Genomic DNA, 72089 nt, shown 5'->3' with positions numbered 1-72089 from the left:
ATTGAATGTGATGTACGTCGCTACTTGGTAATTTGCCGTGTTTTATGTACAAATGACTTCTACGCGATTGGAAGCGAAGTGTGTATTACTGTTGAGATTCAGTTTGCTTCACATCAAGCCTTACGTTGTTAACACGAATATTTGACCAAACATTGGGCAGCTCAACTTCTCGGAGAAAGGCGAGAAACAGGCGTTGAATTCCTTTCCTGCTTACTCAGCACAATTCAGGGAACACTGCGGCTTCTCTCCTGACAGCTTCTGTCAGATATGCGTCGCGATCTATGTGAATAAATGGTGTTACGAATCAGAATGCATTAACGTCAAGTGGTTGACAAAGGCTACCGGGGCATTGCTATATCATCGTCAATAAAAACGCCAATAAATCTTTCCGTGCGCCACATGGAGAAAGGAAAAGCACCTCGAAGCCCTTTTCAAGAAGGGACGCAGCGCGGAACGTTAGCGTACTCGACAGTACCATCACATTAAGAAAGTTTAACACACTGAAGTTCACTAACTGGAAACCACACGCCGTGGGTTCATACACATTGTTTCTTTCACTTTGAACGCTTTTTTACACCCACAAACGTTACTCGAATCACGTCACTTGGACATCATTTGCAAAAAAAAAAAAAGAAGCCAAAGCAATACCTTGAATAACTACATTAACAGCAATAATTAACTTCTTAGTCGTAAACTTTACGGCACATGTTTGTATTTTAATGTCGAAGAGAGTCGTTATAAGCCTTCCGTGTTCCTGTATTTCAAAACGGACATGTACACCGAAATAACTGACGTAAAAGAATTCGTTTAATCTACCTGATTACGCGCCCAGCACTACGAAGCGCGACTCGCAGTGAACCTGTCACCTGTCACGTAACCACTAAAACCCCCGTTACCACCACCACACCAGCCTTGCATTTATTTATTTAGCAATTAATTTGTTGCGGAGAAGCCTGCGATATATTGTTGCCAACGTTTCCGAAACCCCACCTCATGAGTCGAGTAATTGACATCGTAATGAGCACTTCAAAGGGCATCGTTTCGGTTCTCAAATTACTACAGGCGAAGTGACGTGTATGGTTTTTTTTAAGTTCCTAGGCAGTGTCTGTTTCATTTCTATACAAGAGCATGTAGCAGATGGTGCAAATGCCACCAGAAGGCCTGCAAGTCTAAAATCGTGGCCATGATTTGACCACCGTCCCCAACTGTTACTTAGGTCAACTGCCAGGGTATATCAATATTTTTTTTATTCATGTACTGTTTTCTTAGTTGAAGCTGAACTTGCGACTTTCCACGTAGCCGCAGTCACATCTCCAGCGCTGCGCATCGCAAAAACCTTGCTCTGTGAGGTCGATGGTTTAAGTATACGGGGATTAGGGGCTAATGCGAATAATATCGGCTTGCAGTTCAAATGTGTGGATTAACGCAGAAAGTCAGAAAGCTTCACACACACACACGCACGCACACACACACACACACACACACACACACACACACACACACACACACACACACACACACACATATATATATATATATATATATATATATATATATATATATATATATATATATATATATATATATATATATATATATATATATATATATATATATATACTGGGCCCCGTGAGACCGTTGTGGAACATCGTCAAGGTAAGGAAAACAACCTGGCACAAGCGACCGCAGCGACGCCGAACAAAACAGAGACCTCGATAAAATTCTAATGAGAGCGCGAGATCACGTGTAGCGAATCCACTCCACAGATAACCCAACGATGCTCGCGTAAGCTCTGGCGCTTCCACAGTGACGTCATTGCGCCCGTGGGAATGTGCCGCTGCCTGACGCGATGCGACGTCTTTTGGCTGGAACAACATGCAAACAGTCGTGTAAACAGTCGTGGGTGAAATTAGAGTTTTATATTTAAACTTTCCTATTTCGTCGTAGCTTATGCTACCTGGCCGCAGTACAATTAGCCAAAGCTTGCCCGGGAGATGCCGGAAACGTTATTGCAGTCTTCAATTTTATCTTAGCGCCGCATAGTTTCATATTCTTTCTCTTTGGGTCATCACAGCGTTGCGTAGTGGTTTCGTTGGAGCTTTAATGACATTATTTTCTGGATTGTAATAAAATGCCAGGTTATTTCTACGCAGAAGCGCGGATACGAAGCGCGCATATTTGGGGGTCGAGGCTAGCAGCGGGCGTCGTTAGCCTGGCGTTTTCAGATGGTAATTGTACCACCTGGGCATTTCATACCCTTTTAGCAAGGGAGTCTCAGAATTTGCCCAACTCCATCGTATCACTTTTCATGACAAGTGTGGGCCCTCCAGGGGACACTATATCTTCAAAGCATGCGCGTGTAAGACTTGTCTTTTGCAGACTACGAAGCAACGCCTTTATTTCCTCATCAAACTGCGGGCGTAACCAGAAAATGTGTTCCACATTAGCCATCTCACCACATAAAGCACATAGCGGAGAGCGCAGATCGTCCAGCTTTAGACAGCCAAGCCTGAGCGTATGTGGAGTTGGTACTAATGCGATACAGGCAGGGCAAAGTCTTCTTAGGGCTACATACGCTTGATGTGGATTTTTGTGGAGCGCCAGAAAATGATTTAGGGTTGTATCTTAAGTTTTCGGCAAATTCTTTGGATCTCTCAATTTTGGGGCACCTGATAGCTCTTGGTGCGCAACAGCGTCATCTTTCTCGTGACCTTCATTTCCAACATGTGATGGGATCACTTGGATCACTTGGGGATTTCTCTTGGAATCCCCGGCTCCTAAGTTCTTTGGGTAGCACCAGACATTGCCTAAAGATCAGATCTCTCGAAGCAGGTCATGACATTGAGTCTGAGCACTGACTTTGAGTCCGTGAGAATAACGACATTCTGTGCAGAATAGACGTTTAGTTTTCTGGAAGCAGCACTGATTGTAGCCCTTTCTACAGTTGTTGACGAAATTAAGCGCTCCAGCTGACCAGACCATAACACGTCTAGATTAGGTGTACAGAATGTCGTGGCGCAACTCGGTGTATGTACTACCTACGCCTGCCCGCCTGTGTAGACTTGCAAGTGGCTTCGATACGCTGTGCCCGAGTGGCCCAGTGCAAGACACTTTTCTTCAGTCATTGGAATGGTGCGTTTCGCTAGTCGTTTGGGAACTCTGACGCTTCGGGTAATAAAGGTGCATATTTGATGTTTCTGTGCTTTGTCGTTTGCTTTAGCACAAATGAATATGACAGTAAAAGCGCATCCTTAAATATAATGAAGCCACAGGGCAAGCTTGGGCTAAAGTTTATTGAGAGCAGCATGGCGTGGTACCTCGGCAGTTATATGTCGTTATGCCGCTGAGCACGAGGCCGCGGGTTCGATTGCCGACCGCGGCAGCTGCGTTCTTATGAGCCTGATGCAGCTAACTTTCAATGCAATAGCTCGTGCTGTTAAAGTTGCATACGTGAGGTAGTCAAAATTAACCCTAAGTCCTGCCCTATAGTGCTCCTCACCACCAGCTCCGCAATTTCGTCCCGCAATTTAATTTTGAGACAACCATTCCCCGTCTTGCCATTCGATTGAAATATTTGTGCCTGGCCGAGCAATTTCTTACTTTATTCCCATTATTCTTGCGGAGCTCTTCGGAAATGATATGGGATACACGTAATGTCATTATAAGATAAGTGAAAAATGCGTAATTATTAGAATGTATAAGGCAAACTGACCTGCTTTGCTTAGCGCTCTAAACCTTCATTGGCCGGTATGTAAGAGAAGAACAGTTCTGCAACCAGCTACACACTTGATCATGAAGCCGTTTTGCAATCGCAATCCATTGCGGTTCTCTCTGACCCGTCGTGGTTGCTTAGTCATTATGGTGTTGAGCAGCTAAGCACGAAGTCGATGGATCGAATCCCGCCCACGGTGGCTGCATTTTGATGGGGATAAAATGTGAAAGCAGCCGTGTACTTAGATTTTAGGTGCACGTTAAAAAACCCTAGGTGGTCCAAATTTTCGGAGTACGCCACTACGGCCCGCCTCATAATCAGATCGCGGTTTTGGCAGGTAAAACCCCATAATTTATTTTTTTTACTTGAGGGGCTCTCCCTGCTGCGGTCAGGTTGCGACATCCATAGGGGTGTCGCCTGTCTAATATACTCAGTGTGGCCATTGCGGTAGACTTTTGCAACCCTTGCGTAACGAACAAAACTGGTTTTCCAAACAGGAACAACGACATCTTAAATAGCAGTGCGTTTTCAAAGCTTTCGCGTTTCGTTTGGTAAGGAGCGCATGTCCAGGGGAACTTTATATAAAAAAACAAGGAAAAAATAACAGTCAGCAGTTCAGTATCGTGTAACGAAATGATTCCTCACACTGTACTTGGCCTGTTCTATCAACAGTCATCAACGAATAAAATGCACTAATGTGAGCGCGCTTTTTATTTAGCGCGATCATGTTGTCTTTGTCTTCGTGTGACGGGAAACCTTTCCGTCGTGATCAATTGATGGGGCATGTAAAACGCATGAGAGCAAACGCAATAACCTCACGTTTTTCACGTTTACACTGCACTCGCAGTGTCCACTGCGCCGCACCGCGGGCAGTCAAATTTCAAAGCTTTCGCGTTTCGTTTGGTAAGGAGCGCACGTCCAGGCGAACTTAATGTAAAAAACAAGGACAAAATAACAGTCAGCAGTTCAGTATCGTGTAATGAAATGATTTCACAATGCCCTTCTGTCTTATTCGTGTTTACGCGTTTGCGTCACAAGCGTAATTTTCCTTTTTTTTCTCTCGATGTGTTGTCGTCAAGCTCCTGCACTTTTGCAACCAGAGGGAACTTCTCCGCACTACAGACCCTAGATTACCTAATAAGCGTTGTACTAGAACGTACACCGTCCCACCGATCACCGACTCGGAACGCACTTTTGTGCTTTCTGAGAACGCCTGGCTTGTACGAGGGGCTTTGACTCAAGTACTGTCCGTGCACGTATCTACACCATCTCTGTTTCCCTTCTCTCCCTTCCTCTTCTCCCTTCCCCCAGCTTAGGGCAGCCAATCGGACTATTGACAGGTTAACATCCCTGCCTTTTTTATATCCCCCTCTCTCTCTATCTCGAAACGCGGAAACTCCAGCGCACTGTTTATTTGTTGGATTTCTTATGTTGGCTGTAGTTGTTTGACTGTGTATGGACGCCGCTTGGAGTGCCAAGATAGTTTGCGCAGTAACTACACGCCCGGAGAGACAGGCTGAGAAGTTCTACGCCGAAGCCTCAGTTCTTCAGGACCAAAGGCGAAAAATAAAAGTGCGAAGTGTTGGACGTATTCTCAATATAAGCATGTTTACTTACCTTTACTCACACGTTCTACGTCCAACGGCCTCTACAGTCCAAGAGCCCCACCGCAATTATACCGAAGCCTTCAAGTCTAAGATATATTGCAGGGGCTGCCTAAAGTGGACTGAGTCGATTTACTCGAAAGGTATGTGAGAAGTTGGCGCCGGATGAAAGTAGCTCCGCAACAAGTGTTCGCGTCGTGCGCAAGCAACCACGCGCTTGTAGACGCAACAAAGGCTCAGTGATATTTGTACGCGTTGCGTGTGATGATACGGTAAATGCCTTGGGCCCGACGCCAAGAACGAAAGCTTAACGCGCACCTCACGTGATTCACTCCCAACGACGCAAAATTGCTTCCCCACAACGAAGACATCCTTGGCGACGACTGTGCCAAGGTGGCGCGATGTGAACCCACAAATAAAGTCGGGATCCGTTCCTACACCGATGTTTCACCTGGTTAAAAAAAGAAAACAAGAAGAAAACGAAAAGGTACCAAAAGAAAAGCTCGAGCAGAGTCCTGTTGAGAGAAGGAATTTTGTTGTTCTCTCCGTACTTCTTGGTTCAGTACTAATAAAGCTTCCGGTGCCTTTAATTGTAGGCTTTCTTTTCATTCTCTTCAATATGGCATTAGGAACATACATTCTCATCAATGAAATTTGTTAACTGATGCATTCGCGGAAAGGAATAAGCTGCGAATAGTCAACATCTTCTTCAGGAAGCGTAGCAATAGAAAGTGGACCTGGAAAAGCCCTAATGGTGAAACGAGAAATGAAATTGATTTCATACTTTCTGCCGATGTCAGCATAGTGCAAGATGTAGAAGTGTTAGGTAGGGTAAAGAGCTGCGATCATAGGTTAGTGAGGTCTAGGATTCACCTCGATTTGAAGAGACAAAGAGTAAAATTGGTCAGGAACAGACAGGCCAACCTAGACACAGTAAGGATAAAAGCAGACCAATTCAGGCTGGTACTTGCGAACAAATATGCTGCCTTAGAACACAGAAGGGAAGATGACATAGAGGGAATGAATGAAACCGTAACTAGGCTGGCTTCAGAAGCAGCAACTGAAGTGGGAGGTAAGGCACCGAGGCAACCAGTAGGTAAGCTCCCCCAAGTAACGAATGGCCTAATAAAGAAACGACAAAGAATGAAAGTGTCCAACTCAAGAGATCAGATAGAATTCGCGGAACTGTTAAAACTCACCAACAAGGAGAAAATAAGGGATATTCAAAATTTTAACGTGAGAAACACTGAGCAAACAGTAAAAAATGGACGCAGAATGAAATCAGTGGGAAGGAAACTTGGCGTTGGACAAACCAAGGTGTATGCACTGAAAGATAAGCAGGGTAATATCATCAGCAATCTCGAAGATATAGTAAAGTAACGGAAGAATTCTATACTGACCTGCGCAATATACAGAGGAGCCACGATACCTCCATTCGAACTAGCAAGGGACAGGTTACAGAGGCTCCTTCTATAATAGCGAAGATGTTCGAAGGGCCGTTCAGGACATGAAACGGGGAAAAGCGACCGGAGAAGATGGAATAACAGTAGATTTAATCAAAGATGGAGGAGACATAATGCTTAAAAAGGTTGCGGCGCCTTATACGAAATGTCTCACGAAATGTCTCACCAATCCATGAATAGGGAGTTAAAGAATTAAAAAATTATAGGCCCACTAGCTTACTTCCAGTATTATATAAAATATTCACCAAGATGATCTCCAATATATTAAGGACAATACTGGACTTCAGTCAACCAAAGGAGCATGCTGTTTTCAGGAAGGGATAGTCTACAATGAATAAAATCCATGTCATCAGGTAATTGAGAAATCAGGTAATTGAGAAATCCGCCGAGTACAATCAGTTTCTCTATATGGCTTTATAGATTGCGAAAAGGCATTTGATTCAGTAGAGATACCAGCCGTCACAGAGGCATTACGTAATCAAGGAGTACAGGACCCTTACGTAAATATCTTGGAAAATATCTAGAAAGATTGCAGAGTTACACTAATTCTCCAGAAGAAAAGTAGGAAGATACCTATAAAGAAAGGGGTCAGACAAGGAGACACAATCTATCCAATGCTATTCACTGCGTGCTTAGAAGAAGTATTCAAGCTATTAAACTGGGAAGGCTTAGGAGTGAGGATCAACGGTGAATATCTCAGCGACCTTCGGTTTGCAGATGACATTGTCCTGTTGAGCAACACTGGAGACTAGCTACAAAAAAATGATTGAGGACCTTAACAGAGACAGTGTAAGAGTGGGTTTGAAGATTAATATGCAGAAGACAAAGATAATGATTAATAGCCGAGCAGGGGAACAAGAGTTCAGGATGGCAAGTCAGCCTCTAGAGTCTGTGAAGGAATACATTTACCTAGGTCAGTTACTGAGAGGGAACTCTAGTCATGAGAAGGAAATTTACAGAAGAACAAAAATTGGTTGGAGCACATACGGCAGATATTATCAGCTCCTAACTGGAAGCTTACCATTATCATTCAAAAGAAAGGTACAATCAGTGCATTTTACCGGTGCTAACATATGGGACAAATACTTGGCGACAGACAAAGAAGCTTGAAAATAAGTTAAGGAGCGCGCAAAGAGCGCTGTGACGAAGAATATTAGGCATAACGTTAAGAGACAGAAAAAGAGCGGTTTGGATCAGAGAGCAAACGGGTATGGCCGATATTCTAATTGACAATAAAAGAGAAAAAAATGGAGATGAGCAGGTCCTGTAATGCGTAGGTTATATAACCGCTGGACCATTAGGGTTACAAAATGGGTGCCAAGAGAAGGGAAGAGCAGTCGAGGACGGCAGAAGGTGGAGCTATGAAATTAAGAGATTCTCAGGCGCTAGTTAGAATCGGCTGGCGCAGGATAGGGCTAATTGGATATCGCAGGGAAAGGCCTTCACACACACACACACACACACACACACACACACACACACACACACACACGCACACACACACACACACACACACACACACACACACACACACACACACACACACACACACACACACACACACACACACACACACACACACACACACACACGCGCACACACACACACACACACACACACACGCACGCACGCACCCACGCACACGCACACGCACACGCACACACACACACACACACACACACACACACACACGCAAGGTGCTAACTGCCAAAGACAATTGCGGGAAACAAACGTACTTGCGATTCAAGATCACGTTGTGTAATACAGCAGCGACAGCATGGCAATAGAGCGTGCTGGCCTTGTCTCTCTCTAAAATGTTTGTGCGCTACTCACGTGCATTGCTGTTGGTGGGAAGCTATGAACTGCAAAAAAGCTCCGCCCACAAAAGCGTAGTGCAGTGCACCTACCCTTCAGCTCTGAAAGAAAGCCGATCCAGCTAGAGTCCGCTCACAGCCTAATGACTTTGCTCTGCAAATCCAAATGCCGGGCTAACTGGAAAATAAACGCTCGTTGTTTCAAGCTAGAATGTTATCTTCGGGTGAGCCGTGATGTAAAAATCATCCATATCCCCAGATCTCATCCTCAAATCAGCGACACATAGTGAGAGCAGTAAAAAAAAAAGAAAAATAAAGCTATTTTAAACACACAATATCATTTGGAGAAGGAAAAATAAGAAACCTTGTTGATACTTCATAATTTTTTGCATAATTGTGAGTGGACTCCCACTGGCTCAATTCTATTTCACAGAGTTAGGTAGGTGCACTGTGTTTTTGTGGGTTAAGACTGTTTGCAATTTTTGTGCAACCTTGGGTGCTAGAGCGTAAAACTATTCCAAACTTTTCTATTCCAATTCTGCAATCAGCCCTCCGCGATTGGTCATAAACTTTTTTTGGACCACTCCCACTTCACCTGTCTGTCACGCGACGTCACGAAAACCGCGATAGCTCTCCATCTGATATCACGTGTGCACACTGATTATGCATGGTTTGACCGAAGAAAAGAAAAATAGTTATTTCTGATTCGACGCCTTTTCGCCATCAGCCCTCGGCTATTGGTCAAAAGCTTTCGGGCTGCATCCACTTCACCTGCCTGTCACGCGACGTCACAAAACCGCAAGAACTCACCGCGTCAAAGTGACGTATACGCGTTAAAGATGCATTAATATGCCGAACAAAACTGGATTTTTTTCTGAATAGCCACAGATTGCCCCGTTCCGAAAGGAATAAAAGATGGCTGCTGTTGATCGCTCAGGCACTGGCTACTCGCACCTGCCAGAGAGCATGGGTTTATTTGCGTGTAATAAAACTTTTTGCGGGGCTGTGTAACGTCTTCGAGCACTTTCGCCACATTTACGACCTCCTCCTGCCAACTCTTCTTTGCTGAGGGTCCGTTTTGGTATCATTCTTAAGCTTAGGTTGCATGCCGCCGCGATTGTCGACGAGCCACCGCAAGCTAAGTAAGGAAAAGCGGACCAATTGCAGACTCCGGCACCACCCTCTTCATCGGGTTATCGATTTTCAGTGCAATGGCAAGGAGAAGAACCGCACGTTTTCGTTGCTTACAGCTGCGGTTTGAGATTATAACGAATAAGTCCTGATCCACCGCCGGAAATTATTCAGTTGACGAAATTGAGGATTATTATTATTATTATTATTATTATTATTATTATTATTATTATTATTATTATTATTATTATTATTATTATTATTATTATTATTATTATTATTATTATTATTATTATTATTATTATTATTACGTGACGATGATAAATCTGACAACACCAGTTGTCAGATTTATTTCCAGAGCCTGAAGGCGCGGGTTCAGTAAGGGATGGGAACGGATTGTAACCTTGATTGTGAAGGACGTAGAGACCACAACAAGGTTCCGACGAAGTCGGATCATTAAACCTAGCCGATTGTCGCAAAAAAAAGGCCATTTTCACACGGATCAGTGTTGCAGCACCCCATTTGGCCGCTTGCCCTCTAACGATTGCCGGTTAATTGATAGCCTTTGGGGAGGTTCACGAGCGTGATGCGTGGCCTGCACGCGAGTTTTTCCAGACAGTAAACACACGTCGTTCTGGCGCTGCTTCTCCGCAGTCTGGAAAAGACGATACAAGCTCATTTGTTTCCTGCGTGTCATTACCTGCCGTTCGTACCTACAACCCACCAAATACAGCTGGAAGAACTCCTGTCCTATAATTTTAAAGAGGACACTAAAGGTAAGCTTTAAATCACGGTAGACTAATGAAACACTCCTTCAAAACTGTATTCTTGTTAATTTCGCGGTAGGAGGTTTGTTAGTAGAATATAAAACAAATAGTTTTATTTCTTTCTAATATTTCGTCGAAACGGCAGCGCCAGTACGTCAGCGTGAAGTCACTGATTTGAAAGTATTTTCTCGCATTTAGGTCGCTGGTGACGCAGTAAAACCTGTTAGAAGTTCACTAACAGTGTTCTGGTTTTTTAGAATAGGATCTAGTCCATCTTCAGCGGTGAAACGTTAATTAGGGTAGAACTGAAAGTTCCCGGGTTGGTAACCGTTGTTAACCCTTTGAGACGCTGTCTACACAATTGTGCACAGCAGGAGAGCGCATCAATAGCAAAAGCACTGATGAAAGTAATGGTATTTAAAATGTGTTTCATACATCATGAAACACTTATTATTGGAACTGTGCTGCAATTTTGAATAACGTGCAGAATGTTTTAGCAAAATGAGTGGTAAGGTAGACGGCTGGGTGTTTTTACTCTGTGTCAGTATGTTGTATGTAGCGGGTTCACTTCTTTCATTGATTTTTACAATGTCATGCACCAGGCATAATTTTCAAGTGGCTGGATAAGAGCCTTTCAAGCTTTTCAAAACACGAAATAGCACATGTTCTCATATTTTCTGTCCCTGTAGTGAGTTTTCGCATCGAGTCCAAATTTTGTAAACTTGACAAAATGCACTAAATAATTGAACATTCTTTATATTTTCTGCAGCTGTACACTTTCTGCGATTCTGAAGATGCAAGAGATGTGGTGAAAGCAACTTTTCAATCAACGGGATAAAGTGGCATCTGAAAGGGTTAAACTTCAGCTCGCGCAGCAGACAAATGACGCAGGGGAGTTAACAAGCAGGCGTTGACTCGTAACACAGTTCGTCTTTCCGGAAAACATGGCACATATTTACTCTAAAGCCCCTCCATACACGTTTCCGCCGACCAGGAAGGAGGAAGGCGCGTGGATGGAGGGGCTTTAATTTACCCCAGCTAAATACGATGAGCATGTGTGCAGAACGATTCAAATAAAGTTAAAAAAGGCAACAAACAGCAAAAGGGCCCGCGGTGCTTTAAAAAAGAAAGGGGGGGGGGGCGCTGATTTTTTGTCACTGAGTGGGACAGTCGGCTCGCTAACGCACATATCTGCGCGCCGTATCATTTCCAAGAAATTAAAAATTAACTCAGCGGCAAGCCATCGCCTGTTCACTTGCTTGCAACCTTCGCCTTTAGCGCACGCTGGTGTTTAACGAGGTGAATCGGGCCCGAGCTGACGTCCTGCATATTCACGGCGTCCGGACGAGCTGTTACGTGGCTTCGTTCGCCACATGTCTTTCCTGTTTGCGTCATTTTTGCACTATACCAGGCCACTTCTTAGGGTAACAGTGGGTTTCTTCGATATTATAGCAGAATAATTTAAATCAAACCGCTCAACATATTTATCTCTTTAGTGTCCTTTTAGTGGAATGCGGTTTGCCATAGGGAATTCTGCGCTAGCATGCTATAACAAAATTCTTCTTTTTTTTTCTTTCTTTTGTATTTCAAGCAAATGTATGCGCATACTTTTACGCTGTGTGCATGCTCGACGCAGTATGTTGTTTTCTTACATGCTAGAAAGATGCATTCCTTTATTGTATTTTATATATTCCTTATTAGGCATTAACTTATTTGGCTCTTCCAAGTTGTGTAGGTGGTGTTGGCTCATGAAATGGGATTATTTCTTTATTGACTCGGTGAAAGGACTTGAAGGACAAATTCGGCAATAGCTTAGTCGTTGTTTCATGAACAGGTGGTACAGTTATACGCACAGTTTTTAACATTTACGCCCTCTCATTTGAAAAGGTTGTTGACTGGCAGCGTAGCTGCGTCCATGTCAGCGACGATGTTCGAGGGGTACGATCTTCCACTGTGGGCGTCTTGATAAACTGACCGCAGGACAAGATATCTGACATGCCTTAACTATTTAAGGAGGCGGAGCAGTGTTTCTTGCTGCAGACGGACCTAATCTTGCAAAAGTCGCCGGCAATTGCTCCAACGGAGCAAATGCGCTAGCGTCTGCAGCCCGTTGCAGTTCGTCTGTGAACATGATAGCACTCGGTAACGTGAAATTTAACACGGAGCGCGACAGGCGGTTCCGTATTCAATCCGCGTTGACTTGCACGGCTCCCCAATTACACTCCAGCCACGTGAAATTCGTTCTTAAAGGAATAACTGCGCCAGCAAAATGTAAATTAGTAGCCCAGCTGTCGTCAATATTGGCCAAGCTTAATTTTTTTTTTTTTGGTTCACGTAATCAATATATAGAATTCAGAGCAAGCAACAGTGCTAAAATTCGCAGTCTATGCAAATTTCCTGAACTTTCTTTCACCTTATGTTCCCATATTTAATTCACTCAACAATTTATAATTCCTTGACAGGCCCGCGGCCGAAATGGTGGACACGATTTTCAACCACCTCCGGATTATTCCTTACCTCATTCAATTAGGATTGTCGCACGACGTTAGAGATATGCGATTATATTCTGTTTTTTTTTCATGTTTCATACAGTTGCGATTGCTTGTTTGCAATTTTTTGTTCATAATAGACTTGCGCGGTTCAATTTTTTTTTGTGTTCGAAGCGAAGTCGAAGGGAATTGTAACTGGCTATGAATAATTTTGAAGTGAATAGTTTGAATGGTGTTGGGATTTGCATAAAAGCTTAACCAACCTAATAAAAATGGTGTCGCAAAATCTAAAAATAATTTCTTTAAGAGGTGACAAAATATGAAGAAATGGTTTTGCCAAGAATGAAAGTTTCATCTCTAGAAATAGTTTATTTTCAAAGTGCTGTTGTTCGGACGTATTCACGCAAATACGCAAGTTTTTCAACGTTCTTTAAAATGCCAGCAGCACTAAATTCATTTACATGCTTTTGGTCAATGTTCTACTACAGTGGCTACTTGTGCTTCAGTCTATATTTGAAATTGCGTGATGGTCGCCGCCGCGGGAGCGTTTCCCATTCGTCAGTTGTCGCAATGCCACGAAGTGCGACCGTGACTGCCTGCCACCGGCAAGCTGTTTTCCGCATATTTAGCTCGACGTTTTCTGTCTATGCAAGCGATCTTGATCCATGCCGCAGGAGCACAGAAGAACTTGATAAGTGCGATCGCTGTAAGTTACGGCTGGCCGCCCCTGTACACAAAGGCCGCTTAATTCTGCAGCCTTCAGTGCTTCAGTCCACACCACGCGCGCACGCGATCTCATTCCCGATCGCCCATCAGCGGCAATCTTCCCACCACGTGCACAAGCGTTTGCTGTGACTAATAGTGGTGGTGCCATGGGATGTAACGATTAACAAACATGTGTGAAAATCGGTCGATGACTGTGAACCATGGAGTTTGATTCCCTCCTTCATGCTGCAAACGTGGAGACTGCAAACAAATTCTTCCGTCATTGGTTTGTCTTGGCTAGCGCCATGTTACTCCAATGCAACTATGCTGAGACTGACACTGTCGCATAAGCGCCTTTTTAAATGATATTCGTTCGCTTCGAATACTTAGCAAACTTCGAATGCTGAAATTCTAGCCCAAACTAACATCAAATAGCATATTATTTGACGGAATATGCGATCGAATATTCTAATGCATCAAATATTTGCAGAAGCCTAAATATATACCATTTGTGTTTGTTTTCATTCATTCCCGCGCACGTGCTTGTATTGAATCACTTTCCGGCATACAGTTGTAAACAAGCAACGGCCAACCCTTGGAATCTGAGACGTCAGAGAAGCTGCTTCGTGAAATCGACGATAGTGCTACCAATCATCTTTCCTGCTGATGTCTGTTTCTCACATGCTCGTCCCTCCTCTCGGTTAAAGTGATCAACACGCAATTTAAGAACAATATACTTTGATCCTTTAGGTATACGCGGAAGCAGCCAAAAGCTTTAGAACTTCATACTGTTTATTTTGTTTCGTTTTCTATTAAACGACGACAGTCTGGGGAAGTAGGCTACGAAAAATTCGCCTGCCCAACATCCTCAATCATACACCCATACTGAAAAAAAGGAAAGAAAGATAAGACAATAAGGAAAAAAAACATAAAAAACAAGGTAATTGGATACAATCGCGTAACTAAACTTCGTACCGCGAGAACAGGGAAAAGGAAGGGAGGTTAACCAGGCTTAGCCCGGTTGACTACCCTTCACTGAGGAAGGGGAACTGGGATATGAGTATTATGTACACATGGAAAGAACTAGTGCGCAACGCATATGTTATATAACCACTAGCGGTAAGCGGAATGGTGAATTGAATTGAATTCTGGGGTTTTACGTGCAAAAAGCACGATTTTATTACGAGGAGCGCCGTAGTGGGGGCTTGGGATTAATTTTGACCATCTGGGGATCTTTAACGCCGCCCCAATGCATTTTGCATTGGTTTTTGCATTTCGCCCCCATCGCAATGCGGCCACCACAGTCGAGATTCGATCCCACGACCTCGTGCTTAGCAGCGCTCACCATAGCCGCTAAGCCACCGCGGCGGGGTGGAAGGACGAATTATGTGCGTGCGTGTTGTGAAAATTTTTTCGTTGTATCGACGCACTTTGCAGAAATTCTGCAGTAATTAACATAAAGTGCAAGACAGCGTCCGCGCAAAATACTCGCAAGACAGTCTCGCGCAAAATACTTAAAACGTAACATAGTGTCACAATAATGAAAGGAAACATTTTGCGCAAGTTCGTAGCACCATTAAATTTCAGCACGTGAAATCACTCAGACGAAACGCATACAATGCCGCTGTTGACGACTTGCTGGTGCTTAAGGCGTGCTTTCTCTAAAGGACTATTCGCTGGCATTTACGACATGGGCTGTACGGAAGCTAAAAGAAAACGTAAAACATTTGAGAGCATACAGTTAGACGAAGTTACACGCGAGCGGATAGAGCCCAAATTGCACGTGGATTAGAAATAACCCTGGGCACGTTTTTCCGTGTGTTTATTTCGGCCGCAGCGACACAAGGAAGTCGTGCAGTTTCTCGACGGACATAGTACGTTTCTTGCGAGGCATTTATGCGCCAATGCGACCTTTCAACTTGCGCATGACGTCATGTATTTTGCTCAACGGGCCGTGTTGGCGTAATGGCTTTGGCGTTGCGCTGCTAAGCAGGAGGTCGTCGGATCAAAACCCGGCGGCCGCATTTTCTTAGGGGCGAAGCACAAGAATGCCTGCGCACTGGGTACACGTTAAAGAACACCAGGCGGCCTAAATCAATCTAGAGTCCCCCACTACGTCATGCCTCGTATTCACATCGTGCTTTTGGCACGTAAAACGCTACAATTTAGTTACTTCCTTGCGCTGGAGTATACGTACGAACGCTTAGGGTTCTCGTGGGTTATTTATTGTTGCTTAGCGCATTATTTCTCGTCTTTGCTGTTCCGGTTTCGATTTTACCTTGAGAGTGGTAGACACTGCACTTCGTTAACGCATGACCGAAGTCAGCTGTTTAGCATTGTCCACTGACTATCTTGTGGAACATCGGTTTTTTATCTGATCGTACGCGCAGGAAAGTCACCTTGGACGATGCTATCGCTCTCTCTCTCTCTTTGTTTATTATTTTTTTCCCTCTCAACGCCTTTCAGTTTCAGATTCACTGCACGTCCTTTTTCGCTTACGCAAGCATAGGCGTTTTTCGTCTCGCCTATGCTAGCGTAAGTTGTATTTATTGTTGTGTTCGTAGGGCATTGCACGTTTTGATGATCTGTTGATGGTGGCATTCGTCAGTAACTAGGTAAATAAGATATGATCCTTTGGTTTAAACTTACGCGCACAGTGGGTTATGAAGAATGCATTGGGGGAGAGTCCGGTCAAAATTTTGATCGCGTTGTATTCTTTAACATGCGCCTGAATCTCCGTCAAATTAATAAATGTAGGGGGGGGGGGAGGGGAGTTACGTGCCAGAACCTCGATCTGATTATGAGATAGGCCTTGTAACATGGGGGACTCTGGATCAATTTTCACACCCTGAAGTTCCTTAACGAGCACCTAAATCTAGGTACCTAGGCACACGAATGTTTCTTCATCCCCCCTGACCCCCCCCCCCCCTCTCCACATACTTGCGCCACGTCCGGGAATAAAAGCCGCGACCTCGAGCGAATGAGCCATGGTGAAATTGCGAAAATTGTCGACTTAAAATTGTGAATATGTTCCAAGCCCATTGCTCCTTTGTTTCTACTCCGCCATTATTGCGGCATACGAAATACATATACAGTGACGTATTTCATGCAATGAACACGTATCTCGATCCTGGATAACTTGTTCATCCGCTAGTGTAAATGTGTGTTGTGATGTACGGGAATATCAAGAATAGACTGTGTCTTCTGTCATCTTTCTTTTTTTACACGCAGCACAGGCTGTGCAATGTCCTCAGCTTGATGCTGATATAGCAGAAAAGAAAGCAACAGTGCAAAAATTCATTCCTGGGACATGATGAACGGGGTACGCATCAAGCACCTACACACAAAAAAAGAAGAAAAAATATTGCATAAAATAAACGCACGCACATTGTGTCAAGGACAATATCACCATCATTTATTATTATTATTATTATTATTATTATTATTATTATTATTATTATTATTATTATTATTATTATTATTATTATTATTATTATTATTATTATTATTATTATTATTATTATTATTATTATTATTATTATTATTATTATTATTATTATTATTATTTGTTTTCAGAACTTATATACACTTGACAGGAAACGGAAATAGAGGAGCAGGCTGGCAACTGCCAGCGGAAGGGACGCATCGCCTGCCTACTCTTCAGAAAGGAGGAGACCGAAACATATAAATGGAAGATAGGAAGGAAGGGAAAGGAAGAGGAAAGAAAGAGCAAGGTGACAAATTTCAAAGAATTAAGCACAACACACACCGTACAAATCACACATAGTACAGGTCACACACAGTACAGGTCACAGAGTAGGGCCGGTCCCCCCCCCCCTCCCCACTGCAGGTCACGCCACTAAAGAACACCGAAACAGAAGAAATAGTGTTTGAGGTCCCGTCACCCGAAAACAGATATACATGCTACAAACGTGAGCCTTAGTTTCTTTTAGAAAAGTAAGAAGAGCGCGGATGCGCCTGATCGCGTCGAGACGCACAATCACTGGGGTACAAACATTCATCGAGTGTTTAGTAGACCGCAGGTCAAGGATGTGATAGTCCCTCCTCAACGACATGCGCTGCACAGTGAAAGCGGTACACTCCAATACCAGATGCTGAAGTGTCACGCAGCAACCGCATATGTACGTGATGGACTGGCCACACGTTCCCGTCGGTATAAACTTTCGCACACGTTCACAAAGCCGACCATTAGCTTGAGTAGTTGTGCTCTCGACCGCGAACACGGAGCGAGAAAGTTTCATTTACGACGCGTTGGTCTGCATGCTGCTTGAGCTGCTTGAGTAGGTGTTGACGAATCAGCAGACTATCGTAATAAAGCTTGCACGAAATTTCAGGGCAGACACAGTTATTATGAGGGCAAGTTGGAGGCCACTGATCAGCCTCTTCATTTCCGGCGATTCATACGTGTGAAGGTGTATATTCAGAAGCGAGAGATACCCCGTGTGATAGAATTTTGTTGGCAGAGTCAGTAATGCTGTGTAACTAAGCAATACTCAAGCAAGTAAAATCGGGATTTGTGTGTCATAACGATGACAATACCATAATATATCATTTCTAATGCTGGAAAACTTTTTTACTGAGAGGCAAATTGGTGGAAATTAAGCAGTAGGCAGTTTGGTGGAACGAGAACAAAGGAAAAAAAAAAGGAACTGTCAAATCTTGAAACACCACTACACATCTCCATGTTTTGGGTATGTGTAAGGCTGTCCTGAATATTTATGTTATAAAACTGAGGTTTCTTGCTAAAAGTAGTAAGTGTGCTTGAACTAATGCACATAATTGCAGTGCATTAACAGATTGCGTATTGAAGTTTGTCCCTACTAATTGTTCGTGAGATTTTCCCACGAAGAAAATGGGCTCAGAGCAATAGTGTCGGCGTACTTAAGGGAGACACTTGCTCGAAGGTGTCGCACGTGCTGCAGCATCTCTGCGTGCCATGCGTACCGGTCCAGGCAGGATTCTTCGTGCATCTCACCGTGAGAATATCGTCCTTGCGGCCGAATTTATTCTCTTCCACGTGGATGTTGAGTTCAAACAAAAAAGAAACGTAATTGACATGTGTTTCGCATATGAACTGGTGGTCTTCAATACGAATATCCGCTACATTAATTCAACCTGCGTCTGTTTGCAGGAAAGCAGGATCAGCCTAATGAGAAAAGAATTGCGGTTGCTACACGCTACGCGAATAGATTAGTTATCGAGAATGCAATGCATGGCTAACATCAGCATGCAAAGCATCACTTACAATCTGTTTCCCCCAACGCGGCGCCTAATGTCAGAACCGAACGTCGTAAACGCTTTCATTTTTCTTTCTTTTTGCCGAACGACGTCGCGTCACATGAAACCACGACTTCGCTATCGCCGGGATCGGTCACTCAGTGCGAAGGATGACATGAAAAGAATCTAATCGGAGGAACGCGACCCTTTTCAACACACCGCCTCTAGAATTTCACTGCCCTGAAAATCGATGCAGTTCATCATAGGCTCATTTGCAACGTCATGCAGTGGCGTGCAGCCAGAGCGCTGCGACCGCCAAGAACATGGATCAAGTTCCAGTGTGAACTGAACTAGTTCCAGTACCTCATTAATGAGTCGATCAACGGAGTTGTGGTTAGCTTCCGCACTTCTCAAGTGCACACTAAAAAGCCACACGAAATCAGTTGCTTTTACTCTTAGAGAAGTCTTTCAAAACTACCTTGTTTTATTAAGCGGAATAATGTTTATTACTGGATGAGAAAGAAAAAGTCAGCGCTTTCGCTTCTTGAATTTCCAGCAGTGACCTTCGCTCTGGGACGTCAATATGACGTCACACCTATGTTCATTATAGTATCGGTTCCTATTTGAGGCGTCCAGCGCAAGAAAAGCTCTCAAAAGTTCCTAGGTTCAGTGTTCGGTTTCTTTAGAATGTAACGTACTTCGTTGCGGATAGACGATCAACTGGGCACGAGCAAGTGGTGTCGACCTCCCTGACGTCAGGCCGAGCTGGTGTGGAGACTCTAGGGTGGTGTCACCACGCGTCTTTAGTATTTGGGGTTTTTTTTTCTTTTTGGTTCGAATCGCCTCCCACGGTCATAGTGTTCGCTATGCGATTGCTTCAGAATAATTTGCTAATAAAATCTAACTTAATATTTGTCGTTATGTCTCTTTGAAACAGTTAACAAGGAAGTCGTCCTTTTTTTTTTTTGCTCTTTCATGGTGATTTCACTTTCTTAGAGCAGCTACCTTTGCTTACTAAATATTAGCGTAACGTCGTAAGTAATTAGCAGAAACACATTGGTGTGCATATAATGGGATGTTGTGACGTTCACGGGAAGTAATAATGACACACAGCGGCTTACAAAACGGGGAAGGGGGTGGAGGGGGGGGAGGGGAGCGCGTAAATGTGCTGACAAATTTCCCCGTCCTTTAATACCGCGTAATGAACTCGAGAGCTGTCCCACCCCGTCTGTTAGTGCACTCAGAGTTTGCGACACAATTCTGAGCATTTTTCTTTCCGAATAAAAAAGCCAGCGATGAAACGAATGCAAAAGACAGCGATACCAAAAGAACACTCGGGGACCATGCATGACATTAGACTCCTGCTTCTACCGCTCTAAGAAAGTGCGAAATTACACTTTTGATATTGGTAGCCCTTCGGCAAGCTCTGGCACAAAACTTCGAAGGTGAGACGTCATTATCAGAGAATCGTAATTCCGTCCTCGATGGAAATTGAGGAAATCTCATCCCTTTTCTTTTTTTTTTTTTTGATGAGTTAGTTGTAGTGCACCGAATTACACATATGTGATCGCGTGTCCCACCAGAGAGCCGAACTGTGTGTTCTATAAGGTATAGCTGATTACATCTTAGCGACGGTTGGAACGGCTAGCGCGAAGTACCAGCACTCCCAGAGACAAAAACATGCAAAACAACGCAATCTGTTGAAGCGCTCTTCGACAACGCTCATGCGTACACGCTGCGCGCGCGATGTAGACAAGATGCCATGTGACACGCTGGCCTCGTACGTGTTATTTCAGATGTAATTGTGGTGCAGCGATTGCAATATCTGCGACAAGGTTGGCGCTATCCCAGCAAGTGAAATTGAATTCGAGCGCTCTAAATTTCGTCAGAAATAATGACTTGCGATATTCATGCGGTGGCGCCCAAAAAGTACCCTGTCGGCGCATCACTGCAAAATTTGCTCTGCGCTGGAGCTGGAATTTAATGGACGTATCTCGAAGCGCACTGGCACGCGCACACGCAAAAGTAGAACGGGAAAAGCCAGGACACCGGTTCACTCGCAGTTTTCTCGGGCGCAAATATAAGTGGCTAAAATTGTGAGTGGAACGCTGTCTAGTTGGCTTTTTCCGTTCTTCTTTTAAGTGCGCGCTAGTGCGCTTCAAGGTATGTCCAAGGTCGATTCAAATAGGTAGCGAAGCTTCGGGCGAAAAGCGGTTCAGTACAGATTGTCATCGACATCAGCATGGGGGGGGGGGGGGGGGGGTATGGGAGCAGCGATTGAAGCGCGACTATGTTTGGAGGGAACAAACATTGGGAAAGAAAAACGCGTTTCTTTAAAATTCAAGCGAGACACAGTTAGACTCATTCAACCAAAATAACATTCCTAGTCAATTTTATATATTCGTCACGAGTTAAGAAAATACAAGTTTATTTAATTTTATTACTATTAATAAATGCATTTCTTTTCAGCGCCCATCGCTACAGGGGGCGTTGACGCCATTATCACTCGCAATGCAATGCACGTCTTCAAATGGGCAGAAAGGCGCACTCGTAAAGCTCACCTGTTGAAATACGCCCCCCCTCACAGTTTGCGCTTTCTTGCTTGTCGAAGTTTGTCTGAATTTGGTGACGCGGGTAGCTTCATCGCTTCTTAATCTGTTCAGTCAAAAGTAGTGAGTTATGATCGCCAGATAATTGTGTAGTTGCTTTCGTTCGACTGCGCTGGCCGACGGGCTTGGCATCCGACAATAGGATCAGCACTTTACACCTAAAGCTTTCATCGGCCTCCAAAGACAGTATGTTCTGAGCAGGGATGCGATTTCGACAACCGTACGTCTGGCCTTTTCCTGCATCGCTTTTTACGCTGAAAGCTCGAGACGCCCATCAAGTCGAATGACGGGGCACTTGAATATATAGCTCCAAAGGCAGGACAACAAAACAAATTTCACGCCTTCGAAGACAAAATGACGTCACTTCTGCTTTTAACGGACATGGCGTCACATTATTTTTTCTTCCGCCGGAAGTGTTCCCACCACATACAGATGGCGTTAAGCCCCATCAACGGCCTATGGACCGCCATGTTTTGAACGTATGGGCTCCTATGGAAGCTTCGCTAACAGGTATATTTACCTTGGTATGTCCATTTTGAACGTCTAACAGCTAGCCTGACTCGCTTTCTTGCCTGTCATATCCCTCGTATGACCTTTGGCAACGAAGAGGTCAGTCTAGAATCAAACGCAAACGTATCATGGCTTTATAAAACTTCCTGTCAAGATCTGCTTTTTAAAATGCTCACGGTGATCTCGTGTCTCTATTGTTCTTTCTCATTTTATTATATATTTTTAATTTTTGCTAAAGCAAGCAGTCAACGTTCTAGGGGGAACTCCTACCTAAAGAGGCACCCGCAGGTTAGTCGGGCACCCAGTCTACGGAACGCTGCATGTGCATGTCTCGAAAACCAGTGAATGTCATTCGGCAGTCTGGTTGCAAACGCGCAACAACAGCGCGTCGCTAAGGCAGGCACACCACTCGAGGGTGGTTTCTGGTAGCCTGGTTCACATGCGAGTTTGACACGTTCCGAGAAACAATGAAATATGACCATTGACTGATTGCCCGATCGATTTTGCGTGAAAAGCTGCATCGTAGGCTACGAAGGATGCCGTGTATAGTAGATGCCTCCAAATAAAATTTTACTGCGTGGGATTCTTAAACACCAGCCTGAATCTTAGTGGGCGAACGATTTGTACTCGGCCCCCAACAGAATACGGCGGCTGTAGCCGGGATGAGAAACCCGCGTCGTCGTGGTCAGCACGCCGTACGTCGCAGCCGCTGAGCCCGATGTCAAGCGAGCCTGGTGTCGCGTCAATGCCAACGCAGTTTTCAGTTCATTCGACGAATGCAGCAAATATGCGTTGCCTCCTCGGAGCCGCTGTTTGTCGGGTCTTCTCTACCTCTTGCAGTCAACAGGTAGCCGGCTGGCTTCTCCTCCGAGGCAACTCGCGAGCCCTTCATTCACGGAGAGGAGACGCATGCACTTCGCTCGAAGGCCGCACTCTTTTCTTGCTTTCCGCACTGCCACGGTGAACGCACCGCTTCGTGCCGTTGTTTATGCGACCCGCTTGGGCCCACTCAGGCAAACACTGATCCCACCACGACGCCACTCGTCAACCCCACTGCGTACCGTTCCGCTTGCGAGGAGTGACACTTGCAGCGCGAGGAGGTCGAAACAACGGACGACTCACGGTGGGAACGCTTCACGCTACTCAAGCACCAAGCATGCGAGTACTCTTCACCTTTCTGAACACACACACACACACACGCATATATATATATATATATATACATATATATATATATATATATATATATATATATATATTTCTATTTTACTTTCCGAGTTGCGCTAAGACCGTTGACGATGCCATTATTCGCGAGCTTTGAAAGTTACACGCGACTCCGTGCCTGACCAGGGTTTGAGATTCCTTGTTTACTGTCCCGTTGCAGCGACAGTAACATTCTTAACTCACACTTTTTGTTGCGTTTGTGGTCCTTCACCGTCACTATACAGAGTGTTTCACTTTACTTGAGCCAAACATAAAGAATATGCAAATACTACGTAGCTAGACAGAACCAAGGTAATGTTGTTTGTCGTCGCTTGGAGATACTCAGATTATTCTTTGTTTCTGGATAATTAGATAACCTTAATTAATTAGTGAAATTCTCAATTATTTGTAATTAGATTAAAAGTGTCAATGTGAAAATTGTACAGTAACGTGAAAAACCCCGACACAGCTTTCTCTTGCTGAATACGTGCTACATAAAAACGTTTTTCCGAGCGTGAAAGAAGCCCGCGAATACACGCAAATGCCTCAGGTGGCCAGTCGCGCGGCAGCTACGTGGTATTTGCATAATTTTAAAGGTTGGCTCAAGTTACGTGAAACACCCTTTACAGCCTTGTGTTCCTCCACGATTCGCGATCACCGGCCCCGCAAGTGGCTTCTCTTGACACCGCTGAATAAGCTTTTACAGCCAAGCTGTCGAAGGCTACTTTCCCCACTATCGTATCCGCGTGTAGAAAAAGATCCCGAACATAGTGCAATGACGCGCCGACAACGGCGGAGGTGACGCAAGTGTTAAGCACTCCCCATGCGTGGGCCGATACCGAAGATAGTGCGATGCCGGGCCGGCCCGCAGTGGAGATGCAGTGTGCCCACATTCACAGCTTCGCTGGTCATCCTTCTTCACAGAATGGAAGGACACTGAGCTTTTTTGCTATTGTACTTTTTTTTTCTCAACTACGATCGCGCTGTTAACGTTGCTGCTTTACCACCACCCTCACCGCATTTGCATCGGCATCGCGTGCAGTGCATCTGTGGCCGCCGTGTGGCGACGTTTGACGCGCCACCCACAAAACGCTGACGAACACAACAAAAGGCGAGGGACGACGGGGCGACCCGGGTTGGAAGAAAGAGCATATCTTCGCGTGAAGCTTGTCAATGCGAGGTAATGCCGCACGCTCGGCTTAGCTACCTGCCTTGTGGCGCAGCTCTCGCCCTCTCGCCCTTTCGCCATTTCGCCTGATCTCTCTCTCTCTCTTTCTTTCTGGCGACGGAGGCTGCTTCTCACTCGCGCGACTTCTTTCCTCCTTTCCAGCGCTGCCTTCACCGGCTTCGGCGAAACCGCGGTTGTGTGGTGCTGCGACGGCGTGCGCGCGTGGCCCCTCCTCACCCCGCAACAAACTCTCCTCATCGTCCTCCGGATGGTAGCAGACGCAGCAGCGGCTGCGGCGGGACCCTCTAGTATCCGGAGCATAAATAGCGATCGCACTTTCTCGGCCGGCATCAGTCGCTCAAGGCAGACCGAAGCAAACCGATCGGAAAACCTGGGCACGTAATATATAAAGCCGAGTTCTTTACTGGGACTGGTGCTTTGGGCCGGCCGGTATAGAGCGGGGACCACCGAATGTGCTGATCCGACCGGCGGTTCGGAGCACCCTACGCAGAGTTCTCACTTCTGTATCCCTGTTCCACTCGTCGCCTGGTGCGGATTGCGCGAAGCGGTGGATACGAGATCCGAGCAGTACTGTGAGTACCGTAGCGCGCGTGCCTTAAAAACACACCTTTATTTTTATTTTCTTCATGTTTAGTACATGTTATTTTTAGCTCCTTCTTGGCTTTCTCTTCTCTCTTTCTAACTTTCACGTTTTTCTTTCTGTTCGCATATCAATGGGCGCTTTGATCCCGAACCAACTTGTTTCTTTGCTTTCGTTGCATCTATGAAATTTCACATAAAGCGCTGGATCGAGCTACTGCTTTAGCATTCCATTTTTTTTTTCCTTTCTTCGTGCTGTAGCTTGATAAGTGCGTTGATAGCTGGGGAGAAGCAAAACAAGAAATGTTTTTTCTTTAGCAAACCGGAGCTAGAATGAAAGCCCTTCCTTCAACAGAAAACCTTGCATATGGGGAGTAATTTGTTTCTAAGTCAATGATCCAACTGCGCAACGTCGGTAAACACAGACCCAACCGCTCGTGCGTAATAGCTTTAGGAGTCCAAAAACAGCTTGCTCTGTTTTTAGTGTTCCATTGCGCCCTCTCGATCTTATACCGACCGCATGCGGTAATACAAGGACAACGATCCCACTTTCCCTTCCCTTGTTTTTCGTTTTGACGAAAACGACTCTTTGATTACTGCACGCGTTATCGTGAGACATTTTTCCCTTTTTTTTTCATTCTTACCTTTTGTCGAGTCCTTCGTTAGAGCTCACCTCTTGCTCTCCTGCGTTCTCGGCACTTTCAACCCTTAATGATATAATGATTACAAAAGCGAGACTATCAAAAGCTCAAGAGAGAAGAAAAAGCTCGAGAAAGATAGCCTTGCAAGATAACCTATAAAATGGAAGAAAAAGTGCTTCTGCCACCTGCATTTGACCTTGGGAATTATTACTTGATTCCTCGTTCTTTCTCTGGCACTTTCGCTCGTTCTCGTGCTTGGTCGTCGGACTTTGACAGACGATGCAAAGGGGCGCGCGCTTTCTTTGATTTGCGAGTCGCGTTTTTCGGCGTACGCTAAATTATACGATTTTCTGAGACAGGCATGCGGCTCTGTTCACTGCGGAATTACGCAGTCAAACACGAAATGCTACCTGAATATTCTCGCTACAACAAATATACGCCTTCAAGCGCCTCACTCCGTTAATAAACAAATCTCTTTATTGAAGCGTTCGGCTATTCGATCACATTGACGATCATCGTCAATGGTTTCTACACCCTTTTTTCTTTCTTTTTCTGTCAATGTTTCAGAAAGAAACTAGCTTCGCGCAGCAGAAGCAAGGCGTTTTCGGCCAGTCAGTCTATGCCACATGTAAATGTGCACTTGGACCGGACGCGCAATAACCACTGGGCTATCGTGCAGCATTCAGGTTCGATAATCTGTGCGAGGTTTCGGACGCCACGCTAAACTCCGAGAACGGGAGCATCTGTACACGTACTTCGGAAGCCACGATATTCAGTATCATGGCGGATGAAGACGACGTTGTGTACATGCGCAAAGAAAGGACCATTCATTTTAATACCTCCGAATTTCTATCTTTTTGTAAATGACACGTTTTCTCTTGAAGCACTATTCTCTCAAATTAGTCCACGTTACTATTTTATTTTTTGTAGAATTTACACTTTGCTTGGCATCATACTTTCTTGCCTAAGTTTTGTCTCCCTTCCTCCGTTAAACCGCCTGCGGCATGGCAAATCCCCCGTAGTGGGTAAACGCCGTAGTATAAGAAGCTAGCAAGCAAACACATTCGTCTTAACGGCGCCCGCGGCGAGAGCTCAGCATTCTTTTAATGCCTCACCATCTCACGTGTAGTAGCATGCCAGGCTTGTCTTTCGTTGATGCTACGCTACATGGTTGTTTAAGGGCAATTCATATGAAGAACTAATCGTCTAGGTATGCATGTGCGTGATTTCGAAGGGCAGAAAACTTGTTGCAGGATGTGAAGTTGTGAACGCGCGTTGCGCGCCTCTCAAATTGGTTGGGAAGTTTGCTAAGTTGTCTAGACGCCTCTGAAGTCTCTCTCTCTCTCTCCCTGTTGAGGTCCCAATAAGTCAGTTCTGCGCCAAAGGAATCACTGAAATGGGTTTACCTTTAAATTTGTCTATTTGTAATTTGATTGAACGTCGAATCGAGTTCTCGCCGATTCAGTTTTAAGCGCTGGCTATCGCGATTTTGGCCATCGATAGTCTCCACATTAATTTTCTTTTCTACTTCACTTTCACCGCTTTCGTATTGCTTTCTTATTTCGTCATAAACGTTTGAAACTTTCTTGCAAGTTCATTACCTTTCTTTCATTGCTGGTTTTCTTAGGTAAAATTTTGGCATAGCCGGCCCGCTCTGTGGCCCCACTTCCCATATTCGAGAATTAATAATGAAGAAAACATATTATTATTACTAAATGTATGCAAGGAGCTGTTGCCTACTCCTTTGCTACGTGCACTGAAAACAACACTCTGAAAAAAAAAACGCAGCCATAGCAAAATGAATTGATCTGTTGTGTTGCACATGGGCTGCTGTGTAAACATTGAGGTATGGACGCTCTCGGATACTTCATTTCTCTGCGTTCTGCAGCTTGCTCCCTGTACTAACTTCGATTCACTGTTATGTTGCTGTGGATGGTCCGTCGTAATAGCCATAGTGAGCCGGTACAGATCGTTCTGACGTGTTACGTATTTTTGCTTCTTGCATCTCAGGAGATTCCGGCGTACAGACAGAACAAGCAACCTAAATTCCACTTTCAGTTGGTACAGGAACCGACACTTGGTAAGCCTTCAATGTCATTACTCGCTGCCGTGGCTGCTAGCGTTTGCGCGCCAATGAAATCCTGACTGTTTATCTGTTGCCGCGTAAAACAGAAAGAAAATCCGCTCTTTGCACCGTTACTATACGCATCGCGGCGCTGGCAGCTGAACATCGTCCTGCAGTCAAACGGTGAAATCAAGTGGGATTTTACCTGCCTATTCCTCCGATTACCCTCTGTCCAGAAAACAATAATTAAGGCTGCGTACGCGTTGAAGAAAAGGGTTTTTTTTTTTCAGTGTGCGGTTCCTTCAATAATTGAATCGTGGGGTCTAACGCACCCAAACTGTATAGAGGGTTATGAGGAACGCCGTAGTAAACGGCTGCAGTTTAAATTTGACCGCCTGTCAGAAGCGGGGGGGGGGGGGGGGCAGGGCGTTCTGTGGCGTGCAATCTAATTGGAATTGCAGTAACGTTTTTCAGTTCCTTGCCATCGAAATGAGGGCACCGTGGCTGGGAATCGAAGTGCTCAGTAGCAGAACGCCACAGCTATGCCTTAGCCACCATGGCGGATATTAGAGCGCAGCTCTTCGGCCCCCGTTCCCGCGTTTCGCGTCGCCGTCGGCTTCGCCGTAACCAAGGTCATCATTCGCGCGCTCCTGCTGCCATCTCTCGCACGCGGCGCCAGTCTTGCTCTCCCCTTGCTCTTACCAGTACTCACCTACGGTCTTACCAGTACTCACCTACGGGGCAGAAACCTGGAGGCTTACGAAAAGGGTTCTACTTAAATTGAGGACGACGCAACGAGCTATGGAAAGAAGAATGATGGGTGTAACGTTAAGGGATAAGAAGAGAGCAGATTGCGTGAGGGAACAAACATGAATTAATGACATCTTAGTTGAAATAAAGAAAAAGAAATGGGGGGGGGGGGCATGGGCAGGGCATGTAATGAGGAGGGAAGATAACCGATAGTCATTAAGCGTTACGGACTGGATTTCAAGAGGAGGGAAGCCTAGCAGGGGGTGGCAGAAAGTTAGGTGGGCGGATGAGATTATGAAGTTTGCAGGGACAACATGGTCACAATTAGCCCATGACCGGGGTAATTGTAGTGTCCTGCAGTGGGCGTAGCCAGGCTGCTGCTGCTGCTGATGATGATGTCCTCCAAAGCCGGATCACGTGTTCTCGCCTATCCTCTCGCCCTCTTCCTCCGTGCAGCGCCGTTGCCGTGGCTCTCGCCGCTACCGTCCACTCCGCCCTCGCCGTACCTTCTCCCGCTGTCGCGGCACTGCCGCGGTGCCGGTGGCAGGTGCTCCGTGCCGCCTCGCTCGTGATACACGGCTCTCCGCTCCTCTATCTCACCATCGCGTGGCTGTACGACTCTCAGCCATATCTCTCGCTTCCTCCTTTTGCGGGGCGCGTTCCTCAGTGGCATTTGTCGCCTCTGGCAGCGCTTGCGCCTGGCTGTCCTTCTCCAGCCTCCACTCTTGCCCCTTACCTGGTGCAGTGCCGATGAGGTGACTCGTAAGACAGTTATAGCGTTTCGTCCCCTTACTTCTACTTCCCACCCCAACCTTGTGCGGCCATATTGAGGTCTGTCTGTGAGTGAATGAATGTGTGACCTCTACTCAATACCCCTCTTCTCCACCCGTTTCCTCATCCCACCTCGGAAGAAACATTAAATAATATTTGCTAATATTACTCCCCCCCCCCTTCTCCGCGGTGGTGACCAACAATGATATGGCGCGATGACGCGTCACCGGAGCGCCGGCTCGATAGTGTCGGATCGCAATGTGTGCTGCCCAATCCGAAACGCAGAACCAGCTCCGTTCAGCACTGCGTGTTCTGTGTTCGGTTGCCTGTTGTTGAAATAAGGCAGCAGCTGCGCTCATAGATGGCATTACCTAGAAGCGTAGTCATCGCTCAATTTTTCCCTTCAATGCCTTTCTGAAATACAAGATACCATATAAAAAGCCCTTAACTGACTGTTTTACTTTTGTTTATCATTATCTTTATTCATATTTTTTGCGCTAAGAATATTACTGTCTTAGAGCAGGAAACCCAATGTTTAAGACCACAAAAATAAATTTGGAAAGTAACTACTGTCTGCTGTTTGTCCTTGACAGTTTCAGTCCTGCGTTTAAAGCATATAAATAAGAATATCAGCAGGTTTACATCGCTTGCCTTGGAAGATAGTTTTGGTTCAATCTCCTCGAGTCTGCAATGGAAGATCATAAATAGTCCTGAGAAATTAGCACCATTTGAGGCTCGCGAGCTGTCGTAATCAATTTCAAGTTTCGGCATAGCGAGACGAAAACAAAAAAACAAAAGCGCAACTTCAGACAAAAAAGCGAATACCGTTTGCTACCCTACCCTCGACGATGGCTAATATTGGCGGCGAGGAGTTACGGAGTCGCCATCTATCGGAAGCGCCTCGCTGGCGTAGTATGAGGGATCACGTGGCGCGCTCCTCATAGGTTTTGCTGTCAGCGCTCACTGAAAACACCACGCGCGAGCTCTCCCGGACATTTCTATAAGTACTTTTGAAACGAGAGAAGTTTCTTACTGTCTAAATAATAATCTTGGGCAAACTGAAAGCACACAATCGTTTACCGACGCTATCTCCTTACCTAATACGTACAGTGAACGCCACTGCGCGCGGTCGCCGCGATGGAGTCTCCCTAACCGGCTTCTTGCGTGAAAGGTAGGTAAACGCTGAGAGCAAACTATGTGAAATATGTTCTTATAGTGTTTGTATAACTAAATGGAGCGTAATAGAACGAAGCCTCAATGCAGTGATCGCGCAGATTCGCAGCGACCGACTGTGCGTCTGCATGCTTGTCCGCGCACTGTTTCGCTTTCTCCGCGCGCGCGTTTTCGCACCGTGCCATGAGCTTTAGGCCGCAGAATATGAGCATTTGACAGTATACAAGCAACCATTGTTGCGTGGGCGCTATCAGAGCTGCTCAAAAATAATTTCATTGTAGAGACTTCGACGCCTACGGGGACTGTGATGTCCCGTTGCGACGATTCAATCTTTTTTTTTTCTTCTAAATTCTTTGACCTTTCAATATTGTTTCTCGAGTTGCGTCGCGCTGTATGTTTATCCGTGTTCTCAGCGTGCAATTTCCCGCTGCTCCTTTTTTGTAATCCAGTGCATTAATTCATAACACAAACATGACCATATGCCATGCTTTTTTTTTAAATGTGCTTCTTACCGCTGCCTTTCCACTCCACTGAACTTGCGAGTATCTATAGCATCGACAAGTTCATACACCAAACCTTCATGACATTAGTCGGGCAGCGGACTCGGGCGAGCGTCTCTGCGCGTTTTCAGAACATCGCAGACCGGGCGCCGTAGCAGAAGTCTTCCTCGCGCTGTGCTTGCTGCATACCCGAGTTGTAGCCGATGACTGTTTGCCGGTTTTATGTTTCACGAACCAAGCTTCACGCAGCTTCTTGTCCTGCGGCTACGTGTGAATAAGGCTGACACCGGCCTCCATTACGTGCGCCCGGGCCTGCGGCACCGAGCAGTCGCCTACCTTGTTGCGCGCCCTCAAAGGCAGCCACTACCTATTGTAGTGCTTTGAAGCGTTGTTAAGGAGACACTCGAAGCGGGAAAATTTCGCCACTAAATGAGAACCGCAGCGTACGAGGGAATTTAAACTCGTTTTCAGCTCTCTTCGGCGCGCCCGAAGCAGCCGACGCAGCCGCTATGACCACGTGATCCCTCCTAGCACGTCACGCCGACGGTGGCGCCAGCTTTTCCAGTGGTGGAGCTCGAGGCCAATATCGCCCAGCCTTTGTGAAATACGCAAAGCAATAAGACTCGATAACTTAAATCATAATTCATGGCTAACGAGCGTGTCGTATCTGGTTCGATCTGGGGAATACAGTCTCTATGATGGTTTCCTGTCTCTCAACGCGCATCATTCTGAGTTGGAGTGGCGCTATTGTGTACGCTATTTTTCTTTTTGAACCAATCAGTGAGAGCATGACTTCAGTTTGCATCGAGGAAAGCTGGCAAGATGGCGCAACTGGAAAGGGTTCCACGGCGACCACCCTGACGCGGAATAATGCAGCTTTAGGAACAGTGTGCGCACGTGGCATGCGTAAGGTGAAGGGACCGCACCCTGCACCCGCCGCAGGGATTTAGTGGCGCGGGTTTCGACTCCCTGCCGGGGCTGCTACATTTCGAAGGAGACGAAATGCAAAAACGCTCGCGCACTTTAGGTGCGTTTTAAAGAACCCCAGGGTGTTGAAAAGAAAAGGTTTAGCTTCTCCGCAAACGTATTACTCTTTGCGGAATATAGGCATAACCGAGACCTTTACATGAGGATGGATGGATGAATGGATGGATGCTGTGAGCGTGCCCTTGGGAACTTTATATATATATACCCGCCGTGGTTGCTCAGTGGCTATGGTGTTAGGCTGCTGAGCACGAGTTCGCGGGATCGAATCCCGGCCACGGCGGCCGCATTTCGATGGGGGCGAAACGCGAAAACACCCGTACTTAGATTCAGGTGCACGTTAAAGAACCCCAGGTGGTCGAAATTTCCGGAGTCCTCCACTACGGCGTGCCTCATAATCAGAAAGTGGTTTTGCCACGTAAAACCCCGTAATCTAATATATATATATATATATATATATATATATATATATATATATATATATATATATATATATATATAAGAACAACAAGAAAAGTATAGCGCGCAGAATTCCCATCACCAATGTTTCTGAACGCCTATTGGGAACTTTTGTATTTTTGCACGCCTCCGTTGTTTGTCGTCTCCCTGCTTTTTTTCCGCTAAACTTTCAGTCGCCTCTTGCTAATCTGTTGCGGATACGTTGACTTTGCCCCTGCTCTCGCTGAACCCAAAGTATTCAAGGAGGCCAGAGGCGCCTAAATCAACCACTGGGCATATATATATATATATATATATATATATATATATATATATATATATATATATATATAGTTAACATAATCTGTCTACCTGCTGTCGCAAAGCGCCAGTAGCAACCTAATCATTAACCGTACATTCGGTTTCTTCTTTATATAGTGTTCGCCCACAGCCCTCACATAACACTAAAAAATTTCAAACGCGTTGTAGTATGACAAAGCACCCCAAAATGTCGCCACCAGCGTTGCTATAGCAGTCCACGGCTCTTTTAACACAGTATTCTGTAAATAATCGTATGTTTACGGGAAAACCAAAACTCTCAAATTTGAAAATTCAGTAGAGTGTTTTATTCTGTCAGTAATCTCTTAACGTTAGCGGATTACCGGGTTCCTGCAACCGCGGACGGCAGTAGCAAAGCTGGTGGCGACTTCTTGTGGTGTTTTGACCAACTGCAGTGTTTATTTTGTCCCGCGTCAGTGTTATCATCGTCAACAAATAATAAAAGTACGATACGTGAAAGATTACGTCGCTACCAACGCTTTACACCAGCAGTGAATGTTTAGGTCTCTTCAGTATCAATTCTGCGCCACCAGACTGTTGCTACCTAACATCTGCGGAAGAAGTTATGGACAGACTAGAGTTCCTTGGTAAAATAACCTATCGTACTTCATCTTACGCAAATAATGCGGGAATTACGTTGACTTCACAAACACGTTTTCACAGCGATGATGGTGAAATTCCTTGCAGCTAGTCTGAATTTGGAAAACAACGCACATACGCTGATGGCCCGCGACAAGCATGCGCTCAGGCATTTTTTTCTCTCATCGATAAGACAGCCAGTCGCATGGCAAGTGTATCGTATTCCTTTTTAAAAAAGACCCCTGACACCCTCCGCCCCCTTTCCTCACTATCTTCTTTTTTCTTTATCGGGGACCGTCAACATTATTGAATTAGGCTGCCAACCAAACTCCAATTGAATTGAAGGCATCGTTCTGCCGACGGCGTTCGCTGTACATCGTAAAATATGATGCGATGTTTCGTGAATGGACTTCACGGCCAGGTGATTGAGACGCGGCTTCGAGGCTCCACAGGTGTTTTGTTTTCTGTTTCCATTTTGTTGTATATTTGCCGAAATGTATTCTAAGTTAATCCGCGAGGAGATAGTTACGAACTGCAACAAGTGTAATCTTATCAGAGATATATGCACGATTGCGTCAAAAATGAGCCAATAAACGGAAGGTACTCCAGCCAGCCAATCTTTCCACCAGCATTCAATCTGCCTGCGCATTTTCCTGTCGGCGCCCTTTCTCGTCATTTATGAAAATTCGCCGCTACCGGCGGCTGCCTTGAGCACACCGCGACGTCCATTTGATGGTGCCTGTCAATTATCTTTTTCCGCGCTTTGTGGCTTGTTAGGCGATATTCAGTAGCTCTCTGTTTTTATCTTTTTTAAGCTCAGCTGTTTCCGTATAGGATATTGTGAGGAAAAGTGTCAGATAACACAGGCGTTTTCCTGGGACACTCCCCCTACACGGCAGCGTGGTTATTTTGAAAGGGTTAACACGTGAATCGCCGATAAATGCACTTAAAACACAGTTTCATTTCCTCCCGAAGAGACGAGCTTCTAAGCGGCACGTAATTACCGCACAATTCCTGCAACACTTGAATCTTCCGTCCAGCTGGAGATCTAGCTGAACATACGCTTATAGCGCTGTAGCATTCCCAGGACCTTGGCAGCTGATCGGTGACAATTCACCAAAGAATAAACTGCCGAAGGCACTTGCGCCAACCATGCGCCGATAACCACGGCTGGCCTCGACAAGCCGCACTAGGAAGCCTCCAGAATGTTTGGTGCGTGCGTCAGGCATTCCACGGAAGACTGCTCGGTACCAAGTTCAGTTCGCGGTGTAAGTGTTCGCGAAGTTAGTCTGTTAATAATGGCTCGGATACGAGAAAAGTGATGTAATTTCATTATCAAGTTGTGGAAGGTCTTTCTCCAGGTTATATATATATATATATATATATATTGGTCGCACCCCACCGCTAATAACATAAGGTTCAGAAGACTACTATTAGGAAAAATTAGTTATTGTGGCTTTTTTCTTAGAACCTCAACGGCAGTTGTTTCAAACTTGAAGAAAGTCAAATTTTAATGCCCCTGCATTTTTCTTTTATTTTGAAAGAGGCCCCTAATTCGATATATTCATCACCGAATTGAAAGTGAAACGGCATCACCCCGCTATTACTTCGGATAGAAATACCCCGCGACGAATATGTGACGAAGTTTGAATGATGGCATGCCGCTGCAAATACTGATACGGCACGTTGGGCCGGATGCTCGCCAGGCAGAACGTTCTTTGTGTTCCTTAATGTTCCTTGTTCCTTAGTGAAATGTCGCAACCCACTCTAGGGGATTGGCCATGAATCAGGCAGTGAAAAAAAAACTCTTCCCACTCTTTCTTTTTTTAATTTTTAAATGAAAATAAGGTAAAATGAAGTAACTATCTTCTAAATGGGAATTAAAGTGTCTACTGTTACAGGCAGAACCTGCCATATTAGTGTGTGCGCCGAGTGCAATAATTCGAACTTCGTCGTTCTTTTCGACACGGTACGTTTCCGTATGATGTGATAACTGGGCTAATTTCGTGCCCTCACAGTACGCTAAGTTTCGATATTGCCTGAATTCGGCGTTGAACTTCGGTTATGAATATCTCGAATTAGGTACGATTTTCAAGATTTAAAGAAGATGTTAGTGCAATAAATACTGAATGCCTCTAAGGAAAGAGATAGAGAGAGAAGGAGAAGACAGAAAAGGCAGAGAACATAACCAGACGCACGTCTGGTTTGCTACCCTGTACTGAGGGAAGGGGATATAGTGATGAAAAGTGAGAGAAAGAGTGAACGCTTTCGCGCACATCTAAAGGTGCGCACTCATTCTACAAACGGTCGCCAAGACCTGTCGACTTGAGGTACTGCAATAACGTTTTCGTGGCTTTCTGTGCCATTGACGCGCGTGGTCATATGAACAACTACCCCCAATGCTCTGATAAAAAAGAAAGTTTAGTTAGGATTTTTTGTGAATTGGCCTTTTCAAGCTTACGAACCGAGCCCAGCTCGTGGAAGGCACGCACGGCAATATAACCAGAATGGTTGTAAGCTAAGCTTGTTGATACATATCTGGGCGAATTCCGGGGGCAGAGCGAAAGAGCGGGACATGATTAGAGAACACGAGCGAACAAAAACAGATAGTCGGGTCGCTTTCATCCCTTAAGCCAAGCTTGCCTTTTTGGGTTAGCACATGCACTACAACGTCACTGGCGTTACGGTGCTATTTGGAATCGGGGCTTCCATTGTAGAATCCACTTGTTCTGCCCGGTGCCTGTCGTAGTGGCACCTCGCACCACATTCAGACACAAGCACCTTGTCGCAAGAGGAAAACGAATGAACTGGCATACTTGAATCGACAGCAGAGGCCGCACTTCGCTCTCGCACCAAGGCGAGCACGTAACGCAGCTATGCAATTCAGTGATCGTTTGCGCGTCCTCGGGCTCGTCAACCGCAATAGCGCTTAAAGGTTCGTTTCTTGTTTTGCGGCCAACTGCCGCTGGTCGATTGTCATTTAGGCCATAGTGCATAAAAGGGGAACACAGGTGCCTTGCGACTCTCTTGCAGAGAGCAGCCTTATAGTACTTCATATATTGCCTGAAAAGTTTCCAGGGTGTTCTCTTCGCGGCAATTCATTGAAATTTTTGGTATTGCGTGTAGTTGGGTGGCCTTTCACCCCTAAAGGTTCGGTTGGCGTTTCCTGTCTGTCTACATTTCAGAGAAAAATAATTCGTGTATGTCGAGATTTCTTTATTTGCCATGGGCCGCTTCCTCAACTCTTGTTCGATGTAATGAGTGTTTGACCTTTTACTTCTAAATGGCTTTATCGCAGCCTTCGAGCATTTTTGCTTCTTTTTTTGCCTGGTTTTCATTAAGAATGATGTTGCCGAGGAAAATGTTTTGAACCGGAGCGCTTGGTTACTGAAGCGCTAAAGTAGAATATGCATTTCCTTTCTTTCTAGTTCCGCAATGGCCAGCCTTGTCATGGACCTCGTGGAACTGCTCAAGTCGCACGCCGACCCCCGCACTAAAGACTTTCCCTTGATCGGCAACCCAACGATGGTGTTGACCCTGATCGCCTGTTACCTGTACGTGGTCAAGGTGTGGGGGCCCCGGTTCATGGAGGACCGCAAGGCCTACGACCTCAAGCGCATCATCATGGCTTACAACGCCTGCATGGTGATGCTCAACGTGTTCTTCTTCTACAAGTTCCTTTCGCACTCGTACTTGGGCGGCGGTTACAGCTGGCTGTGCCAGGGTATCGACTTCCAAGACCCCGGGTCGATCACCATCGTGTCGTACTGCTGGTGGTACTTCATGGTGCGCATCCTGGATTTCGCCGACACGCTCTTCTTCCTCCTGCGCAAGAAGTATAGCCACATTTCGTTCCTGCACGTCGTCCACCACAGCCTGGTCGTCTGGAATGGCTGGCTCTTCATCACGTTCGGCGCCGACGGCCAGGGAATCATGGGCGTCTCTATAAACTCGTTCATCCACATCGTCATGTACACCTACTACTTCTTAGCCGCCTTGGGACCCTCCGTGCAGAAGTACTTGTGGTGGAAGAAGTACATCACCACCATGCAGATCGTCCAGTTCGCCGTCTTCATCGGTTTCGTCTGCGTGCCTCTGTTCAAGGACTGCGGATACCCGCGCTTCCTGACCTATCTTGCCGCGTCACAATGCTGCTTCTTCCTGGTGCTGTTTATCAACTTTTACATTCACACCTACGTGAGAACAAGAAAGGGCGAAGTGCACTTCTTCTGCGGCAACTACGAGGCCACTTCGCAGGCCACCGTGCCGGCGAAGGAAGGCGAGCAGCCAACGACGAATGGAAAGAGAGTATTCGCCAACGGTGCCATCGCGAACGGCAACTCTCACAACGGCTACTGCAACGGTGCTGGACTTAAGAAGAGGGAAGCCAAGATACGCACCCATTAGATTGCGGGGAAAAAAAAGAAAGAGTGGGCAGTGAAATGTTCGGAGTGAGTGCCAACGATGTCACGAGCATCTTCAACGTTCGCGACGTCGTCGGGACTGACAATGGGTGCCTTGCGGGACTGAATCGTTATCATTGTGGCGTCCACCTGCTGACCGGAAGCGTCTATTTATTTTCCAGCGTTTGTCAAAACGTGGCGAGCTCTACTGATTATTCTAGGGCGGCGAAACTAATTGGACCTGCAGCTACGGACGTGCGAAGGTTGTACTTTTGGACCGACGCAAAGCGCACTGTCGCACGGCGTATTGTCGCTCTTCGTAGTTATGTGTGTTACCACATGGTGCATGGTGGTCGTGTGCCTGTTGGGTGTTCCATCGATTCCCTGCCGGGCAGTTAGAGGTGAACGAAATCATCCCGCGTGGACTGAAACATTAAATGAGATTCGCGCAGCGTATCTGAGACGAGACGTAAGGACACAGATACACACACGCAGGGCAATCGTGTCCTTTTGTCCCGTGCTAGATGCGCCACTCAAATGGCATTTAAAATCACGCATCAACAAGCCGAACTTACAACCTTAGCTGAAAGTAATGCTTCGTTTTTTTTTTTTAATTCATATTGCACGTTCACCTTCATTTCACGTACGTAGTGAAACATTTCTAGTTCGCTGCACCCTTTTTTTTAAAATTCATGGCAAAATATGGCAGTGCAGTTGCTGCAGAAGCTGTGATATAGCGGCTCTTGCGTGTTTTGTGTGTCGCGGTCATGCGTCTTTCAACAATTGTGCGTGGCGTGTCTGCGATTTCATCATGTCTCTTGTTTGATCACCTGGCAGCCAACTACTGTACATAGATGTTTGTTGTAATGTTGTGCTTTTTATGAATACACACGTTTTCATCAGTCATTGTTGCATTTCCTTTTGCCGTTGACAAGCTGCTGTCTGCAATCTTCTCTCCGCGTGTGCGTTCAAACCAATTGAGGGCGTCTTTTTCTTCCTTTCTATTCCGTTGCGAAAGCAAGCGAATACACTCGCTTCTTGCCTGGCGATTCCTTACTCCGTGACGTCCCCCCCCCCCCCCAAAAAAAAAAAAATTCTGCTCACCCACTTGCTGTCGACGCTAATCACTCATTGTTCCGTCGCCGCAGGTAATATAAGCATGTAACCGAAAATGTATTCTTGTTTTTGTTCTTTTTCGTTCTTGAACCTTGTCCTTAATATGTGCTGACCTCGAAAATGGCTGTTCTGAAACAGCGCTCTTTATTTACGGAACCGTCTTTTTTATGAGAAAGCATCAAATGACGCCATTGAGCGAAAAAAAAGAATCAAAGCCCCTTTCATAAAGACGTTGTTTCATAAAGATGTTGAACGTGAAGCTTTCCCCTAATGCAAACTGAATCAAAGACCAAAGCCGACGACCATGCAACGAACCGAATAAATGCTACCGACCCGATGCTATGCATATGTGATTTGTTTGCTTGCTTAAGATTATATGTTTAGAACGTTGAAGTTGAATGAAGACACATTTCGTTAAGTTGCGTAGCCCCGTGTGATTTATATGAACGGTCACGCGCATCTGACGCGATATGATCCCGTGTATCGTCAATGGCATGCAGATGCCATGCGCATCCGTCAAGCCGATCCGAGCGCGCGCACCAACGAGACGGAAGTCAGACGTCGTCGCCGCGCTGATCCCGAGTTTCGCAACCGGGAGAACGCGGCCAAACGCCAGCGACTCTACGGGGAACCACCTGAAGAGACGCAACTGTTCAAGTGGTTCCGCGTCTACTCGCTGGCGATACGCATGGCTTCTGCAGCCCGTTGCCAATACACCGCGTCGGCCTTACCGGCACGATCGCGCTTACGTTTCCGTACGGCAGCCTCTTCCTCTGCCGTGCGGTGCACCCGCGGCTTAACCATGGTGACGGCCGAGAACACACTGCGTGACGCGCGTAATGGCGATGCAGATATATACAGTTCGTCTGGGTGACGTGGCGTTTTCCCAATGGTCGAGAGCATGACATTATTCCCGTTGTTCTTATCGGTGCAACTGCGAGTGCAAACTGTAGTGTTTGTTCTACGCAGATGTGTAAGTTGGCTTTCCTGCAGTGCGTTTTCGGCGCCCACGAACAAATCGGTGAGACATAGGAAGCTTCGCTTTAACAGCCGACGTCTGTTGTCTGGACACCGATATTCCCATTGGCTGCGAAGCCACGTCACAAGCACGCCTCGAAGCAGAGCGGGCGGAAGGGTACACCTACTGGGGTTCGCATTCACAACTCATAAATGCATAGGTGTCCCCGCATTTTCTTTGTCTCCTTAATTGTTTTTATTTAGCTGACGTAGTTTGCTCGATGCATAAGGCCCTGGGACAGCCAAGAATGCCTTAGTGAAAAAGACGCGTTACCATGCAAGAAAGATGCACAAGAAATCTTATTCATAAGCGAGGCATAGTCTATAAGCTTATCGAACTTGACTTCCGAATTGTACTTATGACAACGCTTAAGAGTACAACTTCTGCCGTCTTGCGTACCAAAACCACGATGGGATTATGCGGCACGCCCTAGTAGGGGACTCCGGATTTGTTGGCCACCTGGGGTTCTTTAACGTGCACCCAAACCTAAGTACAGGGGCATCTTTCTATGTTGCCTACATCGAAATATATACCGCCGCTGCCAGGAATAAAACCCACAATCTCGTGCTTAGCAGGGCAACGTACTTCTCTGTATCGCGGCATGTAACGGATGATCATGCGCGCTCTTCCTGACGTTCAGTTACGCAAGATTGTGCATATGCGGTCGTCTACACTCCTGGTTTCATCGCGAATAAAAAGTAATAACACAGCCTCTGCTATTGGTTCAATGTTCCGGACTGAATACTGTGTTGCACAGGCATCATATATTACTTCCATTGGTCAGAAGCATTGTCTCTCAAACTAGTCAGCAGCACGCAGACATTGATTTATTTGCATTGCAGCCCATGGATTCATTGCTCCAAACAAGACTGTGGACAAATGAAAGCCTTCGACCACACTGAAAAGGCAAACGTTGCGGGTTTTACTTCAGATTAACGTTCCTTCTTTTACGCGACTCGCATATTTGTTTGTGGTTAGAAATGACGGATGAGGAAAATCGTTAACACTGGGAACTCGCACGAGGTATACATGAATGTGCAGCAAAATTTTCCGATATTGAAAATGAGCTATGCGTCCTTTGCTGACAGACTACATTAAAGCCATAGTTGGGTTAACGTTATAGCATAGTCTTGCTTGCGCCTCTTAATCTATATCGTATTTCGCATTTGTTTGATAACCTTACTGTTTCGCGTGAAACTACAACTGCACGAGTGTTCATAAAGAGAGGTTCATCAAGCACTATTCATCGACTGAGGACACATAGGTAGAATAAGCTCTCCGGCATTGCGACTGACTTATAACCAGACTCAAAATCATGGCAGCTGTTGCATCCTTCATAGAAATTTTATGGCACCCCTGCTTGTGGCTAGTAATAATTCTCAAACTACGTTCAAGCAGGCTGGTTCAGGTTTCAGTTAAAGCTCCTTGGTCCTCGAATATTTCGATTCGTTTAGGTGCATGACCCACATCAATTTCAGCACGTTACCCCACGGAGTGTGCGTCAGTTATCATAGTAATATAACGTGAACAATGGTTAAACCGATAAAATGACTGCCTCTAGGATAGAGCGTATGCTGGGAGAACTAAAAGAAAAAACTGTTTTTCTCTCCTATGGGTTGCATTTCAACCCTGAAGATTACAATGAGTTCTTTTCGGCATCTTTTTTCTCGTATTGACATTCGGGCTACGACCCTGAATGCCCTCCTACTCACACCTAATGTTTTGTCTTCAATAGCTCAGCTGAATCAATTGACAATGCCGGGATCGACTTGGAGCTACTATAACCCTGTAGGCTGATCCAGGGATGTCGGCATGGGTCCTCTTCAAAGACGAACACGCACACTGTCGAACAAAGGAACATATGGGGGAGAAAAGCACGACCTCGGAGACAAATGAGAGAAACTGGAGGAAGTTGCGGCGCCCGTTGTAAGCGGCGCGTCTCTCTGAGACACAATAGACGCAGCTGACACAATGGAAAGGCATGGCGAAGCCATGTCGTCTGATGTCAATGCCGCTCTATTGGCTCCACCTTGTTGCAGCATTTCTCAACCGCCCAAGGACGGATGCTTGGCGGCACTTTCGAACAACACAGCCGTCGTGGGCACGGCGAGTCATTACACGACGGATGTAAGGGGAACGGGAAACCGTATTATTCGGCAAATCTCTCGCGCCCGACGCCAAGCATTCATTAGCATCGACGTGAGCTACCGCTATTAGAGCCACTTCATGTCGGTGCAGTGCGCGATTTCGCCTAATGAAGTGAGCGCTGAATAAATTGCTCATGCGCAATTGGCTGGAAACAACAATGAAACGCGATCACTGCAGCGTGTGGTGACCGGTATGCGTACGTCATTAGGTGAATTTGATGAAACACGGTCACGTAATGCTTTGACGTCACGGCCGTACGCCAGCTTATGACACAATTTACCTGGGCCGCTCGGTCCCAGATGTTCCAAACACTACGCATACCATGCGATTAAGGGCTTAGTTGCTGCGAAGATCACAATTTGATCTGGCCGACTGTGCCTTGGACTGAAAATGGATAGTCATGGTGCCGGCTGTTGTTTTTCAACACTGAGCGACAAGCGTATACCCTGCGAGCCCAGAAGAGATACAGGGGAGCCGATCAGAAAATGCAATTTAACATTCCCCCTTATAACTGTGATCCGGCCTATCGAAAGAGTAATACATAGACGACTTCTAGGCACTGCGTACGTTAATAGGTTTTCTATGCCGAATAGGCTGATACGAGACTTTGGCCGGCTATAGCTCAGAATCAGGGCCCGCAAGAAAGATAAGAAAGAAGGAGAGAGAGATGTATACTATCCTAAACCAGAGCTGGAGACGTTTGCTTGGCTGACGGCAGGGAGTGCTATTCCAGGTATACGGTCAATGATATGGCGTGCACATTGATCAGACAAACACACAAACGACAAATACACATATTGACAATCACACAGTCAAACTGATCTTAAACTCTGATCAAGGCCCGTATTCACACAACTTCTTCCGCGTAGAAGTCCTTTCTTCGCTGGCCGCCACTCAGGCGCGCCCACCTTCAGACAGAGAGCAGCGTGAAAATGAGATGACCGCCTCGTTGGTGACCGATCCGATGGCAGTTGGCATTTACGTATACCACGGAAGGAGATATTGAGCACGCCTTGTTGCACCACCTAAATCACTCTCTTGAAAAACAGAAGAAAAATAACTTAGGCGAGAAACTACTCGCTCCGGACCGAACGTTGCTCTCACGGGGAAATAGTCTAGCCCTCATCAAAAATAGAAGTGCAAAAGCATGCCACTTAGCACCTCAGAAGATATATATATATATATATATATATATATATATATATATATATATATATATATATATATATATATATATATGCTATCCTCAATTCATGACACTGAAGAAGAATAAAATAAACTTTATTATAAAGAATGGTCCGGTGGTTTTGATTGCGGTGGCCTCAGGTGGTGGCGGCTCGAAGTCCTTGGACTCGAGAAAACACACACACACACCTGAGGCCACCACGCTCAAAACCACCGGACCACACTTTTTAATAAAGTTTATTTTATTCTTCTTCTGTCTCATGAATTGCGGATAATAACAAGAGAAATGTCGCACGTTTTGCATACACCATACGTTACCTAGTTGCACTGATGCAGTGTCATCTTTCCACAGAGGCCACCTGAACTGTGTCTGGACTCCTGTGAATATTCGTTAGTGCACCGCGACCTTTAGTTGCATTTTGTTTCATTACTTCTCTTAATGCGGCCTTTATTTGCTAAAGCATCGTTTAGCTAAGCGACCAGGAGTGGCCAGCATCGCGCATTATGCCAACGTCTCCTGCGCACCATTGAAAAGCTACGCGAAGCCTAAGAGCGAAAGAAATATGCTGATCATATTAACAGCGCACGGATGTAGACTTAGTGTAGAAGCATGTTATATGTCTAGTGGCCACATCACCCCATTCCTCAATAGACAGAAGTACCACGCACTGTACGGAAATCAAATGGGTACGTACGCTCTATATCTCGCATATTCATGCTCGCTTGCATTAGAACGACCCAGTGGCGCCATTTGAGTTCTCTTAGGGTAAGTCGACACCCCTTGGAGGAGGATAATTCCATAGCGTTTACTACAAAGTTTACTGTAGGGAACTCTTGTGCTACAATTATTCTTGCACCGTAGAAATTATGGTCAGTGTATAGATGGATTTGACTGATCTCCGTGCTTGTGGCTTCAAGCCTTCTTGTGACGTTATTTATTACGTGTTATATACGTAAATTTCCGAGCATTCATAGTTTTGTAGGCACAGCAAGGGATTCGTACATGCTTAGTCATTGCGAATTGTTTCAATTATGACGCAATATTTTGCTGAAAATGAACCACTTGTACCAAGTTACAGAGCCGTTTCAAGACAGAGGGACGAAGTTTAGTCAAACCCATGCACTGTCCATCACTCCCAGGCTAGCTGAGCCGCCATACTTGATTGCAACGGCCATAGACGCTAGCGCCAGAGTTCCTTCTAGTGACGCTTTTAGAATACTCTATGAGTAATTCAGCGCTGCTGGGATACTATCTTCTCTAAGAATAATTTCAAGCTAGATCGTCACGCGATCTTTCTTAATCACGATGCCACCGGATGGTTACAGTGAAGGTGTCGCCAATCGCGAAACCTATCAAATGACTCTGGTGAAAGCTTTCTAATTTTCTCGCTCTCATTTTTAAATATTTTTAACACTGATTGAGACAATTCGAGTAGCATTGCATCGTTGACGAAAAACCTCTTTACGGAGACAATATGACTACCTTCTTTTATTTATTTATTGTTTCCTTGTTTATTTTTTTAGAAAGCTTTAGGTGACTGCTTTTGCTGTGCTGCGCTATATTTTAACATTTGAGAAATATTATTGTAAGAAGCCCGCTCCGAACACCGATGTTGTCTACGTGGCCAGATAGGCACAAAAAACGACTCAAGTGCACAAGTACAAGGATCGGGGATGACTCGGCGCAGAATGGTTCCGCTCCGCCACGTGTCATGAAATCTGTCTGCATATTTCCCACTTGGAAACAACAAGCCAGTCGTCCCTCCAATTCTTTCTTGTTCCTCATTTTCCTTTACATGCGGTGCGCAAAGTCGCCCAAGGCGCTCCTCTCCGTCTTCTTTTTTCTCCGTTTACAAAAGTAGGGTTGTGGGCGTGCAGGTTGCACGAAAGTTACCTGATACAGGCCGCTCCATCTCCCATTTGTTCTGCAGCGCTTTCCTGCAAAAAAAAAAGAAATAAATAAATAAAGAAAAGGAGTATTAAGCGGCATATACGAAAAACACCGCCCTCTCAACCTTCGTCACTCGCCACCACGCGACCTTGAGCTCGAAGGGCAAAACAGACGCGAGCCGCGTCGGGCGCTTCTTGAGGGGGCATCGAGGGGCACTTATTGGGTGCAAACAGGCAGAGGATGCTGAGAGCGTTGGCCGCGACTGCCTCGAGTCCCTCGCCCCCCCCCCCTCCCCCCCCCCCCCCGAAGCACAAACCGCATCGTTAAACAAAGAAAGGCAAAGGAAGGCGAGAAAGAATGTGTCAAATTGCTCAAGCACAAAAACAAACGTCATTCAATGCACGCGCGCATTCGTGTATGCAAGCAAATGCAAACGCGCGTACACGCGCTCGCTGACATTCCCGGGTGCATCTAGGTCACGAGCGATGATCGAAAGGAAACAGAGAAATGCTGCCTGACCATCTTCGACAAGTTTGCCTCGGAGGGTAGCGAGGGTGAGGGGGATGGTTGACAGCCTCAGCGGGCGGGAAAGAGAGAGCCGCGCCTTTCGGCGCCTCACACAAGTGCACGCGACGTTCGATAAACTTACACCGATAAACTCACAGAACGGGATCCCAGAGCACAAGAATGTATGGGAACCTCCTGTCAGGAAGTTATATAACCAATAAATGTGGAGTACGACAGCATGTACACTTAGAAAATGTCGGGTCAAATACTAAGGGAAAGGAACAGGGGTGAATAAAGAACCAATACAATAAAAAGCTTATACGCAGTAAGAATTTGGTGTTAGGTATTGATAGGAAATCATAGCAACTACTTTTTTGAAAATTACTGATGCAGAAGAATGTTTAATGTGTGATGGAAGAAAGGGAGAGAGAGAGAAAGCCAGGAAAAGAAAGGCAGGAAGGTCAACCACATGAGGGTCTGGTTTGCTACCCTGCACGGCGGGTAAGAGAAATGGGGAATAGAAAGAGGAAGAGAGTGCGCACTGAGAGCATGTGGGAGGATCCATAGAGATACTATAGGCGTTATCTCAAACCGGTGCACTTCAAGTACTGTACAAGTGCGCCAGTTGCTTTTTGCGCCACTGACGGTTGTGGCCACAGTCCGAGTATCTTTGACTCAGAGAACGGTGTCGAGTCCAGTCAGTTTAAGGTTGTCCGGAGAGAGGGGCACTGTACTTCGTGGCGAGGAGAGAAACACAATAAGTGCTGGATGGTTTCCTCGCACCTACAGGAGTCTCACATCGCGCTCTCGGCCATTGCGATACGATAGGAGTAAGCGTTCGTGAACGCCACTCCCAGCCACAAGCGGAACAGCAAGGTTATTTCGCCGCGAGAAAGGCTAGATGGTGGCTGTAGCCGTACCAAGGGTTCCAGCAATGGGAGACGATTACACAATGCTAATGTAGTAAAGTGAGTGGTATGTCTTGCATAATTTGAGTGCATTAGGGCAACAAAAACTCCCATCAGAAGCGAATCTGCTTCGGTTAACAAATACCAAGTATCTGATAAAATATTGGATGAGATCAACTAATTTATAGTTTCGAAAAACAGAAATGTGAGATCAAACTGGACCAAATTTTGCTTAGAGAGTATGCTGAAGCTTTGGAGTAGATGTGAAACTTTGGAACGATTTGTATTGAATGTTAGTACTCTAATAGCTTTTACCCGCCGTGGTTGCTTAGTGGCTATTGTGTTTAGCTGGTAAGCACGAGATCCCGGCATAAAATCCTGGCATTCGCAGCCGCATTTCGATGGGTGTGAAATGCGAAAACACCCGTATAGTTAGAATTAGGTGCACGTTAAAGAACCCGGGGTGATTTAAATTATTCCGAAGTCCCCCACTATGGCATGCCTCATAATCAGATCGTGGTTTCATCCCATAAGACCCCATGATTTACTTAATTTACTCTAATAGCTTGGCTCTGTACGTATTGTAGCGGTGTCAGGTGAATTGGATAGATGTATCCCGTTGATGGGATAAGTAATTAAGATGGCTAAGAATGAAGGTGAAGTATAATTTAAAAACGATTGACCTTGTAAAATGTTGTCGCGTTAAATATTGTCGTGTTCTTATGACATACATAAAGTTTCGTTTAGTGTACGCTATGGGATTTGCATACTTGAGGTTAGAATCTAATCTTACTACGAGAAATGAGCCCTCGACGACTGTGGCAATAAAATTATTCCAGAGGGTACTTAGCGGGTTAAATTAAGGAGTTATTTTACTGGAGTAGAATATCTTGAATATCGCATTAAAAGGATGAATTGTAAGGCCATTGTGGCGGCGCCATTGCATATACGTTGTTGAGGTCAAAGTTAAGTTTGCCCGTGAAAGCACACACCGTTCGGTCAAAAGCTAGTATTCAGGTGTCATCTGCCTAGAAATATGGTTCTGTGTTAGAAAGACAATTGGAAAGATTATCGATACAAATTAAAGAAAAGAAGAGTTCCAAGAATGCATTCTTGAGGGGGCACCCTCAGTTTCTTTTATGTTGACCTTGGTGCAACACTATAGCGCAGTAAACAGAACGATGTCATGCCAGCTGGCCTTAGTCGAAGCCTTATAATGAACATAAACACGAAGGTGTCGTACCATGAAAACATTTTGTCTCGTTGTCAAGTGTTTTGACGACCCTGCCTACACAGTATCTGCATTTTCTTAGCACGCGAAGGTAGTGAGGACACATTTCGTTTGAATGCGAGTGATGCGGAGGACCAATCTGCTATGCGCAAGCAAACCACTGATTCGGACCCCAGCTGAAGGCGAACTGCATTTTCGCTGTCCTGTCGCCAGGCCAGTGCGTTTACGCCGGCAATAAAATATTGTGGAGAGTGAAATGAGAGGCGTGCCGCTAATAGGCCTTTTCTCAATAGGAGCACGACAGTAGCTGAGAACAGACGTTAGGTGCCAAGAGTCATCGGGATACGTACACGGAGAAATGGAAGTGATGTTTCGGTCAGAAGCCGTTTCACGTTTGGCCGGACGCAATGACTCAGTCGGTGGGAAACACGAAGACGCGATGTCATTAATGAGACACGATGTACGTGTTTGCCAACACTCGGTGAACACGAACACGTGCCTCTAACGACGCTTACTGCGAGCTCTCGAAAGCTTGTTGCCCCCAACTGCAAGTTGAGTGCCTCAATGAAAGTCGTGTAAGCTGCCCACTTTGTTCGGCTCAGAGCAACGTCCAGTGAGTCAGGAAAGCCTTGGAAGCCACGTGCCTTCCTTTCTGGCTATGTCCGTCACTAGGACGAGTACAACAACAAAACAAGAAAAGTAAAGTAAAACTACCGCGAAATCCACGGCTAAAGACTGCAAGCAACACATCTTTATGTTCTGACATGTGTTCCCCATTCCAATCGCCCCCTCTTCCCCCGACCCCTTCTTACTACTCGACATTTTTGTTTTCTTTCAGGCGTGCTTCTGGCAGCCACGAACAACGAGCATGGTGAATGCGAAACGAGAAACACAATGTATTTGTCCAGGGTCCACCACCTCTTCGGCACGCAGCCACACTGACGACCTTTTCGGAGGACCAACACGGCAGATCAGTGACTTTTTGACCCTGCTTCGTGTAAAGGAAAAAAAAAACCGGCCGGGTCATCTAGAGGCTGTTTTTGTTAGTGAAGTCAAGTGGTCTTGGGGGAGGGGGGTTCTCAAGACTGTACAAAAGACGACCGCTGTCCCATTCTTCCCTATTTCCTAACGTTGCCCTTCAACCCTTCGCGATACCGTCGCTGTCCCCGCAGTTTTCAAGCATCCACCATGCCGCACTGAGAAACCGCTTACTCGAGTGCTCGTCGCTGGGACAAGTGAGTGAGAGGCAGCTCCTAAAGATTTGTAACGCCTGTCCTGTAACGGATGATAAAATGCGGGATGTGCTAGTGAATGGTTGGTCCCCTAAACCATGACAAATTTGCAGGCTTTTCTTGTTGTGGCACCAAGCAGGGAGTACGCACACCCAGACACTAGCTGCCTTTGTGTTTTCTAAAAAAAAAAGCATCAGTTCCGAAAAGTCCGCCCCAGCTTTTCGAGCAATCCAGAACCCGTGCAAACTAAGTGGCTATGGCGAAGGTGAAGGATACCTCATGCGTGGCTAAGCGTAGTGGCAGAAGAAACTGCGATCAGATTTAAAGGGGGACCCCGGCTAACGTTAGAAGACTTTTAAAGATGTGTGTAGGGAAACTACTGGCACAAAATTGACGCAGTGCTATTTCTAGTTGCGCTTTGCTGTCGAGGGCACCTTCCGCATGCCATTAAATTGTTGTAGTTGGCTAAGATTACATATTGCTTCTTAAGGTGAAACTTTGTTTGCCTGTGGGCCCCAAAATGCAAGAATATGCATTCCATCATTTTATTTGATGGCCACATGTCTTAGGTTAATAAAGATCTGTTCGCAGCTGACAAGCTTTAGTCGAGCATTGGACTAACACGAACGTACGTGAAAATATGCGCAAATTTTATTTCTTGTACTCTTGTTTCACAGATGCGAATCAAAATCTTTACTCTCACGAGTCATCATGTGACTTTCGGTTTCGCATTCGGAGGAAGAGGACGAAAAGGAAGGAAGGAAAGGTAGGGAAGTCAACCAGACGCACGTCCGGTTTGCTACCCTACATAGGTGAAGGGGTTTAAGGGATGAAAAGAAAGGAGATGGAAAGAAGAAGGTCCTATTGGTGTGAGTACATGCGGATGTCCATAACTTCACGCCTATAATCGGTCACTGAGGCCAGTCGCTTTCATAAAACGTAGCAGCGCCCGTGTCGCTTTGTAAGCCTGCGACGCATGGGGTCATGGTCCGAGAATCTTAGTCTCTGAAAATGGTCTGTTATTTAATCGGTTTAACACCCTCCGAAGAACGTCGCGCTTGTTGTCACAGAGATCACAAAAACACAACACGTGCCCAATCGTCTCTTCACAGTTGCACGAGTCACAGATTGGTGTGTCGGACATTCTAATAAGGAATGGGTGGGCTTCCGTAAAAGCCTTTTGGATTTCGCCTATAACACCATGTGTAGTTAGGTGGATGAGAGGACATGCTATTCGCAAGCTGAAAGTCGTGTTGAGCAATATCCAATTGACATTAAATACCCATTGGAGATATCAATGTATCGCCTATATAACTAGTTTGTGTTTCTCGCCATCGTATAGTGTGTTCTTGTATGAACTAGCGAACGGGCGGGGGGTAGATGGGCGCTGTATCTGGTAGCGTAAGCGGGGCGGTTTTTCAGCATCAGGCCGGACGGAATTCTTAGCAAAGTCGTGTTTGCACCTCCATACTGCATGTTATGGACACTATCACCCATAACTTACTTAAGACCAAATGTGTCCTTCATACAGCGGCGTCATTAACGGTTCACGGCAAATACGGCATTGAAGATCCCGGCTGCAATCATTAGCGTTTTTATAGCGGCCTGCATCGCTCACGTCAGGGACGAAAACTTCATTGAGTCTGCGCGTACCTTTCCTCGTTGCAAGATTTCGGACATATGTCTGTACTGGGGAGACAAATTGGAACTTATATGGAACCAGATTAAGAGTGTATGCACACCTCGGAGTCAGCAACCAGAATTTGTTGTCTCAGTGCTCTGTAGGCGTAGCATGTTTGTTAGGGCAGGTCCATACTGGTGTCCATCTTGCTTCACTGTAGTTCACTGTACAGCTCTAATGTAAGCTGGCTTTGTCTAAAACAGTTTGACAAGGTGCGCACGTTACTTCCAGCATTGGTGCCGATATGTGATCGCCAACAATGAGCGAGTGGGAAATACCTTGGACATTCTTTAAAATCCCTAAGCTACTAGATGTCAGTCAGCGCCTACGGCAATGTTTTCCGGTCCGGTGTGTGTTTGTCATGCTACATTTTAATGCGAAATCATTATATGCCGCATAACGCGAAAATCCGTCACCGTAGTCGGCGTGACCGAAAGATGGTAGCAAAAATCCCCCACGGCGCAACAAGGTAATACAGGCCACAAAATGCTCGGATTGACGTCAAATTTCTGAGGGAGGTCTCTGTAAACAAAGTAAATTAATGGCTTTGAAATGTTGGTAACTTTCGGTCTGGGCGGGAGTCAAACCCGAGCCTACGGGGTACGAGACGAGCCAGCGCCTCCTAGATAGCAGGACTATGCAGTGTGCTTTATAACATCATGCTATTTGGACCGAAATTTCCATTGCCCAGGCCGGAGTGACGAAAGTGGTGACGTCAAAATCATCGTGGCTTATTCGCGAGCGTCCACATTAGATTCTATGGCAATCGTATAAAGTAGCATGCCGTCAGGGATCGAAGTGCACCGGCCTTGCGCTATCTAGGAGGCGTTGGACGAGCACGCTTCTCCGATGCCACGGTGGATCCACGGTTCTTGTTGGTTAAAGGTGTGCCTACGTCATTGTACAAGTGACGGCCCAGCCAATGGGGAGGAGGTGGTGCCACGTCATGAGTGTATACAATTATGGTAGAAAATAATGAGCATTACAGTCCAATTCAACGGCGCTGCGCGGTCCTTCGAGTTATGAACTTCTCGCTGGCGAGCGAGTGCGTTTAGACGCTTGGCGCGTTTTGATTTGGCCTTACCGAGGCGCATTTAGAACGCAGGCGAGAGCATGCGCAGACAAGGAACGCATGGAAAAATATATTTCACCAAAGGGACTATAATCCTCTCCTTTCATTGCCACACGTAAGCAGTCTTAAGTGTCTTTGCCAAATTTTGATAATGATGATGAGGTGTATTTTAATTTCGTACGGGCTAGATATCGCCAAGCAGCGCTAAACTACCGAATTTTTCTCCAATTAAAATTCCTGCTATCAATTTGCACAGCAATAAGTGCAGCCCTACAAAAATAAATTTACAAGTCCACAAGTAGCCGTCACTTCCAACAAGCTCTATTCTCGATCACGGTTAAAGAGTCCTGCCGGACGAAGCATTTGTCGCTGAAAACTAGTAAGTGTACACTCATGCATCTTTCGTGACGTCCTAAGTCCATAGGCGCAACACAATTATCGTAGAAGGGTCGCACACTGAGCTTGTTGGTCCATATCTATGTGAACACTGGGGGACGGTGCAAAAAAGCGGAACAATATTTGCACAGCAGGAGCGTAAACGAAGAACATTTATTTTATGGTAACTCGGCCCGCTTATGTAGTCTAATCTTGTCCCGTTCTTTAGCCTTGTCACCACGTATTCACACAAATTTATCATCCGTGTCACTTTATGGGAACGATACGCGTTGCAGTAAATAAGTCGAATGAATTGTAAATAAAAACAGCAACTCAGCCAGCAACTCATTTGCAACCTGGCGATGCAAACCCACAACCAAACAACGAAAAGCTCCGAGTGGGGGAAGGGCAAAGACGGCCAACCATGGTCCAAAATGGTTTTAAAAGAGACCACGTTTTCTTGGGTGGTGGTGGTAAACATTATTGAAAGGGGAAGGGGAAAGGGGGAGGTGGCTGAGGGATCGGGCTCAAGTAAGGCCCTGGGCCTGCTTGGCCTTCTCCGCCCAGTCCACCAGTTCAAGCGGTCGGTCGACGTCCCCGGACCTGAGCCAGGCTCTCCAGTCAGTCTTGCTGCTGACGGGGGGATGTGAAAACGGGAGTGAGGTGCATTCCCACAGTATGTGTGTGAGTGTCCCTATTTGTGAACAGAGCCTACATAGGTTGCTTTCCTTGCCCCCTGTGATTTTTTTAATGTACTTTGGGTGTGTGTATGTATTTGTCTGGAGTCGCCTAAACGCGACCGCCTGCGTTTTATCGAGATTTTCTTGACAGTGTGTCCAAAGTACGTCTCCGTCAACTCACTTCCCCCAGGAAGCTATCCTGTCGAACAAAGAGGAATATAACCCCCTCAGGTGGAGGGTTTCCGGCGAGGCATCTTTGCTCACGCGCACACACGGATACCTGTCATTTGGCATGAACAAGCCGATATTAGTGAGAAAACCAATAGAGAGGCGGCGGCATCGCCACTGGGGAGCGTTACACTGAAGTGCATTAACGGGTAGAATTACTGTATATGGCTCCCTTTAGAGATACATAAAAAATTAATTAGATTATGGGGTTTTACGTGCCAAAACCACTTTCTGATTATGAGGCACGCCGTAGTGGAGGACTCCGGAAATTTCGACCACCTGGGGTTCTTTAACGTGCACCTAAATCTAAGTGCACGGGTGTTTTCGCATTTCGCCCCCATCGAAATGCGGCCGCCGTGGCCGGGGCGAGAGACATAAAGGGAGCCATATACAGTATAGAGACATTTAGCGCGTCCAATATTCCCGCAAGCGCGGGCGGTTTGCCGGTTTAGCAGGGGCGTAAACGTGAGCGGCCAGATTGGTGGCGCCAGCTGGTGGCGTAAAGCTCAACCACACAAACGCAAAGCTAATTACTATGCTCTGCTTAGCTGCTGGTGGAAATTTTCGACAGTGGCGTAATCGTGTTCACAATTGCGCCGCTGCCAAAAATTTGCACGAGTAGCGAAGCAGGATATAGTGGGTTACTGCAGTTTTAGCTCTGTGCTTGTCTGGTTGAACTCTACGCTACCACGCGGCTGCACCGCTCTGGCCGCTCACGTTTACGCCCCCGCAAATCCGGCAATCCGCCCAAAGCGCTACCGTTTACCGGAATAGCCGACAAGCTAAAAGCCTCTAATATCTGTATACTGCCGGTGAGCTGCGGAACACTGATTTCCTATATTCACAAACTCATCTCCGACATATAAACCACTCTGCTTACCAAAACTGATCTGCTTATCAAAACTAAGGCTTCCTGTGGCAAGTGGCGGATCTAGAAGGGGTGGGGGGGGGGTGGGGGTCTTCCCCTCGCCTAGCATGAGGTAAGCTTCCCCTCCCCCAATTCTTTGCGTGCTTTGATGAGGATTTCCCGCCTTGCAGGTTGTGGACACCGTAATCGGTCATACACCGAGCATGACGAAAAGCACTATGCTGCTCCGCAAAGTTGGAGCAGTTTGGCCAGATTACTCCTACATTACACGCTCAAGGTCCTGACCATGCATGCCACTCAAAATGTTAAGGTTTTCAAGTAAGCCTCCGGGCGTGCTCCCATGACTTCGAACGACGTTCAACACTGGGCTTCGCTTGGAGCTGGTTGTAAGAAGAAAAAGAACAGCACCCTTACGTCTTTGTTAATTACAAGGATTCTTCAGAGAACAAGTAAGAACGAATGCGTGCTTGGGCGTGAGTTCGGCCGTCCATACACCGAACAGTTCTTTATACCGTTCTGCAGTGCTGGCGGCAGTATAGTTGAATATACTGAGCTTTCTGTATTCAGTTCCAGCGCTTACTTCGCTTTCTTTGAGCTTGCGTCAAGTTGAAACATTGTTCTAACTGTCGAAAAAACAACGGCGTATGTATTCAACGGACGAGATACCTATCAAGGCGTGCCATGCAGGCACGGTCGACTAAGGAATCTGGCTAGAAGTCCCTCATGTACGAAGCCTCTGCTTTATCCTGTAACGTGAAAGTTCGTGATGACAGTGCGTTTTCATACCGTAAGCGTGGATACAAGAGAGAGAGAGAGAGAGAGAGAGACAAAAGGGAAGGAAAGACAGGGAGGTTAGCCACTGTAAATACCGGCTGGCTACCCTGTGCTGGGGAAAGGGGTAAAGGGAATAAAAGGAGAAGGAAGATAAAAAGACAAGAAAAATGCACACAGCAGCGCGATGTTACGCGCAACGATAGTCAAAGGCGTTCGCACAATTCACATGTCCGTAAAGGGACACTAAAGGTTAATATTAAGTCATCGTGGACTTTTGAAATATCATCCCAGAAACCTCGAAACGCTTGTTTCGTGCGGAGAAGAGACTTCTTTTAAGAGAAAATGCGTTCTGAAGCGTCCGCGTACCTCTAGCGCAGTTCAAATCACCCGCCCTCTGATCGAGGGGTATGACGTCATGATCTCACAGTGACGTAGCGCCGTCGGTGAGTAAAACGGCTGCCGCAGACGGTGCTACGGCTTTTCTGCACAAAACGCAAACACGCGGCCAGAAACAGAGTCAAGACAGAGCCGACAACTGCGCGAAAGCGGAACTATGGTGGCTAGCGGAAGGGAAAGCGCACGACGATAAGCAGTGTCTTTACTTTATGACGCCAACTTCGACGCTCGTTGCAATGGATGACCCTGACGACACGTTAGCTCGCGATGCTGGGCTCGAGTTCAGCGATTTCAGCACTGTTGAGCGTGACCTGCTGTTGAGGGCTCGCGCTGCCGGCGTCGTTGCGTACTACGACGGCGGCCTGCTGTGAAAGACACTTCACGCGACTTCAGTTAGTCGGCGTTGAACTCGTAATCCTCTGGACGAAAGGGCAGCGAGCACACTACGTGATTTTTCGGCTCTTTACCAGCGCGCTGTGGCAGAGGTAGGGCACTTAACCACTTCGAATGGAGAGGTTTACTCGTTGGCACACAGTGATAAGTAACATTGGATTCGCCGCTTCAACTGCCCTTGGCCAAGTTCCAAGGACCGTTCGCGCATCCCACGACAGCACATGGACGTGACATTCTCGCTGCTTGTTCCAAATGCAAGTTTCGCGAGCCAGCAGGACCACCGCAGCACGACGCGATAAAGAAACAAGTGAAACTCCAAAGCGCGCGCGGGGCAAAGTCGAGCGCGCAGAGTTGAGCGAAAACGAAACCTTTCGATCACCCATACTACTCAAGGGTAACGTCAAAATGTTATTTTTTTATTAGAATCGAATAGAATAGACAATTAGCATTTTCTTTCGTCTTATAACCTAATGAAATGATCGTCTTAATACGAGTAGTTGAGTACTAATGACATAAATTATGATGAGGAGTGCTTTCGTCTTCGGGCTAGTACCGGAATGTCGCTGGGGGGTCTCAAATCGTGTCATGCATTTACCTCAATTTTTCGCTTACTAAAGCTCTGTTCGCGATTATATTGACGCCTTAGACGTTCTAGAGCATTGATTTATCACTTAGCTTGACTTTCTGGTAACCTTTAGTGTCCCTTTAAGAACTTGAGCGAATCCCTTAAGGCCTTGAGTGCCGAAACCCATCTGGACCAGTGTCCTAGAACTTTCTCTTCTGTGAAGGGGCGATTGTCCAGTTTTTCGAGCACGGTCACAAGCACTTTTTTTTGCACATTGTAACGTGGACAGTCACAGAGGAGGTGCGCGATCGTCTCTTCGTAGCCGCAGGTGTCGCAAGCAAGGCTCTCGGCCATTCCAATGCGGAAGGAATAGGAGTTCGTGAATGCCACGCCGAGCCATAGGCGGCACAGAAGTGTTGCTTTCGGTCGTGGCAACCCTGGTGGAAGACGGAGTTGCAAACTTGGATCCAATCTGTGAAGACGTGTGTTCGTGAATTCACTGGTGTTCCACAGAGTTAGCGTGAGCTCGCGTGCGAGGGAGCGAGGATTTGTGGCTGCATCTGTTCTTGACAGTGGTATGGGTACAATCTGGGCACCATCATGGGCCGACCGGGCAGCGTCATCCGCTCTGTCATTTCCCGAAATTCCGCAGTCACCCGGAATCCACTGGTAGATGATGTTGTGTCCCTTGTCGATTGCGTAATGGTAAAGTAGTCGGATGTCTGCGACAAATTGCACATTTGGTCCGTGGTTCAAAGGGGACAGCAAACACTGGAGAGCTGCCTTTGAATCACAAAAGATGGACCATGCATGTGGTCATTTGGGACCTATAAACTCCAGAGCAGCACGGATAGCTGCGAGTTCTGCAGCCGTCGATGATGTAACGTGAGACGTCTTGAATTTGATAGTGACAGATTGAGCGGGAAGTACCACTGCTCCAGCTGAACATTTAGAGCAGACAGAACCGTCCGTTTAAGTGTGGGTGCGTTCGTTGTGTTTTTCATGTAAGAATGAAAGGACGGTTTGTTCGAGGGCGAAAGATGACATATCCGTTTTCTTTTTGATGCCGGGAATAACAAGAAGGGCCTGGAGTGAATGCAGGCACCACAGCGGTAGAGATGGTCGTGCTGCAGGCGTGAACTTTGACAGTAAACTTCCATGGTTGGCGGCAATAATTCTGCTAAACGCTGAACGAAGTCGAGCGGCAGGAAGGGAGGCGAGATGATGCGAAGGAAGTCGGGCGAAGTGCCTGATGTGCAACCTTAAGGAGTCGACATGAATATACGTATTGATAGGGTGGTCATGCGCGATGGCTATTGTTGCTGCCGTTGATGCACACCTGGGAAGGCCAAGACAAATCCGCAGAGCTTGAGCTTGTACAGATTGGAGGGTTCAGAGGTTGGTCTTAGAACTACCTATGGTCGGCAGCATATTCTGCATCAAATACCCAGTCTGCTTAATAAACTTGGCAACATTTTAGACCTAAATAAACAAATTTCCAAAAATAAGTTTACACAAATTCTTCTAGAAAATTGCATTGAACATGTTTAATTACTAAGTGTTGATTACAACCTCCATGTGTATTGACTTTTTTTTATCTTACTGTTTATGTTTTATTTCTTAGCACATATTGTTTCTTTTTTTTTTCGCTGCTTGTCACAATATATGTATGTCGATCTGCTTGTTTTCTTTACCGTGTGATATTTGTTTTTTTATATAACCAGAGACAATTTTGATTGTTCAATGATTATCTTATGTCTGCTTATGACTGCTTGCTGAACTGTATCTCGGAGCAAAATCCTCTGTCAGGCTGTATAGCCTTTTGCTTTTGCTTCGATTTCTGTTGATGTACAGAAAGAAATCAATATTATTGTGTGATTGTCTTACCGGTCCCACCTAGTACAGGTAAGCTGTAGCGTAGGAGACCCAAGAACAGTGCGTTATAGAGTTGGGGCATTGCACTCACAGACGCACCCCATGACTTTCCTGTAAGAAATCTGAGCCCGTCTGTTATCACCACTAGTTTCCTTTTTAGGTAAGCGACCTGAGGACTCCAGGAGAGGTCTCGATCTGTTATTACTCCTAGAAAACGGTGCGTCTTCTCGTAGGCAATAGGCTGTTCATTGGCGTCATAGGCGTCATGGCGGAGAGACAAGCTTCAGAAGGGAGTCTATGGGGTCCGAACGAAGGCATACCACGGAAATCAGAAGGTGTGTAAATTGATGTAAGGGAGGCACTTGTAAGCGAAAAGGAAAATGATAGATCTCATATGTGGTGACAAAGAAGAAATGGCATTGCTAAAAACCGCGCGCGGTATGCTTTATGCTTGTGCTTTGAATGCTCGCTGGAAACGCGCGCGGTATGTGAACGCAAGTGGTGGCTGCGGCGCCTCGGGTCGAGTTTGGCTGCAATGTATTATGGCGGCGGACTTTGTGACCGCCACCTGCGCGTAGTACAGCACGGCGTGCGCTGTAGAATGGCCGGGAGACCACAAACAGAACCTATGGATCCTCACAGACGCCAGACAGATTCATGTGCTTCATAGTAGGGACTTTCGACGGTAAGAAACGAAGCACCTGTTTTGGAATCTCACTGAATCCTGTCGCCGAGTCCCATCGCAGACAAGCGTACTACTACAATACATAGGTCACATGTGATTCAAGAGACTTCGCTCTCCTCGAGGTTTTATGTCGTCTGGGGAGCACGTTAGTAGAAGCAGTTCCCGTGCGTCACAAGAAGGTTTCTTTTGACGTGGGTATTCTTCTGGCGATGCAGGTTCGCTACCGAAATGTTTAGATCGACGGAAAATGCGGTTGTCTGTTGCATCTCATGAATGACACATCAGCCCTTTGGAGCGTTTGCTGCAGCCCAGCAAGAGATACCGCCCAGCGTAGGTTAATCGGTTGGTTCATTCCTAGCTTATGTCATATACAGGGTGTCCCACATAACTTGAGCCAAAGGTTTAAAGATGAAAGGCACTCGGGACGCGAGTTGAACCGAATGCTTAATGTTGGCACTGGCCTAGTGTTACTCCGGCTATTTTATTTATTTTCCCCTTAACTAACGGAATAGTTATGTTTAATTAATCAACTTTTTAAGTATTGGCTGCATACCCCAAGTGTGATCGCAAAGTTTTAGAGCACCTTGAGAAACCTCTCAATAAAATGTTTCCAACACGATATATCTCACGTCCTTTTTTCCGCGCTCTAAAGAAAGCCCGCGAAATATGAAAAAAAGAAAAGAACACGTGACGGAGCGCTTAGGCACTGTTATTGGGCTGCTCTCAAGCGTGCGATGGGTGAACAAGGGCGACTGCAGCGAGACTGGCCCGCGACAGGGCGTTATGCCTGGTGTAAGTATATGGGCATACGGCTTTTACACATGACGGTGCAAATGCATGCTGCTGACCGAGCGTTATGGCACATAAAACCCCAAAATTTGTTTTCAACTTTTCTTGTAACTGAGCATAACTAGGCTGGATCGTACGTCATGTTACCCTCGACCAGAGTTAATGCACTTCGATGACTGGGACAATAACCGGTCATACTCTATCCACCGATTGCCGAGAAAAGGCAGTATTTAAAACAATGCGGTTTAATCCGCGGCAGCATGGTTTCTCCTTGCATCTGTCTTTTTTTGTGCTGCATTCTTAAAAAATTTCACCCTTTGGGGCTTATCTTGACTGATAACAATAATCGCCATCTGTGCTGCCCGTATTTCTTTAACAGTGCGAGCCCGTTACTTCCAAGTCACGAACAGCTTGTGCGTTATCAGCGTGACACAGCATTCTCGACAGGAAAGTAGCGAGCGCTGAGTTTTCAAGAAAGGAAACGCAAGCAAAGCAGATGACGATATCGTTGTACGACAAATATACACCTCAAAGGGTGCAACTGTTTTAACAGGTCGGAGACATTTACGCAGAGAAACTTGCAGGTTTGAGATCGCAAGGCTAAGCACGCCGGTAAGAACCTAATAAAGCATCGAAAAAAAAAGCACTGAGAAAAACGATATGGATGGGTAGATGGGATATGGATGCTATGAGCGTCCCCTTTGGAACGGGTTGGTGGGTTGCCCCACCAAGCTCTTGTTCTTATATTTCTTACTTACCTACCTATGCTAAAAAGCAAAAAAAGAAAAGAAAAACAAACAAACAGCGATGAATTCCCATAAGCAAACTTTCTGAACCCCTATTGTGAACTTTGTTTTTGCAAGCCTCCGTTGTTTGTCGCTTACCTACTTTTCTTCCACAAATCTTCTAATCGCCGCTTACTAATCTAGTGCGGACACGTTTACTTTCCCCCTGCTCTCGCTAAACCCAAGGGTTTCAAGGAGGCCAGAGATACTTAAAGCGACCGCTGTTCAGATAACTTCACATTCTACAACAAAGAGGCGGCGCCATCTAACGTGAAAGACTAAAAGCCACACTGAACGGTTTCTTGAAGATGAAAGTAGATGGCGCAAGGAAGGCATTCTTTCTGCGTTTTCCTGTTCGCGTTCGTTGGGGTGTGCACACGCACCGAGATGGTCGTAAGCAGTTCGGTCGTTAAGAAACACGGCGTTATTGCCGATTTGGGCTCCCTCATGTTTTGGCAGCTTTAAGGACAATGTCTGAAGGCTCTGAGACAGAGATAGTAGCGGAGAATCATGCTCGGTCCGCACATCACGAACATCCTGATTTTTTTCATTCGCTGTCTTATTTTCTCCCCACTCTCGCGCGCGCCCTGCACACACACACACACACACACACACACACACACACACACACACACACACACACACACAAACGTTTTATTTATTTTTTATTTCGGCATGTATACGTGTTTCTGGGGAGTTACAAATAAAATAGCACCAGTCGACTTCACATCCACACCATACGTGTACAAGGAAGTTATCAAAAATATTTCCCTGAAAGTTGCCGAAAGTAATAAGCGTCTTTCAACGTAGGTTAGCTGCCATGACGGAGCAGCGTTATCTGCTTCCGGCATTTGCAGAAAAAAAAAGGGGGGCTCTTTAACGTTTAAAAGAAAAACGTGTAAGGAAGCTTGGATTATCTGTGTTTCACGGTCAAAATGCGTATTGTGACAAACAGTATCAGGACAAAAACATACATTGTTTTCTCCATTTCCTCATATCGAAGTAATCGCTTTCGTGTGAAATGCGCATATTCCTAAAATAAGAAATAGTATCAGGGCGTGGCATGCGACATGTGATAAATAATTCAGAAGAGACAGGAGCGTCCATATTGCGATTCCCAAGATTGTGCTTCGTTTAGCTTATATTCGGAGGGAACTGGACCAAGTTGTTCAAAGAAACACTAAAGGCAAATACTAAGTCGATGTGGACTGTCTAAATACCATTCCAGAGACATCGCAACGCTTGTTTCGCGCCATGAAAAGGCTTAGTTTACGACGAAATCGTATCTTAAGAGGTCGAATACAATGAATGCGGCGGAGGTTGAGGGAGTACGCTTGAAGGTACGTTTTTATGCCGTTGATCTCCATAACACCATAAGTACGCAAACCGATGTCACAGAACACCCGATGCATCATTGCGTGTTCTCCGTCATCGCTTGTTTGCCGTACGCCTACTAATTCTTCATTGCTTCTTCAAGTGTTGTATCCTCCTTTTGTCCTTGTTATCTTGTGCTTCACTTTCAGTATGTCGTTTTGTCAGCTGTAATGCGCATTTGCAAAACCAGTACATGTTTGATAAGACGCAGTGGCTACCATAATTTCACTACACATGTATTAAGATACAGATACCTGTATGCGGATTTGCACGACGTTGATGCGGAGGTTAGGATAATTATGACACCTGTAAGGAAGAGGCAGCTGACGGCCGTAAGCTGTTGCGTTCTTTCCGCCAAACTACCCGGCCTGGTAGTGCTGTAAAGATGCTGTATAAGAGTGACACGCGGTGACAGGGAAATTGTTATACTTAGCAGCCGACCGTACGTTTTGTAGCTTAGGTCTTCTTTCTTGTGCGTTTATGCTACCCTTATCAATGAGCCATTTCTTGACTATGTTCTTGACTATGTAACCGCGTTTGTGTGGATGCGTAGACGTGTGCTTTTTGTTGTACTTGTAAAATGCAAATAAAATATTTTCAGGCTTACTCAATCTTTGGTGTCGTGTGCGTTTATTCCAGTCTAGGCCATCGTGCCACCTGGAAACCGCATTCTGTCAGTAGCCCTACACGAAATGCAACAGCTGGAGCGCGGCGGCACAACTCGGGGTAACGGCGGCGTAATAAACGAAAAACCGCTCGGGATGCCCTTAAAAGTCGGTTCAGAGTGTGCCTTAACTCGATATGACTCAGCGCCACATGTATTCTGCTGCGCCTCGATCGTGCTCCCGCCAGTTTAGTTGCTGTGTGGCAAGCGTAACGCCTACATAGATCGTGCTCCCGCCAGTTTGGTTGCTGTGTGGCAAACGTAGCGCCTACATATATATGTAGGCGTTACGCTTGCCACACAGCAACTAAACTGGCGGGAGCACGATCGAGGCGCAGCAGCCAGAAACCCAGTAAAGCCACAGAACACCTGGTAAAGCGGCCATACTGTGCAAAACCCCGTTTCCGTTTCCTGTTGTACAGCGCCACCTGTGGTCGCATACTTTAGTTCACGACGCCACCGCTACGCTTATTTCTGTAGCACTGTGGAAGGTACAGTTCCCCTTCTCTTAGTTTGTATAGGTGTTCTGTGGTTCGGGCATCCCGCGGCATCACATGAACGTTGAATTCTCTGTTACTTGCAGTTTGTGCGAGTTTCGCGAGTCAGCAAAACCAGCGCAGCACTACGCGGTCAGGAAAGTGTTGAAACGCGAATGCGTGGGTGGCGCAGAACCGAGCGAAAACGAAACCTGTCGACCGCCTACGTCGTTGTCAACGGCAACTTCAACGAGTACTTTTTTCTAAACATGGAATCGAACTGCACAAGTAGAATTTTATTTCATTTTACAATACAATACGGGAATGTTTTTTTTACAACGAGTAGTTGGGTACTAGTGACAAAACTTAACTGAGAAGTGCTTTCGTCATCGGGCAAGTGCCTGAATGACCTGGGGGAGTCTCTGACCATGTCCTGTATTTACCTCGATTTCTCGATTATTAAGGCTCTGTTCGCGATAATATTGACGACTTAGAGATTCTCGAGCACTAATCTATCACCTTAGCTTGACTTAGTGTTTGCCTTTAGTGTCTCTTTAGTTACAGAAACCGAGGTGATCGAAATTAATCCGAAGTACCCCCACTACGGTGTGCCTGATAATCAGATCGTGGTTTTGGGATGTGATACTCCATAATTCAAGTTTAAGTGGAAACATCGGAGTGACAAAGCCAGCTTTTCCTTGATCTCCCTGTTATCCTGTCCTGGGTTTCTGCTAGCTTAACACGTCGAAAACAGTACGTAGTGATTGATGGGCAACAGTCCGATTCTCTTTCAGTAACCTCTGGCGTGCATCAAGGCAGCGTGCTTGGTCCACTACTATTTCTTATTTATTGTAACGACATAGTTGATGTAATAGAGGCCCCTGTCAATATTCGTCTGTTCGCAGATGGCTGTACCATATTTAACGATATTAATACAGTTAATCATCAACTATCTCTTCATTTAGCCTTAAACAGCATTCTTGAGTGGAGCAACAAGTGAGGAATGAAACATAACTCAGATAAATCTGTGCTTCTACGTATACAAAAAAAAAAATTACTCCTGAAGTTTGCTTATTCTATTGGCCAAGACCCCTTGGCCGAAGTGAGTGAGTACAAGTATCCTGGAATTACCATGACCAACAACCTAAATTGGAATATCCACATTGCTGCTACCGCCTCTACTGCTTTCAGACAGCTATGTGTACTTCAACATAAGGTTAACCATGCATCCCATGAAGTAAAATAATTAGCCTATACCACTTTTATTCGTCCCAAATTGGAATACGTGTGTGTTATTTGGGACCCGTTTACCAAAATCAACATTAACGCACTTGAAAGGATACAGAGAAGAGCAATACGTTTTATTTTTTTTTACACATAAGGCCGAGAAGAGTCTATAACTGAATTACTGCAGACAAATGGTTTTCACACCCTTCAAACGAGGCGAAAAATAATACACCTGAAGTTCATTTACTCTTTCATAAACAGTAAATTTTCTTTCGATCCTAGTCCATACACAACTCTCTCTGTATCCAGGAAAACCTGTCATTCCTACCCCGTCGCTCTCTCCCCTTACGTTACCAGAACGAACCTCTTTAAGTTTTCTTTCTTTCCTTGAACTATACAACTATAGAACTATAGAACCTCATCCCTTTCCAACATCTGAACTCCCCTGAATCAATTCAGACTCATATTATTAGTATTTCCTAAGTAACACTGCTGTTTTGTGCTATATTGTTTCATTTCTTAAGTTTTATATTTTGCAATTCTGCCTTTTGTACGCGTGTTTTTTTATTTTTTTGTGCTGGAGCGGTGGCGGCAGTACCGGCCACGCCGGGAAAGACACCCTCCATCCCTCTCTCCCAACTCCCTTCCATCGCAGGAACCCGGCCCTCCCACAGCCTCCGCGGACCAAGAAGCACTCCAGGCACCACACAGGTGCCCTGACTGCGACATGACCACGCGGCCATCCGCAGCCCATCTGTTTTGGGAGTGCCAGTGACACGCTCAGCAGCGGGACCTGAGGGCGGTGCGAGTGTCGTCCTACGAGGAGTGGATTAGACCGGCAACTGGCTCGATGGATTCCGACAGGGTCATTCTGGACTCGCTCTTGGTTTTCGCCAAGTACGCGCAGCTTCTAGGACGGCTCTGAATACGCCTCCCTTTTCCTCTTCCTATTCCCCATTATAGGCCTTCGAGCCATCCCTTAATAAATACATTTTGTCATCGTCATATGTTACCTTGTCCCTCCTGTTTGGGCTACACGGCCTGCAGTATGATGTAAATAAATTGATTAAATTATGGGGTTTTACGTGCCAGAACCACTTTCTTATTTGAGGCACACCGTAGTGGAGGACTCCGGTAATTTCGACCACGTGGGGTTCTTTAACTTGCACCTAAATCTACGTACATGGGTGTTTCGCATTTCGCCCCCAACGAAATGCGGCCGCCGTGGCCGGGATTCGATGCTCAGCAGCCCAACACCATAGCCACTGAGCAACCACGGCGTGTGCACATAAATAAATAAATAAATAAATAAATATATATATATATATATATATATATATATATATATATATATATATATATATATATATATATATATATATATATATATATATATATACCACGGCGTGTGCACATAAATAAACAAATAAATAAATAAATAAATCCTGTCTCGCATCTCGCAGTCTAATGCGACAGAGGTGCCCCGACTGGCAAGAAGGACATTCCGTTGGACGTACGTAAACGCTTCAGAATTGCCCCCCTACCTAAAAATATGCATTCTATCTACAACAAAGAGAGCAGAGCTCACAGGGCTAAGGCTTTAGTAAATAAACTTAAAAATACACTGGCGCATAGAGTAGCGTACGTGGACGCCGCTGGCGGCAGAGACGGTGCTGCGGTATCGACGGTGGTTGATGGCGACGGGTGCCTTAAGATAGCGTTCTCCACGTGCACGAGGGACGCCTGTGCAACCAAGGAGGTTGCAGTAGCGCTCGCTTGTGCGGGTACAAAAACGGGAGTGATATTACGCGATAACAAATTAGCTATCCGAAATGTTAACAAATGAAGAATCTCGGAAGAGGTCCTCCAACTTCTACTCAAAAACCCTCCTAGGAGGGACATAACTTTTATTTGGGTTCCGGCCCATGAAGAAGTCCCAGGTAACGAAGCCGCTCACGAGCTCGCCCGAGCACTCTACCACCGGGCAACTCTAGAGCAACAAGTTCCAGGGATCAAAGATAGCATGATCACGTACAGGGAAATTTTAGAACATTACAAAGCCGAAAGAAAAATCTTTTTTCCTCCGTATCGGTCTCTCTTTCTGGAGGTAGCTCGCATTTGGAGGCGCCTCCAGGGCGACAATTATACATCACCTTATAGGATCTACTTAACTCAGACGAGGGACTATAACGACGCCCTCTGCAAAATTTGTAAGGAGAAAGGCACTCTATATCATGTAATATGGGAATGTGCTGGCTCCCCAGTGGCCAAGGAAAATATTGACAGTAGAGAAACCTGGGAGGCCTTGCTCCAGAGCGAGGCTGAAGACGACCAGCGTCGAACAATCCGCCTGGCCGTTGAGGCCGTGAAGGCTCACCGTCCTCGACACGCGGAGACTGCTCCCCCACTACCTGCGTGTAGTGTAAGAGGCGCGCACTTCAGGTCGGTGAAATATTAAAGCTTTCAATCAATAAAATCACAGTGTGAGCCGCTGCAGGTACAGCGCCGGAATGTGACGTCATCACTCGGTCACCTGGGTTTCGATACCATCGAATGTCAACGCCGGACGCTCGCCAGATTTTCTGCTTCATGGGGCATTTAACGCTTGCGCTTTAAAAAACGTAACTAGGAGGTTCCAAGCCGTGGTTTCACGCAGCAGCAATATTTTACTGTCAGCCTTTCTGTGAAATGTCACCGGCGCATAAAGCAATAAAATAATGATTGTTTGTACTACAAAAACTTGAGTATTACTCGACAATACTACTTATGTGACCAGCACCCTGCCGATTTCCGCTGATTCCACACAAATGAAATATATTCACTGTCAAACAAGCATCAATCACTTATTTGTGCTCAGGCGCACTTGATTTACAAAACTGATAGATAAGCGAGCCGCTTTCCTTACATGCCCTTCTTGAGACCACAGCAATAAATGAACGACAGCAGGAAAAGCTTGTCTCGTCCTGCTATGATGACGCAATGATTATCTTTCCAGTGGGGAAAATAATTGGGATTCTGCCTACTGCAGGAAGTAGGCAAAATGGGCGACGTGTAGTGTACCTTACGTTCTTGATTGAATGCCCGTTTGACAAGCCTTATGCAACGACGCGCTGGTGCTTGTGAGGCCACCCTCACATGCATGGCACGCCTTCAGAGCTGAAAATTAGATAAATTAGATAGCTGACACTCCATAGCAGGCACGCTGAGGCTGGTTGAAATGTTTCAGGAAGACTCGAACCTTTCATAAGCGCGTATTTTAAAGCAAAGCTTTTTTTGCGAACCCTACACAACTTTCTTGCCTGTGGCTGCGATCCTGCCGAATTTATTTGTGGATTACTATACTGGGTATTTCAGCGAACACTTTCACTTTTTTTAATGTTGTCTGTGGCAGATATATAGGACAATTCTAGTCCATGAGCTGATCTGCTCGAAGAGGCGGACATTCGCAAAATTTGAAATGCAAGATCGACTAATTAGCAAAAGTCACTAATTATATATGTAACTAATTACCTTACAGCACATATAGAAATTTATAACTTCTAGCCAGAGAGTTTGCAAGGCGAGGTTCCACTCAGAACGAATTCTCAGAGTGACACCAGTTTCGATGGATCAATTCCCGAACTTTGTGGAGAAATGCATTGGCGTTCCACTTATTTTTGTCGTTGAATCCACAAAAAGACGTTTTGTCAAGAAAGTAAGCAGAACGACACTGCATTTTTACCGCAAGTTTGACCCCACACATCTCGTAAAGGATGCAATCCACACAATTATCTTTAAGTGGACATGCCTTGCAGTGTCACCCGCTAGTATATGTAAATTGAAATATGTGCCATAGGGTAATCAGATAAAATCTGAATTAATTATTTTCTGTTAATTAGTTGATTATGTATTTCAATTTCTTGTGCAAGTAATGTCCACCTCTTCGAGTTGAACAGCTCATGGAATAGAATTGCCACAGGCAATTTTCAGAAATTCTTGACAGTGTTCGCTGAAAACCCTCTATACAAGGCTTTATGATGATACCAACAAAGGGGTTCATATGTCGTTTATACTGACCACTCCCCCTCCCCCCCCCTATACTGCGGAACCAAAAATAGTTTTCAACTAAATTAAGGACATGTAAAGTTGGCTCACAAGCATCTCTAAAGCACATTGATCTGTTAATGGAATGACGAATTATATTCAACGCCTTCCTTGACTGAATTTACTTTCTTTGAGTTGACCAATCACTATGTGCCACAGCGTTCTTGGCCACTCCTCCAGAATGGGCTTGTCCCACTACATACGATTCATACAAAATCATGGATATAATATGGGCTATCTCTGAAGCTCACCGATCTAGTAATGCCTAATCTTATTTGACGAATTCTTTGATTTACTTTACTTTCCTTTACTTAGCCATTCGTTTTTTTTACCACGATTTACTAGTTCATACGTGTGCAGCAGCATGCATGACACAATCAGAGCTAAATCAGACTTAGGCTGGGGATGGCGTTTACGCGTGGGTACATGCACCTCATGCGGCGTACCGAGTCACCAGACCGTTAACTGTACAGTGTGAAAGAGTCCATATATGTCATGTGCTGTGCGACTTCCCTAAGTACGTGGAAGAGCGTCAAAAGTTTAACAGTGTCCTTACGCGCCTCGGCAGCCCACCTCTGTCGGAGGACGTAATTTTAGGCCCTTGGTGAAACGTTAAATCGAGTTTTAAAGCTATCCAGGTCTTACTTGATTTCTTCATACTGAGGCTTTAAGTTGTCCAAAGAGCTTGCTAGGTGCTTTAAATTTTTCCTCATCATCGTCACCCATCATGCGCCTTTTTCTTCCCTCTTTCTTCCCTTCTTCCCCTTCCTCGGATGCAGAGTAGCTGGCTAGAGGAATGTAACTCAGGCCGACCTCTCTGCATTTCGTATTGTTAAACCTTTCTCTCTCTCTCCCTTTCTCTCTCTCAAAGCTAAATTTAGCCTCTCGCTCGGCGTTCAGTGAGTCTTAGCTCGGCAGTACGTTTGTCGATCCGAGCGGGAGTGATCGCGCTTGAGAGAGCTAGCTCAGCATTAGTGTACGCATAATCCACCAAACTCAGTCCTGTGCTTGCGAGAATTTATAAGGCCTACAAATGTGCAACTTCTTGCAGATATTCCACGTTTCCTGGGCTAAGACGTCCCGCATTCGACACGCAGGGTCCAGAAATGACGTGAAACGACTCGGGCTGCAAGACAAAGGATTGCGAACTCGCGCCCACCACACTTGACCCTGGCGGTCAAACAATGAATAGGGAGAGTGGACGATTGTAGACCGAAGAACCCCCGCTATAGCTGTGTCATAAGTAAAGCATGTACGCTTTCTAATGCGCGATTAGATGTCACACGCTTTACTTTGATATCGTTGTGCGGAGAAAAGAGACCATTACTCGATCATTCAAGTGTCGCATGCACAAATGGCGCCATTGTCGCGCCACGCATGACGCAATCGGAGCTAAAGTGTCTTTTATAACACAACAAAAATATTAAACATAATGAATGCATAGATTGGTTATTGAAAATCCTTCATTTCATTCAATAGTGAATCTAGGAGCTACCTCGTAACATATATGGTGGCATTTTCTTCCCTCTAATGTACCAGAACATCAAAATCATTGTGCCATTTTGGTGACCTGTCTAGTGCTAATATAATACGGTGCTTCTATATGCGTACACCTGTTTTGATTGAGCACTAATGAGTTTATTACAGCAAATATGTATGCGCGAATGTAGGTAAACTTGGTTCCTTTCACTGTGTTTATTATTATTTTCTGGTCCTGTAGTATGTGCCACGTTTATTTTGTATCTTATTAACCTTGCCTTCACAACTTTGTTAATACTTATTGGTTGGTACTAAACAGTTGATAACTGTTTCAATTTATGTACATGCATTTGTTTCCAAGTGTGTGTAACTTGTCCGCCATAATTATGAAGTACCAAATTGTGTATTTATGTAACGGGGACCGACACCCCGTCAGGCAGTGTTCCCCTTTTGTCTTGGCCACCCCTTAGATTTTGTCTGAGGAAAAAAAAATATTTGTCTTGTACGCGGCATGTAAGGAAGCGGAGTTCGGTGGTACGTTTGTCCATCCGAGCACGAGTGGCGTTTGAGAGAGCTAAATATGCCATAGTAGGTATAATCCATGAAACTCAAGCTGGTGCTATATCTTGAACACTAAGGCCTTCAATTGTGCAAGTTGTTGGGGAAATTTGACACTTGCTTGGCAATTGCCCCCCTTCGTTCGAGACGTACGTGTGGCGTGAAAACACTTGGGCAGCAGAACAGAGGGATATCTAATCCCTTTAACCATGGTGGAGTGTGTCCGCTTTCATAGGGAGCACAGGCACAGGAAGTTGAGGCAAGCGCCGGAGCTCCAACCATCCACGAGTTCGGCGAGCTCTAGGGACGCAGGGAAGTCTCTTGCGCCACTATAAGTACTATTTACTTACGCGATAGTGCCCAAACTCCCTTTGGAAAACAAACGGACCCACTGCGAATAGAAAGGGAGCACGATTGCAAGATTAGACCGTGGGACTCTCCTCTAGCTGTAACATAAGTCTAATGCCTATACACCATCTGCAGCATGCACGAGACTTTCCACGTACATCACAGCGGCTGCGAACTCTTGAAACAGCCTATCTATATATTTTTAGCGGACTTATACTGGGGAACATTTCTCAGGAATAAATAAAACTCCCGCGAGAAGGCACTTTCTCTGCTTTTCGAAAGCGGTTCTTGCACATTTTCATAACATCGTGCTTCCTTGTCGAAATACTGACGAACTCTTTAGAGCGAACTTTTTGGACTTTAGATGAGGCCGAGGCTACTTAATGTAGGTCAGAATGCGCTTCATAATGACACGAATGAAATGTACGCAAGTGTCCTTCGTCGTTCCCCCGAGACGGCTTGTGTAGAATTATAAACGTCATATCTACGTCAGTGTCGCCCTCTGTAGCCCAATATCAAGCCAGGACGCCATGCTCGTGGGTACGAAAGAGGACAGCAACAACAAAAAAACAAAGCTCAAATAACGTTAACAAGGCGAACGAACAAACAAGGAGCTTGCAGCTACGAGGAAGCGAGAAAGAAAAATCTGAATTGTCTCGCATGTAGACAATGAAATTATACCCACTCCCGTGGCAGCAGGCATTAAGCCGGGGCGCCTCTGCGCGATTTCCATTGTGCGAGACAAACAAGCGGCGGCTTTACTGAAGTGAGAAAAAAACCCAAGCAATAAAATAACGAGCAATCTAACGCGGATTATCATGATGGGCGAAACTCACAGAGTCTCTCTCTTTCTTTTCGTCCACGTTGGAAAGCGCCGGGAAAGAGAAGTCTCGGTGCGTTAGGCATGCAAAAGAACACTGCCTCGGAACAACCACACAGAGAAATCTACACGGGTATCGCAGTCCGTAAAGACGGTGTTAAAGGGAGCGACCCGCTACCGACCCCCTACCGCTCGTTTTATATCACATTAAAGGCGTGGAATCCTCCGATAACCTGGAATCAACAAAAAAGTATTTAAACAGGAGAAAACGAAGAGTTCAAGGGCGACGTGGACCCTGCTGTCATATTGAATACGGCGAAGGTGAGCATAAATATGGCTTCGATTCTTTCGTGTTAGAAAAAAGGTAATACGGGCTACAAGTCGACAGTATTAAGCGACGAGTATTTGCAGCCGCGGAGAAGTAATTAGTACCATTTAGAAAAGCCATTCGGACTTGCAGTATAGGGACTGACAAAATAGCCAAATTACAGCACTTTTCTCTATCTTTTCGACAAATATGCTGATGGAATTATCGCGTGCCGTGTGCGTCACACTGAAAGCTCAATCGTGTACGCCAATCGAAGTCATCGAAATTCTGCTCCTGAGTGGGTCCCAGGTTTACTAATACGAGTACATTTCAGGGAATTAAAAACGTTTTGCTACCAGCCGATTTGTATAGGGCTGACTCCAGCCAATTCTTCAAAAATAGATCGACAAACTGCTCAAGTCGCAGTTAAAAAGCAACTGAACTGAAAACATTGTTTGGGTTAATTTAATTACACAAGTAAGTTAACTGCCTGTGTTACTTATAGGAATGGTATCTGAACTTCAAAACTAATAAAAAAATTATAAGCACTATAATCAGCAGTGACTTCTCATTTATTTCTAATGTTCAGTGATTCTAACATGGCAGACAGCTCGTAGACTTATAGCGAAATTTAGATGTCGCTTCTGAAATCGGCTTTAATATACAGGGTGTTATTTTTTTACACAATGCATATT

At 45.8% G+C, this 72089-nt stretch overlaps 1 protein-coding gene, 1 long non-coding RNA gene and 1 pseudogene across 3 annotated transcripts; all 3 read left to right on the top strand.

Annotated features, from left to right (window-relative positions):
• Window positions 1-24709: 24709 nt before the first annotated feature.
• Window positions 24710-38562, top strand: LOC142579323 (very long chain fatty acid elongase 7-like). Of its 2 annotated transcripts, XM_075689387.1 has the most exons (3): window positions 24711-25006; window positions 27665-27734; window positions 36682-38562. In XM_075689387.1, exon 3 carries the CDS (start codon window positions 36689-36691, stop codon window positions 37658-37660), a length of 972 nt encoding a protein of 323 aa, XP_075545502.1. In that variant the 5' UTR covers window positions 24711-25006; window positions 27665-27734; window positions 36682-36688; the 3' UTR covers window positions 37661-38562. The 2 variants fall into 2 exon arrangements, with proteins under 2 accessions (XP_075545503.1, XP_075545502.1); XM_075689388.1 differs by lacking the exon at window positions 27665-27734 and having other exon boundaries at window positions 24710-25006.
• A 9942-nt stretch (window positions 38563-48504) lies between these two features.
• Window positions 48505-64804, top strand: LOC142577807 (uncharacterized). Its single transcript, XR_012827069.1, has 2 exons — window positions 48505-48634; window positions 64455-64804. It is a non-coding gene; the product is annotated as an uncharacterized LOC142577807 (long non-coding RNA).
• Window positions 64805-71136: 6332 nt separating this feature from the next.
• The window catches only part of LOC142579322 (very long chain fatty acid elongase AAEL008004 pseudogene), a 5415-nt pseudogene continuing 4462 nt past the window's right edge, over window positions 71137-72089 (top strand).

This window comes from Dermacentor variabilis, chromosome 4 (genome assembly GCF_050947875.1).
Source record: "Dermacentor variabilis isolate Ectoservices chromosome 4, ASM5094787v1, whole genome shotgun sequence".
Taxonomy (NCBI): domain Eukaryota; kingdom Metazoa; phylum Arthropoda; class Arachnida; order Ixodida; family Ixodidae; genus Dermacentor; species Dermacentor variabilis.
The sequence above is the reverse complement of the archived record's forward strand: the minus strand, read 5'-3'. Positions and strand labels throughout refer to the sequence as shown.

Coding starts and splice junctions, on each gene's coding strand:
- LOC142579323 (XM_075689388.1), top strand. CDS start 36,689: ATGGCCAGCCTTGTCATGGACCTCGTGGAACTGCTCAAGTCGCACGCC.